The 71,788-nt window shown below is 37.5% G+C and overlaps 7 protein-coding genes across 10 annotated transcripts in view; 1 reads left to right on the forward strand and 6 right to left on the reverse strand.

Annotated features, from left to right (window-relative positions):
* Window positions 1–12,849: 12,849 nt before the first annotated feature.
* Window positions 12,850–15,080, forward strand: LOC105032993 (FCS-Like Zinc finger 5). Its single transcript, XM_010907604.4, has 2 exons — window positions 12,850–13,369; window positions 14,579–15,080. The coding sequence occupies exons 1-2, from the start codon at window positions 12,987–12,989 to the stop codon at window positions 14,745–14,747; spliced, it is 552 nt and encodes a 183-aa protein (XP_010905906.1). The 5' UTR covers window positions 12,850–12,986; the 3' UTR covers window positions 14,748–15,080.
* A 9,342-nt stretch (window positions 15,081–24,422) lies between these two features.
* On the reverse strand, window positions 24,423–26,087 carry LOC105032994 (chlorophyll a-b binding protein CP24 10A, chloroplastic-like). Its single transcript, XM_010907605.4, has 2 exons — window positions 25,718–26,087; window positions 24,423–25,320 (listed from the first exon to the last, which is right to left on the reverse strand). Exons 1-2 carry the CDS (start codon window positions 25,948–25,950, stop codon window positions 24,771–24,773), a joined length of 783 nt encoding a protein of 260 aa, XP_010905907.1. The 5' UTR covers window positions 25,951–26,087; the 3' UTR covers window positions 24,423–24,770.
* A 1,754-nt stretch (window positions 26,088–27,841) lies between these two features.
* Window positions 27,842–28,761, reverse strand: LOC105033031 (non-specific lipid transfer protein GPI-anchored 4-like). Its single transcript, XM_010907666.2, has 2 exons — window positions 28,428–28,761; window positions 27,842–27,879 (listed from the first exon to the last, which is right to left on the reverse strand). Exons 1-2 carry the CDS (start codon window positions 28,759–28,761, stop codon window positions 27,842–27,844), a joined length of 372 nt encoding a protein of 123 aa, XP_010905968.2.
* A 4,775-nt stretch (window positions 28,762–33,536) lies between these two features.
* Window positions 33,537–34,024, reverse strand: LOC105033032 (non-specific lipid transfer protein GPI-anchored 31-like). The gene is made up of 2 exons (XM_010907667.1): window positions 33,685–34,024; window positions 33,537–33,583 (listed from the first exon to the last, which is right to left on the reverse strand). Exons 1-2 carry the CDS (start codon window positions 34,022–34,024, stop codon window positions 33,537–33,539), a joined length of 387 nt encoding a protein of 128 aa, XP_010905969.1.
* Window positions 34,025–34,286: 262 nt separating this feature from the next.
* On the reverse strand, window positions 34,287–38,762 carry LOC105032996 (inositol-3-phosphate synthase). Its single transcript, XM_010907606.4, has 10 exons — window positions 38,472–38,762; window positions 38,262–38,330; window positions 38,042–38,177; window positions 37,655–37,902; window positions 37,050–37,276; window positions 36,841–36,956; window positions 36,081–36,257; window positions 35,807–35,995; window positions 35,666–35,728; window positions 34,287–34,549 (listed from the first exon to the last, which is right to left on the reverse strand). The coding sequence occupies exons 1-10, from the start codon at window positions 38,657–38,659 to the stop codon at window positions 34,430–34,432; spliced, it is 1,533 nt and encodes a 510-aa protein (XP_010905908.1). The 5' UTR covers window positions 38,660–38,762; the 3' UTR covers window positions 34,287–34,429.
* Window positions 38,763–60,465: 21,703 nt separating this feature from the next.
* LOC140853074 (chaperone protein dnaJ 20, chloroplastic-like) lies at window positions 60,466–60,942 on the reverse strand. The gene has a single exon (XM_073247176.1). It carries the CDS (start codon window positions 60,940–60,942, stop codon window positions 60,466–60,468), a length of 477 nt encoding a protein of 158 aa, XP_073103277.1.
* The window catches only part of LOC105032998 (uncharacterized), a 15,356-nt gene continuing 4,311 nt past the window's right edge, over window positions 60,744–71,788 (reverse strand). The window contains exons 3-11 of one of the 4 annotated variants that reach the window (XM_010907611.4): window positions 71,723–71,788; window positions 69,624–69,745; window positions 69,231–69,434; window positions 68,676–68,735; window positions 67,880–68,018; window positions 67,516–67,634; window positions 66,886–67,110; window positions 65,768–65,974; window positions 60,744–60,881 (exon numbers count right to left, since the gene is read on the reverse strand). The exon at window positions 71,723–71,788 is cut by the window's right edge and continues 73 nt beyond it. In XM_010907611.4, the coding sequence (XP_010905913.1) occupies window positions 65,780–65,974; window positions 66,886–67,110; window positions 67,516–67,634; window positions 67,880–68,018; window positions 68,676–68,735; window positions 69,231–69,434; window positions 69,624–69,745; window positions 71,723–71,788 (1,130 nt within the window). In that variant the 3' untranslated portion in view covers window positions 60,744–60,881; window positions 65,768–65,779. Of the gene's footprint in view, window positions 60,882–65,268; window positions 65,662–65,767; window positions 65,975–66,885; window positions 67,111–67,515; window positions 67,635–67,879; window positions 68,019–68,675; window positions 68,736–69,230; window positions 69,435–69,623; window positions 69,746–71,722 lie in introns of those variants that run through there. The other 3 variants (XM_010907612.4, XM_010907610.4, XM_010907608.4) reach the window with 3 other exon arrangements.

A 71,788-nucleotide genomic window follows, 5' to 3' on the forward strand; every position in this document is an offset into this window, starting at 1 on the left:
AAAAGAAGGCCGCGGACCAAATTTGTCCAAGATTTGTACCATACTCAAAATCTGGCTTGAAATTAATGTTGCAAAAATATGATCCCCAAAGAATAGGGTTATGTAATCCTACATCTTTTTTTAAGGTTGGAATCCATAATTACTCCTTAAAATGTAAGAGGATAGATTTTTAAATTATGATATTATAATTATTATTATGGTTTGGAAACACCATGTTATATTTATATACTAACAAGAATAATAATAGTCATTATTTTTATATATATATTTCACAAATAAAATATTTTTTAATTATTAAAATTTTAGTGTCAATTTTCTCTCCAAAAATGATTGCATGGTCTAAAAGTAATATCTTTTTATCCAATAAAAATTAAATGGAAATATTGTTATGTTCCCATTATTTTTTTGTTATAGAATCATTAAAACAACCACTATAATATGTTATTTTAATATAACAATTTGATACGATATTAAAGTTGTTATAAATCAACATATGAATTGGTTGATGCCACATGGGCATGTGCCACCTTGCATCTTCTTTTCCTCTTCAATGACAAAAAGACAAGTCCTCCTTGAAATGGTCTCCCCATAGCAGTTTAACATAGAAATTCATATATAATCCTGATTAATTCTTGAATAATAATTTTTTATACAAGAATGCAGTACTTAAATTTATAAAGTAAATTTATATTTAAATATTATTTATCCATGAAATAGCATCATTCAAAATAAAAATACAACTGATATTATTTTATCATTACATAAAATTATTTTACTATTATAAATCACTATAACATAAATTGAACAAGCAGTAACAACTCAATAATATTACTAAAGTAATAGACCATTCTATCAAAATATAGTTATGTTTAATCTCTCTATAAAATATAACAAATATGCATAAATGGCTATAACAAAGTTCTTATTATTTATATCACCATCAATCTATATCAAATATTTCCAACAAAGTTAAGACCTACTCCGATCAATTGATGCTTCTATGACGCATAATGAGGTGGTTATTGCCTCCATCATTAGAGATCTCTGTTGAGATTAATTGAAAAGTTCTAATTTAATTAGAATTTCATTTTTAGTTGATCATTAGTTTTAATAACTTTAGAATTCTATTCTTAGTGTTACTTTATTTAATTATTTCTTTCTAAATATTATTAGTTTGTGTTCTAGTGAATTTTTGATTTTTGAGTTGGAGTCAAACTCTTACCCACATAGTGCTCTATTTAAAAGGATCTTTTTTTAGTACAAATAGACAATCATACCACTCTAGTATGAGAGCAGCTCATAAGATCAAAATACAGAAGGTCCCACAAGTTAGACGGGCATGTCTCACCTTGTCACCAAAGGGATCTTTGGTGTCTCCTTTATGCATGGAAGATAGTAGAAAAGTATCTGTAGAAGAGTGTGAGAGGGGAGAAGAAAGAGAGATGAGAGATTATTTATGCGTGTGGAGACTCTTTCGTGAGATGTCTTTATGAAATCTTGATATTTATTTATTTTTGAATAAATTTGTTTGTCTCTTCCATTTTTTTTTCATATTTTTTTATGATTTTTTATAAATATTTTTTTTTGATGTTTGTTTTAGATCTTAGACCGGTATGATTGATCTACTCTATGTAAGATATTGTTCTACATCATATCAGAGCTATAGATTTTGAGATTGATAGTCTATATATTTGTGGCTCTATATGATATAAGAGCTATAGGCTTAGAGAGTAGTTGAGCGGTTAAAGGATTTACGGCTTCAATCAAATTTATTCAAAGCATGATTTTTTAGAGTGACAACTTAATTATTGGTGGTTCCCATATTTGGAGCTTGATGTGGTTGAAGATTTTTAGTAATTCGTTATGCAATAGTGCAAGTATGTGGATTTTTATTTGATAATTTAAAAGATAAATTATCATAGCTAATGCTATTATCGTCTTTATCAATAAGTTTAGTTATCAAATGCTTCATCTTATCAATATCAATAAGGTTGTTCTTACTACTACTATTCTCTTCATGAGTTGAACAATACCTGTTACCCATATTTGAAGGCTCTTATCAGGTCTCATGTAATAGGCTAAGATTTATGGTATATTTTGGATGAGTCAAAGACGATGTCAACAAATGAGATTGCAAGAAGAAAGTAGATTTTAAAATTCAAAAAGAAAATATAAATTCTTCAAAATTTAATTGATAAAAAAAAATATCTGTATATTCAGTTTGTAAAGAAGTGGAAGGAAAATAGGATATTTTTGCATATGTCTACTCAAATTCTGACAATATGAGAAATTACAAATGAAAATTGCTTGAAGAGTAGATTCTTGTTATAAGATTCTTTAAAAATCTAAAAGAAGAATAAAATTGATTTAAAGATAAAGATTTAAAATAGAAGGAGCTTGATCAGTTAGAAATTGGATTGACTTCTGAAGACTCAGAGTATGATAAGGTTGATCAACTTAAGGATCTATTAAGTCCAAAATAGAATTTTGAGCAGGAGAAGCTTGATCAGATGGCTGCAAGCTCAAGTTCAGAAGAGATTATTATTGAAGGATCCGTTAATTTTGGAATTACTTAAATAAGAGTCAAAAGATGCTACAATTGATCTAATTATAGAGATCTATATTGAAGGATCAAATCATGCAAAATAGTCCTATATTGAAGCTACGAAGATGAAAAACTGATTAATTTGGAAGTAGCTTTGGAGATCAAGAAGTAAAAAGATATGCTTGGTAGAGATGATTCTTGTTGTACCTTAATACTAGTAGATTTTGAAGTAACTCTAAAATTTGAGTTGTTAGAAAATTTTATACATGAAGATTGGATTCTATATGTAGAAATCAACTGTGCATAGATACTTGAGGCTCCTCCAGTGGGGCAGATGGATATGATTAAATTTTTTATTTTTGATTTTATTTATGTGCAGGTAATGTTCGATGCATCTTTGATACATAATGAATATAACTGATAACTTGATGTTTATTTGAATAAGCTGGATGCTCAAAGAAATTTCAATATAGTGACCATAGAGCCAGTACCGAAAAAAAATGTTGCAAAATATTATTATCTTCGATACATGTATCGAAGAGGATGAGTCAATGGAGGAATTATTATTTGAGCCAATAAAGGAGGTTCATTATTCAATTGTAGATTTAATAAATTGTTACATATTGCTATTACTATGGTGATGATATCGATGGCTATGATGGCACTTTATGATATCAACAAATTCAGCATGGTCAGCATGAACTTTGTAACGAGGGAGAGTATTGAAATTCATTGCAAAGTTCTAATTTAATAAGAATTTTATTTTTAGTTGATCATTGGTTTTAATGACTTTAGAATTCTATTCTTAATATTATTCTTATTTAATTATTTTCTTCTAAAGATTGTTAGACTTTATGCTCCAGTGGGCTTTTGATTTTTGAGTCAAGATAAGAATCAAACTTCCGCCTACATTGTGCTATGTTTAAAGGGACCTTTAGTATCTTTTTTGTGTGTGGAGGATGGTGGAAAAGTATGTATATATAGAAGAGTATGAGAGGTGGGAAGAAAGAGAAAGGAGAGATTATTTTTATACATAGAGACTCTTTCATAAAGCATCTTTATGAGATTTTGGTATTTATTCTCTTTTTATAAATAAATTTATTTTTTTCTTTTAATTTTTTTTGTAATTATTTTTTTTTACGATTCTCTGCATATATTTTTTATTTGATGTTTGTTTTGGATCTTGGGCCAGCATGGCTAATGTACTCTGTATAGCATGTCATTCTACACTATCAAGAGATCTTGATGAGAGCTGAAGGCATGAAGTTGCAGACCTTTTTAATCCCTTTTGTTGAAATGGTGGTGGCTTCAAGGTAGCTATCTATAAGCTGCAAGTCTTGAAACTATGGGTGGAAGGGGACTCTCTAATAGTGATTCAAAGGTTATCAAAAGCTTCGACTCATTCAGACTCAATCCAACCTATGTTATAGGACCTACATTCGTAGAAGCATTTGATTCCGACAATCCAGATAACTCATGTTCTAAGGGAGGATAATGTAGCTGTTGATTACTTGGCTAATAAGGCTAGAGATGGGGACTTCGACTTAGGATTATATAATCTTATGCATCCTGAGCTGGCTGCTATTCTGATGGTAGACTCTAAGAAAACTGTGTTTGAGCAAGGATGATGCTGATACAGAAAATTTTATATCTCTTCTCATTAATTGAGGTACTATGGTGGTTTTCCCTCCTAGACCAACTATGCCTTCATCATAGGTTGGGATGTTTGGATCTGAGTCATTATTTTTTGAAATACATTAGCATCGAGTTCACTAACTTTACGAGTTTTCTTCATGCCTGTGGTTCTCTCATTTTTGACTCTCATATATTTGCTCATCTGAGTCACATTTCGCATGGGCTAATATTTGTTATGCTCAAGTATGAGTCTGAGATACAAAGCCCTTTTCTTAACCATATAATCTTTTATTTAGAATCTAGGTGGTCAAGACTTCAACAGATAGTGTTGTGCTCAACATATTTTCAGTAGTGGCAACTATCCTAGTCTAGCATTATGCTGAATGGAAAGATACTGGTGATTAAATCGAACTATGGAGGTTTCATATAGGTAGATTATTTGCTAAAAAATCAGAGGATAATGAGCCCCAACAGTGCATCTCCTGGCTGTGTTATTAGGTCCGATCCCTAAAGCTGAGGATGTTACAAGGCTCTCAAATCTACTTGTATGACTACAAAATACATAACCCTGGTGGGTGTTTGGCTCCCACGTTTTCCACTTACAAACGTATGGAGTGTCAATATTTATTTTTTTTGAAATGGAGATTTTTCAGCATCTTTATAGTGTCCTTGATAGGTACTGAAAAATTTTTATTGTTTTGGGTTGAGTACTGCCATTGTAATCTCTATGATATGTGGCTAAGATATATATCTAAAGACTTGAATGTAGTGTATTTAAGATTTTGTATTATTTTTTTTATTATGTTTTAATGAAGTTTTTCTCCTCCTCGTACTAAAAGAAAAAAAAAAAACCTTAAAAACTCACAAGTATTGAATAAATCTTGATTAGCCTGATATTTGAGGATAAACAGATTATTTTTTTTAAATATTTAAAAAATTTAATAATTTTAAATTGTTGATAGGATTGTTGAACAGGCACGGCATGGTTACAGGGACAGAGCACCATGCACATTAGGATGTACACATATGTTTATAGTAGGAAAAATAGCAACAAGGTAAACCACTACAATTGTGGTCGATGGGGAACAAGAGGCCCACAGGGCTGAGTATGGTGACATCATCAGCCGCTTAAAATAGTCGATCCTGGCTGGCAATTTTTTTTAGTGGAGAAATAAATAATTCTTTTCTTTTTTTCGTGATAAATAAAAAGGACAAAAGCATAAGCCCCCAATAATTGACGCCACCCCGTATAATTGCTGACAGGGATCCCGCCCACGCCCTCCACCGGCGATCGCCCGCCATCTCGTATCGTCTCGGCCCGATATTCTCCGCTACGGCGACCGTCTCGTCCAAATTATCGGCTCCACTTGTCGCACGAAGAGGAGCTTAGACTGGCGATTCGGCACTTCCGTAGCGGACGCGGTATAACGGACGTTTGGGCTTTTTCTCCGTTTATCCTGGGAACAACACCCAAATACTTTGTGCCGTCAGCCATGTATGATGTAATAATATTATTATAGTATAATAGCATTCTAGTGCATAACATATCATATAATATTTCACCGTTATATCATATATTATATAGGCAAAATAATAGAGGCTTGAAGGGTAAACATGCTCAATTTATGAAATCATCTTTCTCATCAATTTATCATTAAGTGACAAAGAACAATATTCCTGATGGCCTCTTAGCATCCAAATATATAAATTGCTATCATTGTATGGTATAAAATTATTTTGGTAAGCGGAATTAAGGTTTGGACATGCTTATGTTAGTACAAGTTGATACCTTTGTTACAGCTTTTCTTCATCCCCAACTAATGTACCTAATTCAAACATAATTTATGTTGGTGTAAGATATTTGGGGCGTAGGATTTTGGCTTGATAAAGGCAATGGATGGTACAAGTTGGACTTGAGCTTAAGCCAAGATTACAATGGCATTATTTGTTACTTATTTATAATCTGAATATAATACACCTCTAATGAGCAAGAGTGTGAATGCTCCCAAGTTTGGGGACGGCTATAATATACAGACAGCCATGATACATCCCAAGCTGTATATGATACAATGTTGTAATATAAGAGATCCAACACACCACGAGCCATACTTTAATACATGGATAGCTATAATTGCGAACCGGGCCATCAATTTCGGTCCCTTAAATTGAGAAGATTTGAACTCCAACAAATAAAAGTTATGGAGCCTATCATTTTTTTACACAAATAATTCTCTTACCATGTGGCAAGAGGGGATTACTACAAGCCATGAATTTGTTCACAAACATGGCGGATTGGTTAGTATCTTGAATCACCAAATAATTATTGCCTGATGAACTTTTTGCATGTGCATAATAGATATCCAACTAGGAAATTTTGGTGCATTGTTTAGGTCATCATATGTGTATACCCTTTTTTTTTTCTTTAAAATATATTTTGATTAATTAATTTCTTTCTTAACTAGAAAAAAAAGAAGAGCAGACCAACTAAAAGCAGGAGTTCATTTTTTATAAGTATTAGAATCACCACTGCTTCTTCCTTGATCATGGTCATTCATGCTTTTCATTAGGTGGTTGTTTTGGAAGTCAATCAGTTATAGCCTACTGTATTTCATTTATATGACAAATTTTTGAAAAATGGAGCCTAAGTTCCACTTACTTTCTGAATAAATGAGATTGAATGAGTCACTAAATCCAAATATTCATGAGCAGCTTGATTCAATTGCAGTTTATATGCAAGACTTGTAGGTGGTACCTTTGTGTGACTCTACTCCTTTTCTCCTTGCCTTGATTAAATTAGAATGTTTACCTATACAGAGGTAAGGTCTTCGGCTTTAAAACAACTAACCTTCATGCCAACTTTTGTTCATAAGTTTCTTATGCTGCAAGCCTCGTCCTAATTTATTGTTTCTACAGTACATGACTAGCTTAATAAGCCCAAGCAACGTATAACCGAGGTGCTATTACTGTAAAAGGACAACTTGTGTCAAATGATGGGTCAATATGCATCTATTTCATCTAGAATGTAATCCAAGTTTGGTTGGCTAGGTTTGAGACAAAATGAGTGTTAGTTAGGCTGTAGGGTCCAAGATAGCATAGCATGGTAAACGCTGCGATAATTGTCATAAAGGGCATTATATTTCTCCAATTCAATCACTAGGACTAGGATATTTATCGAATTACAATTTGATGACATAGGTTGTTCCTTATCTAGGCTACTAAATGATGCACCATATGGTATCATTTTGAAGCTTGCATGCTCCATGAAGGTAAGTTTTGGGCTGATCCACATATTTGATTGTGTACGTTCTTTTTATTTTTCTTCTTCTTTCCTGTTGCGGTGTCGACATCATTATCTGAGTTAGTAATCTTGGATCGAGAGATCCGTATTCTATACTTATGAGGGATCTTTCTCAATAAGTGGTATCAGAGCACGCGGTTGTCTAAGTTATGGTGGTGTTGATTGAAGTTGAAGAAGATGGAGAAGGCATGCTCAATTAAAGTGAAGATCAATCGGTATGATGGAAAAAGTAATTTTTTCTTATAGCAAACGAGGATAAAAGATGTGCTCATCCAGCAAGGATTGATTGACACTCTCTTATGCGAAGAGAAATCGACTACTATGAAGGAGAAGGATTGGAGGCAGCTCCAGATGCAGGTGATAAGTACGATCTACTTATACTTAGTGAATGATGTGGTGATTCATGTGCTTAGCGAGATTTTTTCGACAGCGATATGGATAAAACTCGAGGAGATGTACATGACGAAGTCACTCATCGATGTTCTCTTCTTCTGAAAGCAGTTCTACCAGCTGCAGATAAGCGAGAGATAGAATGTGCAGAAGCATCTCAATAATTTTCAGAAGATCCTCATTGATCTCCTCAGCATTGATGAAAAGGTTGAGGAGAAGACCAGAGCGTTGGTCTTGCTTTCATCATTTTTTTCTTCTGTTGAGTCTTTGATGACTGCTCTTTTTGTGGGAAAGAATACTATCAAAATAGATGAAGTCACTTTTGTACTTCTCCAGAAGAAAGTTCTTAAGTGAAAGAACTGAGCTTCGAGTTCAGGTGCCGACTCAGCTATCACGACGAATGAAGATGGTGGTGGTAGAGGACGGAGGGGCAGAGGATCGAAAGGTGGATAGTGCAGGTCCAAGTTAAGGGATTACAGCAAGACTAGGTGTTATAGGTATGATGAGTTGGATTATTGAGTTAGAAGTTGTCCATAGCTTAGAGATCGGATGAAGGTTACTACGGGACGGTCTAAGATAGTAATACAGAAAAAAGTGATGATGTTTTTCTGGTGACTGATGAGGTATCTACTTCTTTTCTATAGTGGACTTTAGATTCTACATGTTCGCATCATGTTTGTTGCAGAGAAGAGCATTTCACTCTCTAGAGAGCAGTAAGAGCATTGTTCATATGTCGGATGGATCGAGCTTGCGATCAAAGACATTGAGATTGTCAGCTTACAGACTCATGATGGAGTAGTGAAGAAATTAGACGAGATCCGATACATATCCAATTTCAAAAATAATCTAATTTTACTGAGTAGACTGGATTCAAGTAGCTACAGATGGAGAATTGATGATGGAATCCTGAAGATTTTGCATGGCAATAGGATTGTGATGAAGAGAAAGAATTATGGAGGATATTACCTTTTGATAGAAAACTCAGCGTGAGATAGAGCTTCGGGAGTCAGAGAGAGCTCAGAGTGAGGTGGAGCTCCAGATATAGATAGATTGGGCACGAGATAGGAGACTAGGGAGAATGACAGATGACGTCGTAAAGTAAAGTTTCTATTACCGTAGGAGACTATCCCAAGTAGATTTTAGGTTAGGTAGGTCATAGTATATGACAGAGATAGGATTGAGCTACCTAGCTCGACTTCCATATTTGTCCATTTATGAATAGTCAGACATTTACCTTAGGGCATAGAAGTGAGATCATCTAAAAGCTTTCAAAGTTAAAAAAAGATCGAATGTCAAGTCGAGATGGAGATTATTGGATTTTAGTCCCTCAAATTCGATCTACAGTAGAGAAATCCACAGCAGAGAAGTTCAAAACGGAGAAGCCCAGCAGACTAGGCTTGTAGATGCAGGCGCGCAGGCGTGGCCCGTAGGCTCGACCTGTGGGCACCCAGGTCCACTGGCACTCGTGGGTCACAAGCGCGTGCAGCCCACAGCATGCAGGCCCGCCTGCAGTGCGCTGCCCAGGATGTGCAATGCGTGGTCCACCATACGGTCTAGGGCGCACTCGCGCACAGTGCACGCATGGTTGAAATGCGACGTAGGTGTTTTGCACGGTCCACGAGTCGATTTCGCACGGTCTATGTATGGTCCACATGCTGTTTTGCATGATCGGATGGTCAGAAAGAATTGCGGGCGCAATCAAACGGCCATGAGCATATGTGGGAGTGATCAAGTGGCCAGAAGGGTTTGGAGTCCCACCAGGAGTCGATTTTAGGATTTTTTTAAGGGGGCCTGATGGCCTGTGGGTGAGGTGTAGTGGTTAGAAGCAGCTTGGCGTGAACAGTAGACAGTAGTAGTGGTAGAGAGCTATGAGCAACGGCCAGAGGGTCTTCCTTTGAGTGTTTTAAGAGCATTGTAAAGAATTTTTTATGCTTCTTATTGAGAAAGATGTTGATGTACAGGATTGAGAGTATTTGATCTTTTATTGTATTTATTTTTTTCATAGTGAAGCTTGCATGCTTAAGCTTTGGACTGATCCATATATTTGATTGTATTATTTTTATTTCTCCTCTTTTTTCTCGTTGCGGTATCTATATCGTCGCCAGAATTAACGACCTTGGGCCACGGGATCCGTTTTCTGCCCTCGTGAGGGATCTTTTCCAATATATTTTAATGCAATAAAAACTAATGAACAATGAAAATAGGTCCACAATGCCGGTAGTCCATGTCTTTTAGATGCACATATGTATTGAGTAGCATTCAATATATTTCAGTTTTTTAAACTTACAATACGTACGTATAGAGAAAAGCATGGATCATCAAGAGTTTTGGGGATGTTTAAATTAAAGTATAAATGTCTATGTTTCTGATCAGATAATCAGAATTATTATTTATTATTTGGATAATTTTATAAATAAACTTTTGCTCTTAGAGGATACGTATTGTTAACTAACCAATTGATTCCACAAGCTCAGGTTACGGGGAAAGAGTCAATAAAGTGCATCATGCTTAACAAGCAATTCTTATGCCAATTTGATTTTTATTGCTTTTCTATAAAAGGCCACAGCCGTGCATGCATTCCAATGAAACGAGATAAATTACATCGAGAACTATCAACGGAAGCATTCGCATCGCTTGCGATAAGATGTGCTATGTTGACAATCCTGTATAATTTTATAACAACTTAGATCCGAAGGTTGCTAATGCATTTTATTTATTTGAGTATTGAAGTTGAGCAACATTATTTGGTCTCAAAAAAATTATAAACAAGTGCTAATTGTACGAGTTGAGTTTTCTCCTTTTTTTTTTTTTTTTTCGCCCCTCTTCTTGCAGTTATATCATATATTAACATCATTACATTCTATCATGGAATAAGTATTCTTATTCTTAGAGGATTGAATCTAAGTCTCTTGTATTGGCACTCTCAGTTAACCAACAGAATTGTAGCACTTGGTGATCAGAATGGACCGACAAAGTACTCAGATCAAAACAACGTAGGCAACCATTCCTCTGTAGTACCACCCAGGGTTCCATTGGCTGGCCGGTTTGGAATTTTTCTGCTCTAGACTCGGGTCAAGAGAACCCTAATATTAGACCTCCTATCAAATTGTTAACTATGTACAAAATTTTGTAAACTAGTCCACTTGCTCGTTACCAGACCTAAGAAATTAGAAAGAGAGAGAGAGAGTTCCGTCCAACAACTGCTGACCTACTATTCCCTGCTCGGTGCACCCTCAATTTTGTTCCCTACTGCCCAGTTGAGTCCACCGAGCGCCCATCACCTCTTGTCCCCTACCTGAGGGTACAGCCAAACCCTAGGTGGTCCCACTTCTGGCCGTTCCATCAAACTCTCTCTTCTTTTGCCACGTAATCCACTTGCCCTCCGGGCCCACCCCCAACTTCTTTTAACCTTTCCCCCACGAAAAAAGGTGGCCCAAAAGAAACCTCCGATGCAAGTCTGCCACAGCGGAAAAAATCCTATGGTTGTGTCCATGGTTTAGATAACGTATCGTGTTATAACAGATCTTCATGGCCGTTACAAACTATTATAATAGCTGTAATTAATCCAAAAATGTATATTTCCAAATTTCCAAATTTTCTTCTTTTATTGTTTTATTATTATTTTATCATTATTTTATAATTTTATAATTTTATATTTTAAAAAAAAATATTTATTTAGTGTCACAATAAAACAACTAAACAAAATAAATGCCACCATTGATGTCCTAATAGGCCGTTTTATCAAGGCCATTTTTATTTTTACTCAAAAATGATGTTAATATATAATTAAAATGTAACGGAGCGAGATCGTAATCGTTGTAACGGCTGTTATTCTAACCTTCGCGCCCCTTCATTCCGGTGTGGCCCACGTCCTCCCGTGTATCGCCTTCATCCAGCTCAGCAATGGGGCCCATCGGTATGATTCCATCCGGGACCAAAGGGCAGACTCCGATACCGGCAGGGTCCACCAGATGGACCCCACGTCATGCGCGTCTAGAACCGTCTGATGGAGATCAGCGATTACTCTGCGAGGTATCGGCGTGGTTTCTCGGGGATATATCGGGGCCGGTGACCGTGTACAGCCGGTGGAGGCTACCGGCTGGGGGTAGTCTCGTCCGTCGGAAAGCGTCCACAGAGTTGGGAAAAATCATTGGAGTCTGCGTGACAAAAGCGACGACCACGGCTGATTAATAAGAGACAAATAACACCGATACGCACACACCAGTGTTTCAGTCACTACAGGTGCGGATAAGTGATCACTTACCCAATTTCCTCTAAGGAAGACATGTGAATCAGACGTGGCCTCTTTTGATAAAATCTAAAATCTAATCTATTTTATCATCAATCTTATAACGAGATTCTTCTGGATTGAGCTATATAATCCTAATTTGGCTCAATAAAAACCAAGGTTTAGATACAACTGGCTTGCTATGGATCCATCAAATGATGCATCAGATTTGTCCTACATTTTATGTTGAGAGTTGGATAGGCTGAAAGTTAAGAGGATAGACAAAGTTCTAATCTATACTCATCCAACCCTGTTCTTTTTATCCATGCTCAAGATCGAAACTCATAGATAAAATATCAACCATACAGTTGAATCTAGATAAGTACCTTCATCTTGATTATCAATCCTAAAAATTGGATCATCTCATTAGACCTATATAAACTTGACTTGAACACAAATTAGTTTTAAAAATTGAATGTAGCCATTAAAACTTGAAAAGAAATTTGGTCTGCCTCAACATGGTTTCACAAAATAACAAATGGATTTACATCTAAGTCTCCATCACCACATAATTACCACATGCCTGCCTAAGGAGGTAAGCTCACCACTGAGAAAATTGCAAGCCTATTAAATTTTACAGGCAAAAAATAACTAAATAGAAAACCGAAAGAAGAGCGGGATGAAGTAGATGGTTCGATGGAGCGATTGCAACCAATGGCCCAGATTGGTCCTCGACTCTTTTATCTCCCCCTCTCCTCCTCCTTCCCAAAACCCCCCCTCTCCAGCCACTCCCTTAGCTCAGACTACCTCGCCCCTCCCACTACCTTCGCTCAGACCTCTCTCTCTATATTTCCTTAATTCTCTAGAGCTTTATATCATCAAAGAGAGAGATGTTGTTGGGGAAGCGGCCGAGACCTCCGATGAGGAGGACGACAAGCATGACGGAGTTCTCGGGGGACATCCTCGCCGACGTGGAGGCTCCGCAGCCGTCCGATCAGGAGAGAGCCCATCACGGCCACGGCCACAACGGCCACCAGAGGGACCGTCAGCGGGCGGCGGCGGCGGAGAGCAGCGGGGGGCAGAGGAGGTACGCTGGGGCCGCCGGGGCGGAGTGGATGGACGCGCGGCACCTGGGAGCCATGGTGTCCCCCCGGGGCGCCGGCTACCGCCGGAGCTCCGGCGACTTGGCGATGGTGGAGACCGCCCCCTTCTTGAAGGCCTGCAGCCTCTGCAAGCGCCGCCTTGGCCCGGGCCGGGACACCTTCATGTACAGGTGCAGCTCCTGGACCACGATGGTTCCTCCTCTTAAAAATCCGATTTTTGTTTCTCATGTCGGAAAAAAATTGATCTTTTGCGTTCTTCGGGTTAAAAATCCGATTTTTTTTTTTTTTTATTACTCCTCCGTGGAATCAATTTCATCCTTTTCCGTTCTACTTTTTTTTTTTTTTTTTTTTAGAAATTTGGAGTTGCATAAGTGGGCATCATCTCATTGTTTCTAAAAGATAAGAATTTTCCTCATTTTCTGGTTTTATGTGATGATCTATCTCTTTTTTTTTTTTTTTGTTAATCTAACGAATTCTCATGGTTATGCCATGCTAGCTTTAGTTGATCCTGTTAGTTATATTTGTGCATCCAAGTCTGTTTTTTTGGGAATATTTAGAATTGTTAGTTTTATCTTTAGAACTTGGTTTATTTTCTGCCATGATATCTATTCAGTTAAACATTAAGATTTAGAGCTAATTTTTCTTTATCACGTTTTCCTTTAGTAACATGGTGATATTTGGGTGTTTGAATTTTGAATGCTTTTAATTAAGAATATTTTGATAGTATGATATTCCTTTAGATCTTTCTGAAATTTTTAATTACTCTTCAGTTATATATTTTTGGCATATTATTCCACTTCATACAGTCATTTATGGTCTTATAGACCTCTGAAAAACTATAGACAATTTACTTCCATAAAAAAAAAGGAGAGAAAAACTATAGACAACTCCAACAACAAAATAGCAGTCAGTCAAACTATAACCTATATGAACATCTCATATTACACTAGTCTAAAATCAATTACCGTTGTATGCTGACCATGAATAATGGATTTTCATGCATTTGATGCCTATCATTTCCTAGTGAAATAAATTACACTCCATGTATTGCTCAAAAACCATGCCACTAGTTCAGATCTATAGAAAAAAAAATCCAATCCAAACCACTGCGCTCCCATGAATAAATCCAGCATATATACACCTTTCCATGCATGCTACTTTTATAAAATTTTAAATCACACTGTCTCTAATTTGCAACACAAACAACTGAGGGGAATGCTTTTTAATTATATATTTCTATATGATACATGTCTTTTTTACGGACAAAAGCTACGTGATTCCCGGCTCTGAATAAGCTACTAGATCTTAATTTGTCCCTTGTTATTATAAGGTAGCTATGGTTTAATCTTTCTATCCTTTTCTTTTCTTATGTTCCACAGAGGTGACATTGCCTTCTGTAGCCTCGAGTGCAGGCAACAGCAGATGAATCTGGACGAGAGGAAGGAGAAGTGCTCCCTAACTTCCATTAAGGACTCTCCCCCTCCCACCACCACCAGCAGCTCCGAGCAGTCCGGTAATGGTGAAACTATCGCCGCTGCTTACGCTTAAACTCCATGCTTTCCAATGGAATTCCGAAAGCTTGCAGATATATCCATTGTGTATGCCATAAGGCAAAGGAAATAGATGTTGCTGGGTTTTATGGCTTTCCGGCATCAGTGCTGTTATCAGAGAACATGTTTGAAAGAGCTGATGCAAGTTATTTGCCGACTGTCTCTTTCTTCTTCTTTCCTCCTCTTTTTTTTTTTTTTTTTCCTTTCTTTTGCTTATTAATGTGAAGGAATGGGAGATGCTGCATATCTTTGTGGCTCTCTTTTTATTCCTGCGGAATATATGTTTACAGCTTGTGAATCAAATCATGGCTTTGGTTGGCTTGTGATTCAAGTTGGTAGGTTTCTCATATGAGTCAAGTGATTCCCCATCTCTGTCAAGTGATTCCTACTGGCCCTTGGCCTGGGAAGGAGGAATAGCACAAGCTTTCGGTGACAAAAGATGTGAAACCGTCAAATGCTCTTTTCTGAAGGAAGTTTAATGGCTTTGTTTTTTTTTTTTGGCACCAGCCTTTAATTGTGTTGAAGATTTGAGGCTCTCCATGCAACCAGAAATAATAAATGGTAAGGCCACCGCCAGTATCATTCATTGGTGCCGATGTGATAGGGTGGTACCCCACTAACGTGCTCACCGGGCTGATGGTTATTGGCAGCCAATGGGTTTTTGGTGCAGGTTGTATCATGTATTGATCAAGTATTAATCATGTATTAATATGATAACCCTGAGATCATCAAATTAGACTTAGCTCAGTTGATAGGCATTTCTCTTATGAGGAGAAGCCCTGGACTCAGACTTCACCATATGTTGAAAAATTACCTACAAAAACATCATGTTTCACTAAAATTAATGATAATGCCAAGATTTATTGATTAATTTATCTTTGGCTCATGCCTTGTACTCCGCTAGTAAATATGGTCAAGCAAAATTTAACCCATGATGCATGTTGTGGGCCTTCTGGAATATATTCTTAGACCTCTACGAGAAGGGTATCAAGTTGCTAGGGTGAGACCCATTCAGTTGATCTATTGTTATTTTCAATATCATAGATTCTATCATATGACCTCATGTAATCTTCATATAATTCTTAATATAATCAACAAATAAATTTATTTTTAACTTTTTAGTAAGTCTTTTCTTTGCTAATAAAAAAAGAAAAAAAAGCTTATCAAGAATATTCTTTGCATATAGAATATGAGAAGGGTGGTGGCCTAGTGGGTTAAGGACACTATTACTTTCTACGCACGGTAACTTGCCTATGAGACAGTACAGGTTTGGGGCCTTGGGAGTTGTTTACACTACATCTTTGCTTGATTGACAGGTGAGAGAATTATCCTTGAATTGGTCATCATGTGGAGTTAGGAACAAATATAATATGCATCTCAAGAGCTAAGATCGAATGGGCATAGAAGTCGGATTAAAGACATTTCGATAGAGATCGAATGAAAAGTATTTCATTATAGATGTCTAAATATGTAGAATGATGGTACGCTAATAGTATACTGAATATAGATACAGTAAAGGATTTTTAACTGATTGAATATGACTATTAGTCTGACGGTGGTACAAGTTCTATTGATTTAATAGATGATATCAAGTCAGGATGCAGAGTAGTGGGACACAACTGGCATCAATTACCCAGAAGTAAAAATAGACATGTATAGCAAATGGATATAGTGGATGATTATTTTATTTTAATATAAATAAAGATTTTTTCACAATCAATCTAATGAATTTTTATTTTTATTATAAATCTATTTTTTATCTTGAGAATATGTGTAATTTAATTTTTTTTATCAAAGATTGCTATAGTGTAGTGATATATCTCTACTGTAATCCAACGCTATATCTTTTACTCATCTTCAAAGATGCTGCGACGACAGCAAAAATCTTTGAGGATTAAGATATTTAGATACATACTATTCTGTATCATTTTTTTTGCTGATCGGATATCAATGACATGTCCGTGCACACCAATCTTAGGGGAGATTGGTATGCTTTTTTTCCGTCAGCCAATTGAGTTTTCTGGAATTCCAAATTTTCTAACGCCCATCTGGATGGGATGGGATGGGATGGGATGGGAAAAACGCCAACGAGGGTCCTGAATGATTCTGTTTAATTATATTTGCTTGGTTACATCACAGGATGATTAGTTAATGCATTAGTAAGTACAATAAACCTTTTAGTTGAGTGGTGGGAAGTAGGAATACGAAGGTGGGGAAGGTGTCAGCTTGCATAGGTTGGTCCCACCTCCACATGGAGAGAGAGAGAGAGAGAGAGAGATGCATTCTTTCCCCTGAGGCCTTTCATGTTTGGAGTGGGTCCATGGAAAGACGCATTGATGGAAACCCGGAACCCCACCATTATCACCATCCATTCCTTCCCACTACTTCAGCATCCATCACACGTCCTTCTCTCACTCTCAAATTTGCTGTATGACGTAGATCACAAGCAAAGAAATAGAAAAAAAAAAAGGTTGTGGTTTTCTAAGTTGTGACGTGGTCATGCACTGGTGCCAAAAAATCATGGTCCATTATTTTTAATAATAGAACTCACTATCAGGCATCAGCATCGTCTGACTCTGAGCCTTCAGAAGTTTAAATAGGTCTGGGTAGTCCACTTGATGCATGAGGAACATGTACCGCATCGACTGATTGGGTGAATCACCTCAAACTGATCTCTCCATTAACTTGACCACCTTTATAGCAAATTATATCTTTGTTGACAAACTACATTACCATCGGGCCATGTCACCTTTTTTTCTTTCTATTTTTTTGATGTTGGGTGCTGTCGACTTATCTAGCTTTATATGCTTTCCACTTGATCAGAAGATAATGTACGTGGTAAAAAAATATTACCAGATTTGATCTGTGCCAAAAGCATGACAGTTTTCACAATTTTAGACAACCATTATTTACTTATTTATTTTTTAGAATAAGCTTGGTGGCTTCATTTTTTGTGATAAATTCAAAGTATTTCTCCACTCAAGTGACAAGGAAGGTGCAAACCAGCATTCTGAAATCCCTTCAACAAATTTCGAAAACCATTTCTAATTATTATTCATCTTATAAGTTGAATATTTTTTTTTCAAACAATATATGCATGCATGCATGTGCGCACATGGGCAAAATCATTAACCATTATTAAAGTATTTGGCTTCCAAATAAAAATTCAGAGTTTTTAATCTAGTTTTGGATAATTTGCCACGAGTTGTTATAGGAAAGAAGAATGCGACAAATACCGTGCGTGTTTAATACGTGTGGAGAAGATTTTCTTTGGATGCATGAAATTACTCCTACATTGGCTCTCACTGCATGATCTTTTTGTCGCTTTTGACGGACCAATCTATCTTTGCAACATGCATTGCACAGAATTGATTCTAGACAAGGCAATCTTTATGCTATAATATGAGTTATTAGTTTAATGGAGTAAGATCTAGATTAAAAATAAAAAAAAAAAGATGAAGATCTGGGCAAGGAACAAATATTTAGGGGTCAATGAGGTGAGGGAACTTCGGTTGGGCCCTACAATGGGGGGGTGGGGGGAATTAAGTGGGGAGTTAATAAAACAATGGGATGGTTCCAAAGGCATTGCACTACTCGCCCGCATATAGAAAATATATTCCCCATTATTAAAAAAAAAAAAAAAAAAGCGAGAGAGAGGTTGTAGCTCGTAGGAGATGTGAAGGTTGATGTAGAAATAATGGAGAATTTTGGTATTCAATGGCTTCAAGGAACCGGCAGAAGGAAGGGTGTCTCCCTTTGTACATCATCTCTTGCCGTGACGGGGGAAGCCATGTCATTATTTTAATCCCCAAAGCAGAGACTACTATGGCTTGCCTCAGCCCTTATAATAGCCAACAAGGGCCCTGAGGTTACTTGGGTCCGGGGTTTGGGGAGTAGGGCACTGCTTTCCCTTTTGTTTATTGATTGTTTTCACTGCTTCCAAGTTTAGATGTTTTGTCCAAACCCCACTTTAAAAGGGATATATATTGTTGTTAAAGGCACTGACTCCAGTAACTTTGCAAGTTGTTATATAGTATGGTGTTGCATCTTTGAAAAAAGTTATGGGAGCTATCATCATGGTGAGAACCCAAATGATAGAAAGCACTTGAAATGCACTCATGGATTAAATATAGTTGATTTGTGTTCCTTATCCTCTGGTGAAACCACAATCCAACTGAAGAGGAATGGTTGTTGATGCTTGGTGGAGGCCATGAACTCTCATGATAGCAGCGACAAGTACTGCAAAAACAAGCTAATTCAGGTCAAATCAATGGAAACTCGCACTACTTCTGTATTTTTTTTTTTGGAAAGCAACTTGCACGCTTTACCCCCCCCCCCCCAAAAAAAAAAAAACTTGCACTGCTTTTAAAAACATGACATAGGTTTAATGAATCCTCAAAAGATCTTGCACAGTGAAAAATAATTGTGCAGGGTTTCTGTTCAGTATTTATGTACAGGCTGTGGTAACATACATATCTTTACTTCTTAATCAGAACTCCATTTTTCCTATTTTATAAAAGAATGGTTAAAATCTGAGAAAGTTAAGATAAATCTTGTATAAAATATACTATAAATATTCCATTCATTTTTTATATTTGATTTCAAGTTTATTAAAATAGAGTTTTAATATTTTTACAATGTTGCCAATTTTGAAGAGTGGTGAAACCATTCTGTGTCACTTCTCTGTTTGTTTGCTCCCTTTACATTATTTCAGCTCTAACAACATCTGGGTCGCAGTTTGCCTTCCTTTTCCACAAAATAATAATAATAATAATAATAATAATAATAATAATAATAATAATAATAATAATAATAATAATAATAATAATAATAATAAAAAACTATATTACCATGATGTCGTGATAAAAATAAAAATAAATAACCTTTAAGATCCTCTTATCTTCTTATTGCTGTTGTTACTGTTTTAAAAATAGCTTTCTTCACTCATTTTTCCAAAAGTTTGCTTCTCAATTTCAAACTTGATGTAGAACATTCTCTATACTGCTATACATAGTTGATAGGTTGGGAAATGAATTTGAGAAACACTACAAGAAATGAAAGTAAGACATGATTAATAACAATTTACAAAATTTAGGAAATAGAAAATATTTAAAACTATAAATAAAATTTGTATATTAAGTATCGAAAAAAATTATTTTGTAAAATTTAACAAAATATTAAAAACTATATCATAGTCAATATCCTCCCTCTTCCATCTCCTTAAAAATCTTCAAAAAAAAAAAAGCGAAATCCAAGGGTATACTAAATTTAATTAAATTTAAAATATAACTTTTAATAAGGTCATTATCTTACTTTTTCCCCATAGACATTGAATGATGGGACTCAGCCAATGCCTTTTGATTAGCCTATAAAAACAACCATCCTGAGCAATCAACCAAAGGGAAATGCAAAGTAGGTGGATGTGGGATTCCTTTTGTTGGAAATTTTAGGTTATGAACCATGTTCACTATGTGGTCCATTATCTAGGCTTATAGGCTGGTTGCATCATGTCTCATCTAACAAAAGCTGTGCTTCAGATTGGGTTCAAGTTCCCTAAAGAAGGCAAGATGAAGTAAGTAGCCAACTCTAAGCTGACTTTTAAGTGTAATTATGATAGGGACCAATAATAATGGGTATGTCAATCAACTGGAACATGAACAACAATGTTGACAAATTTCTGTGTTTTTCCTGCTTAGGTCTCCAAGTTTACTGATATCTTGCAAAAATAATTAAAACATGACAAGTCTTAAAACAAATATATTTATATTGATAATATTTTTCTTTATTGTTGGCATATAATTCTGATAAAATGAATTTTTAGAATGTTTAGTCACCATCAAAAATGGAAAAAGAAACCATCTAAGACTCTGATATCCACAGTCGTGCTGGTCCTTGCTTCCAATTTTGATCCAAGGACTCGTGGGAAACCAAAGAAAAGCCGAATTGGAAAGTTTCCATTGATTCTTTGTTGCTGATAAGAACACAGAAACAAAATTTTTCTTTCCTTTTTTGGAGAAAAACAGGTCATTGATTCAAATATATGGTACACAGAAGTTTCTGCCAAAACAAATCCAAGCATGACATATGTTAATCAAGGTGGAGGCTCAAAAGCATCAATACGGGCTCCAGCAAATGTGTTTCAGACTTTTAGTGTGGTTTAAATGGTCCAGAGATGAGATTTTCTTCTGAGAATAGATTGATGAATATCTGTGATTAACTTGTGTAGTGTTCTCAATCCACTCAATTCAAATCTTTTAAAAAAAATTTAAAAAAAATTGCTAAAAATAAAGTCTAAGTCTTCTTTTTAAATTAAAATATATGGTTTCTATTTATAATAATGAGGTTCATCTTTATACAATTCAAATTAGATTTTTCTTTTTCTTTGAATATGAGTAACTTTTCAAAATTAGATATGACCAGTATAAATAAACATAAAAATGCTAAAATCCTACAAGAGATAGATCTTGACTCCAATATTAACTATGCTTTCCATCGATCTAGATTATTCTTTTTGGATTGGAGAGTATACTCGATCTAAATTTTTTCTGAAGGAAAATATGATTTTATTTATTTTGAAGCCCAAATAATAGAATTTGGACCTAATTGCTAACTACACAACCCTTTTTAATAGCAGTCCCACGTCATAGATCTTGAAAAGTAATCTGATTTGAGAAAAAGATTATTCGATTAGGTGTCATATGATCAAGTACGTTAGGATCCTCAGAAATTTGGCAAACGATTTAGCATTCCGATACGGTAGATCTCATTTTTGAATTATGTCCATCTCTATTTGTAATAGTCAAAATGATACATATAAAATCTGATGATTTTTCTAGATCAAGTGGAGACAAATAGGTGTGTCCTAAGTGGTGCAAGTCCTAACCCTCCTTGTCCCCTTCTAATTGCTGAAGAGGCAATGAGTCATGAAATGACACCTTTCATGTGGGAACAAACAAAGCCCTGAAGACAAGCTGACTGCTGACCTGAAGTGCTTGGATTCTTCTTCTTTTATATTATCGAGAATAACCTCTGTTGACAAGCTTGTTTGGCCTTCTTCATAAGAACTGTCATTCGAACTCAAAGGCATGGAAGCCTTTTGTTGTACTTTCTGTATTCCTCTTGGAAAGCTACATTGAGCCTTACAAGGAGGGTTGGTGAGCCGTCCACGGCTCAAGTGCCCAATAAGGAATCCCAACATATTGGTTGTTAGATGGTAAATGAATATGGAGTTGGATATGAATGCTGATTCGCACATGTTTTGAGGAATTAAAGATTGCAAGTAGAAGGAATCGGGAAACAGTACAGCATCAACTTCGATTAGTAGAAAGCTTCAATTAATTACTTCTTCCTATGCTTTATAAGCTACTACTCCAAGTTCCTCCTTCAAAATGCTATTGAAGTTTAAGCATGCTTTCCAAAACTATGTCTCCATTAAATAAATTGGGCATGAAACTACTTGAGCAATTTTTTTTCTTTTGAACTGTCGATGCAAAAATCCTCTTACATGCGCTTTTGACTTTTGAGCAACATTTCATGACTAGCAGGATACTAAAAATCGGACCTTTGCGTACTAATCCTTCTACATCTCTACATAATTGTTATCTATTTTCTCTATGAAGTGATGAAAGATTATAATTCTTGGAGTCTCCTGCATATTCTTCTAGCATGGAGGAATCCGACTAGAAGTCATGTTGCAATGCCTATGTATAATTTTCTTGTGCACGTGTAATAGTTCCAGTCATTAATGTAAGGATCGAATAAGATAAAGGTAGATGCAATCTATCTAGTATTTGTTTAAGAAACTTATGAGTGTATTTCTAAGTATGCCCACATTGATGTTGGTTGGAAATAGGCTGAGCATAGGCCAGCTTGATTCTTATCTGTCTTGGTGCAAGTAGTTATATATCTATAGGAATCGGCACATGGGGATGGCAGATAAGCATTTAATCCTGCATGTTAAATGAAATAGTTCAAAATGGTCTGAAGACCAATGCATCTTGAAACAAATGTTATGGCCAATATGTTTATCTTCATATTGTCGTAGATCTCGCTGCATAGAGCATACTTCTTTGAGGCAGTTGCTACAAATTTAGACTGTAGCAAGTGGGTTATTGCGCATGGTCGACGAGTTTATCTTAATTGTTCCCAAGAAATGTGTTTATCTTTATGCTCTAGTTATGTTGTAGGTCATGTGGGATTAAGCTGCGATCGATAAGGGACTAACCTGCACAATTTGGCTCACTTCCATTTGGCCTAGATCGTAATAATCTGATAACAATCTGAAATAAGCCTAATAAGAAAAACTAACAACCCAGTATAGAGAAAACTAAGGAAATCAGTTAATAAACCGCATTTGGACCAAAGAGATACGAATTTCGTGTCCCAAAAAACAGGCCAGAGCCCTCTCACACCGAAGCCAAGCCCAAAAGTTTTGGTAGAAGCTATCAAAATGTTGTCTGAACCCATCTTCAGAAGCTACATGGAGAAACTTTATTGTCTTTAAGAAAACTAGAAGCAAAAAAGAAATTCATTAAGAAAACATTTTCGCTGGAGAATTATTTCTTGAGAAATATGCAAGCCTCCATGCATGACCATGCATCAAGATTTAGCCGTTGGTAGCTAGGGCAGTTAGTAATTGGATATTAAGTCCCAGTGATTCTTATGTCTTTCTTGAGTTCTATCATTAGACTTTAAGGTTCATGCGGTGGATGAATTTGATGTGTAAGAAACTAGGAAATTCTTCTTAAAATATAGATCGACTTATTCATATTTCTCTGAAGAAAAAGTTATACAAGGGATCATGAACACACAAAACTCTATTAATTTTTGATCGAAAAATGCTATCCTTTGCCATGCACTCCGCTGTCGACCACGTTTTATCCATCATCTCATGCAGCCGCTAACGAGGCATCTGATGCTTCAACAACAACCCCTCATGGATCATATCAAACCTCAATTCCCCCTCGCCATATCCTGCACAGTGAATAGAAGGGTGAATCAAGTGTTGTGGCATAGCATTACCCTCCATGCGTAGCAACGAGCAAGCTTTGTACTGGGCCATTAGCAGCCCAGGCTTGGCCTCTATATAAATGGGGAAACCTAAACACTTTCCCAGCCTGTAGAAGAAGTTAGTACGCCCAAACTTGGTTCGGCCATGAAACAAGGATTATGCTGGGCTTAGCTCATTTTATCTCATTAGTTATTAAATGGATTTTTCAATGATCTGGATCTGCTGGATCTAGTGTTGTCCTTATTTCTGTTACATAGAATGGCTACTTTTTTTAGTTTATGCGTGTGCCGATCCTAGACTACGATTTAGACCTAATTTTCATTCGAAGAGACCTCTAAACCGGATGATGAACTAGTCCTGGAAATAGAGATCCCAGCTCTCTCTTGCTCCTGATCCTATTATAGAGGGACCAATCGTGGAGGATGGAAATCCTATCAAATTTATGCTGGTGAACAAAATCACACATAGTATGGTTATCTTCTTTTAGGCAACCCGACTTAGATTTCTCAAGAGTTAGCCTTTATAATTTATCTCCTTCTACCTCCTTATGAACCGATCACTTGGTGATGCAAGGAATCCATAGTTTTACTTGGTGAATTTCAGGTGTAAAGAAATGAAGTCCTTTTCTGCTTAAAAAGGAACCCAAATAGAAGGCCCATGCCATGACTCAACAACTTATACTTGTTCCAACTATAAAAACTATCATAATCTTTTCTCTTTTTTCTTTGGTCTACATACATATATAATTTGTACCAAAAAAGATAAAAGAGTTCCTGCCTCACAACCAAATTTGTGTAATAATACGAACACAAGAAAGTGAGCGTTACTGCACCACAACTCTGCATAGGGAGAGCCAGACCAAACCACCAATCGATCCCAGTGTTCCACTACGTTTTTTCTGCAGCCAAAGAGTGGATGGATACCAAGAAAAAGACAAGCAAGGCCTGATCAAAGAGATGAGGAGAATAAAGAAAGAAGAGAGAGAGAGAGAGAGAGGGAAACGTTGTTTGTTTACAAGCCCAAGGCACCCAGAGGGGTCTTCCCCTGGGCAGCCTCAAAGTAGAAGATAAGCATGGCTAGCATGGCGATCCTTGCATGCTTGATCTCTGCCACCTTGAGCCTCTCGAGCTTCTCGACATCCGGCACGTAGACGCCATCCTTGATGGTGCCTGCGAGGGACAAGGGGTCGAAGAACTTGCCGCCGGGGTATCCCTGGTCGCCAGTGGCGTTGGCGAAGTTCTCGGCGGTGCGAGACCAGGGGGTGGCCCACTCCACGGACTGGGACTCCGGGTTGAAGAAGTCGACCCAGCGCTTGGACTCGACCCACCCCATGAGGAGGAGCTGGGTCCCGAGGAGGGACCCGAAGGAGAAGGGGGCGATGGCGCCCGGGTCGGCGCCGGCCTCGAACCAGGGGACGCCGCTCCACGCCTGGCCGACGAAGATGCCCACCACGGCGGCCATGGCCCACCGCCCGTGGATCAGCTCCGCCTCCCGGTACCACTTTAGGAACGCCGGGTCCTTCCCCAACCCCAGCGGGTCGAATCCGTAGTCACCCGGCAGCCTGCATGCATGCATCCATACTTCTGAGTTTTACCTCCAAATCATCAAACAATTAAATTGGTTGGGGAATTCTCCAATTTTAGCTCCTGATATCTTTTCTCCATTTTTTTTTGTTCTTTTCATCTTTTCTCCATAAAAGAGAGAGATGGGGATGAAACTAGAAACAGAATTATAAGTTATGAAGAATAGTTTCTTAATTGTTATGATATAGATACATGTTTTTTTTTTTTGATAAAAAAATCTAACAAAGTATAGTAATGTATGCATATTAAAATTTACACATATATCTGACTAGCTAATTATATATATCCTTCACAAAATTTATGATCAAGGTCTGTTTCTTAGGACTGGATAACAATTGTAAGCATAGATATATACAAAGTGATCACAACACTTACGAGCCATCGAGCCATTCAGGGTCGATTAAGTTGCCACCACCCTTTACGAAAGGTATCCATGACTTCTTAGGTGCGGCGGCGGCGACGACGAGCAACCTCCGGGATGAACCGGTGACGGCAGACTTGCCACCAATGGCAGCATTCAAAAGAGTGCGGCCAGTACTCCTCGAGCCAGAGAGGAAGGGAGTGGATAGGCCCTGGACAACTACAGCAGAGGTGGAAGCCATTGCCATCGCTCCTCTTCTATGCGTAACAAAGCCCTTTTTTTTTTGGTTGTCAGGCCTTAGGTCTCTCTCTCTCTCTAGCTGGTGGGCGGTATAATTGTTATACCGTAGCGTGATTTGGGAAATGAGGTTGGAGAAGGATCCCGGAAATCTGGAGAACGAGGAGGGTAGATTGCTGACCCATGGAAAGAAGTTCTCCATCCATTTCTTCAGCTATCTGCCTTACACGTGGATAGTGCAATGCCCTCTTACTGGCTGATTTTTTATTAGGTATGTTCTGGATGGTAGATGGTAAACATCCAAAGACGCAAGTGGGCTGTTTGGCCCGTTGGGTCGAATTGCGAGAAACCGTAAAAAATTTTAAACTAAAATTGGATCGGATATGAATTAGATACCAGCATATCCATATCTATATTTATTTTATCTTACGAATACAAATATAAATATAAATATTATTTATATATAAAAATTTATATCTATATTTATTTTAAAAAAAATTATAGATATAATTACAAATATAATTTAGATAATTAAATTTTATGACTTCAAAAAATAGAAGATAAATCAAATTAATAATATTTTTATATGATTATATATATATTTTTTATATCTATATCTATTTTTCTACTGTCTATATCTAAATTGATTCAAATATGAAAAAAAATTTAAATAAATAATATCCATACCACTTTTAATCCTTCATAATTTTGTCATGTAGATTTATTTGAATAAAAAATTATATAAATCTTATGTAAAACTGAATGATCAAATTTTTTTTTTAAAATTTTATATTTCATCGAATCAAATTAATCAAATTATAAACATTCTCCGTATATGTTCTAAATCTAATACGTGATGTATTTCCGAATCTGTATTTTCTAATTCTATCACCAATAAGTTACTGAGATTCATGCAAACTGGCTCATCCATCTATCAATAAATGCATAAATCTAGTAACGAATGAAAAAGTAATATTATTAGACCATAAGTTCTTTATTTAATTTTCATGGTAGTTCGGGCTACTAAATATCTCCATAAAAGAAAATAAAATTGAACTCCAGAAGTCTAAACAAAGAAACATGAGACATCCCCATTGACTAATACTAATTAAAGAAACATTAGACAGCCTTACTGCAACCATTGACTAATACTAATTTTAAAGCAAAGGACAATTAACAACCAGTCCCTGAAAAGTTCCAACTCATAAAAAACTGGAGACAACAAAAAAAACATTGGAGCAACCTAAAGCTCCAAGTACGAGCATGCAGCAACAACCAAAGCAATCATAGCCGTCATGATAGAGATTGGGAGCCTCCCAGCAGTAGACGACTCATTTTCTGAATATGACTCTGCTGGAGCTGGGCCTGGCGGCAGCGACGGCGGCCCTGCTGATGGTGAAGGTGGTGTCGTTGGACAGGGTGGTTTCTTTGATGGCGGCGCAGAATATGGTGGAGGAACAGCTGGAGAATGTGGTGGCGGCACGGCCGGAGAATGTGGTGGCGGTGACTTTGGTGTTGGAGAAGGCAATGGAGTTGGTTTCGATGGTGGTGGAGGCACCGGAGTTGACTTTGGTGGCGAGGGTGGTGCCGGAGTTGGAGTTGGTGGTCTCTTGGGTGGTGCAGGCGTTGGCTTTGGAGGTGGAGCTGAATTCAAATATAGAAAAATACAACGAAATTAAGCAATTGTTATTCAAAGAATATTGTGAGCAATAGCAGCTTATAATCAGAATCAAATGTGAGATTGCTGTAAGTTGTTCAAAGAAAGAAAACCTACATTTCGTCGTTGATTATATAGTCAATACATGCAGACATGAATTTCCATATAGTATATTAAAATGCAAAAAAAAAAAAGAAAAAAAAAATCACAGAATAGGGTATGATGGCAAGGTGCTTAAATGTAGTCACGTACCGGGGACTGGGACACTTGGAGGTGTTGGAACTGAAACAACAAATAGAAGCAGAACGTATCAATCAAACCAAAAAATTAAAATGTTGTCTAGGAATAGCAGAACAACGAAGAAATATATATAATACAGCAACAATGGATAAACAATTAAATAATAAACGCCATCAAATCAGTAAGAAATGAAAACTTTGTAAACTTGAAGTTTTTTTAATATTAATGGTCCTCTTTATCAGAAGAAATCACTTGCTCAGGTAAATGATATTCAAAGTGATTATTACTGCCTATGCTCCAATCGCTTACAAAATTGATCTTCTATTCTTCTTGTTCATCTGATCTACATAAAAATTATCACCTCACAGAAGGATTCTTTGTATCCAAATGTTCAAATCCAACAGTCTAAACGGTAAATTGATCATAACACATCATATTACAACACCAAGTGAAAACAGATCAAAAAGATGATTCAGATTTATGAAGTACAGAGTTCTCATATATTAATAATTCTCACTGTAATGACCCTAATAATGCCTGTCAGGAAGTCGCAGATAAACTTTGATCATGAAACATAGGTAAGTACGTACCACCACAATCTCCTACTGAGTCTTTGATCGAACAAGCTGCCGGTAGACCGACAGCCCGTTTCATGTCAAGAACAATCCCCATTTGGATTGCTTCCTGAAGGGCAGCACAGAGACATGTCGGGCTTATCTTCACGACACTCGACACACCTTCACAGCACTCTTTGTCAGGCCACCTCTGCTTGCTCCCCACGCACACGTATGGCAAGCATTCCATCATGTCCATGACGACATCATCACAGTTCATCGATGACGCCGGAGGCGGAGAGGAGGAGGCGGTGGCGGCCGAGAGGGCCAAGGTGGCGAGGAGAGAGACCACCCACACGAGCCTAGCCATTGTGGTGGTGGTGTTGGTCGAGGAGATGAAGAGAAGGGAGGAATGGATAGGAGGAGCGATGAGAGGTTTGGGCTTTGGGGATACATATATAGGATGGAATATTTATAAGCAGGGAGGGAGGATCCTAACGGTATTAGGTGCTAAACAGTTCGATTGGATTTGGACTCTCTGTTGGCTGGCGTTTATCTTCTGGGATCTAATCTAGTATTAGCTTAACTGTGTAAATTGTGGGGTCTTTTGTTTTTGAATTACCTGCATTTGGTTACATTTGACGAGATTCGAACTTAAACAGAAGAGGGAAAATCCGAACAAGTTGTGATCTTCTAGAGCCGTCTTGGGTGGATGGTGCATGCGTTCCAGTAAAACTAGAGAGGGTTCGATTTTCAGCACGACTCTGAAAGCTTGCTGCTTGCTTGATCAGTAAAGTTGAATGAATAAAAATAGATATGCATGGCATGACTTCAATCAGAGACGGCAATTTTAGCCGGCCTAGCAGGAATCCAATCCAATTTGAATGAAGTAGATTTTATCTAACCTGTTTAAACTCGAAAGCGAGTATAGATTTTTGATATAATATCTGAAGCGAATTTGGATTGGATACAGATAACGATATACCTATATCAATATAATATAATCTTAATCCACACTCACTTCAATTCACTCTAGTAGATGATTGTGGTTACAGCCCCATTTGCTTAGGTCCTTTCTCCCATGCTTTACCTAATAATTTATTATTATTGAAACTTAAAAAATATATATATTTTATAAAAACCACAATAACCCATTATTTTTATTTATTTTATCTATAAGTCTTCAACTAATTTGAATTGTACATAAATTGATTCTTATTAGCATATATTGTAATTATTAATGTATATTAAAATTCTCTCAATGTGAACCAAGAATTGGATCACAAAAAAATGAATCATAAGCTTCTCTCATTTATATAGCAACTATGATCCCATTAATTATAGTTATAAGCTATAATTTTTCAATCCGACTTGATCTGATCCGATTTATCTTGTCTATCTCACTCGACCAGCCACTTGCCCCCGTTAACTCTATCCAAACCGATATGGTGTGGGATGGGCATGGGCATAAAATTTTTAATTATAAAATAGGTACGATTGTTGGCTGACCCATTAGTTATCCCAACAGTTTAACTCCATGGACGCCACTAGCAACCAGGAATGTAGATTTATATGCAAGAAAAATAGTTGAGCAAATTAGTCCACAAATGTACCATGGATAAAATAATAACAGCAACAATAATTATAATAATACCATTGTACTCTTCCAACCCTTTTTCTTTTCATGGGTCCGTTCTTGGGCCCTTTTTCATCCACAGAGCACAGTGATAAGAACATGTTGCAAGCATATGATGGATCTAGCATAAATCGATGACTACAAGAAACACGTATCTTCTCTTTCGCTAGTTTTTGCTTTGATTCCTTCGTACAATCCCTCGAAAGATAATTCTATAGGAGACTCCTGAAGCATTTTTCTTCCTTAAATTGGTTGTCCTGTTGCCTCAAAATGGTGACTGGTGGAGAAAAAGAAACTCTAGACCTTCTCCTCTTTCTTACTTCTTCTTGTTGTTTTTTTATTTATGAAAATCGACTGCAGACCCGATTTGCATCACTTGTTTTGCTTTCTTTTTATTTTTGAAATTCAAAATCCGATATAAGAAAGATGCGTAGTTCAATTATTTCTATTTTTATTTTTTAAAGTGACCACCAAAATTTATTAAAAAATGAAAGTAAAATAGTTTTTACTTTTACTAGTCCTCTAAATAACTTTTGGAGCTACAAACCAGCTCCTTGCATCAAGTGTCCTAATCCCCACAATCTCTCTCTCTCCTCTCCCCCCTCCCTCCCTCCCTTCCGAGCCCTATTCCAAGATATTGGTAGTTTCCACCGGTGAGAAATATATATTTGTCTCGAAGAATTGCATATTGACAAGGAGCATTGTCCGATTTTGATATAGATGTATTCAGATCTAACAGTCTTCAAGCCCCACCTTGGCGTCATCATGGGCATCCTCTCTCTTATCCTCTTGCTCCGGGCTTTAAAGTTGATTTTGGCCAAGATCAGTATACACATGTTCTAAGTGTAACAATTTAGGAGCTGATTTCAAAAAGCTAGCTACAGAATGTCATTTGGATTTTTTGATCTTATATAAATATATTCATAAATATCATCATCGGTTCATTGTCAACTCCAATGAACTCGTGTATAGTATGTTCTGATTCTAAAATTTTATATAAAAAAATTAACCGAAATATATTATTTAAAATTTTTAATCTTATATAAATATTCAAAAACTTTTCAATGAATAATCAATGTGGATTAAATATGCATTCGCACGAATTCTGGCTCATGGATGATTGATAGATCGAGCGGTGGCCCGTAACGGTGCACCATAGCTTCTATTTCACTACCAAAGAATCCAACCGGCAAGGGAACAGTCATATGGCTGATGGGCTAGGGTCCATACCTCTGGAAAGGATAACTAATTCGGGAGCTCTGCCTCGAGCTTGGAGGTGGAATAGGCACCTTTCGCTAGCTTGAAGGACTTTGTAACAATAGGAATTAATGGATGAGGAGACAAGGAGGAGCTTGGCCTTATCTATCTTCTACATTCGATGGTAGTTTGCTATGGGAAAAGCACTACATATAGATTTCATTGTAGTAGGGACGGAATCGAATTGCAAGATGCGGTGCCACAGCTTGGAGAGAGAGGAAGAGGGCAAGGGCCGAGGATGGGGATGATGCCAGAGAAGAGGATCTGGATGTCTACTTACTAAAAATATTTCACATGTTTATTATAAAAATATAAACAGCAATGACAACCAAATATGTTTATGTTGTCAAAAAGTAAGAAAAAATGAAAATAAAATTTTATTTAATTTTTTTTTGAAAAAAAAAAAATTGACAAAGTACTTTTAGTAGTTTGATTTGTCTCTTGCTCACCTGGTGTTTGTTTGGGCCAGGTATGAGGGTTTTTAGGTTCTTTTTTATTTCCTATTCTTGGCATGGTCACAAATTCAACATTTTGAAAAAAATTGGCTGGAGTTCAGAATCGAAAATATATGGAGAAAACAGAAAATAATTGCTAAACCTTAAAATGAACTCAGAGTAAAACAAATAAAATAGGAGAAATAAATGTAACATCACTGATGTATTATTACTTGAATAAGTTAAAGCAAGGATTGGAAGTCATTGACAGGAAATAATAGCAATAGCAGTTTCATATTAACGACACAAACATTATCAGTTTTGTTATTTATAAATATTTCATTAATAAGTTGGGAAAAGTCATTTTTAAAAATTGAGCAGTACTAAGCATACGCCAAGCTTTTCAAATTAGTTGATGGTTTTATATTCTTGTTAAGATTTTCTTCCCCTTCTGAACTAACTTGACCCACTCACTTCCTATATAATTACCTAGCCAAATCTGCTCCCCCTCTAATAACTTAAAAAAAAAAAAGAAAGAAACAAATGCTCCCTTTTATATTTTGGGTTGGAGAACTGTCTCTGCTGACAATCTAAGGAAAGAAGTTCCCCCTGGCATAACCTTGTACAATAATTCAATAAATTAGTGGGAAGCCCAATACCATACATGAAATGGTGGAAGCCAAGACTTCCAATCTTTGCCTTCACAGAATGTATGGTGGCCCAGAAACTCAAGTCCATTTGACTACCAGGTTCTCTCTGGATTCCATCTACATGAAAATTCTAACATGTTCTACCTTATTGGAAGGGGACAACCTTCCATCTCTCAATCCAATATCCTCTACAGTGAAATCTATGCACTATAGAATGCTATGCTGTGCTCGATTTCCACCGTCAAGAGATGGACAGCTATCAATAGTGACACATCTCGAATGGCATGCAAGGCCATTCTGTTTAACACAAGATTTGCTGAACCAGTACCGCCGGCCGTTTCGACCGACCGATGGTACGATTCGGTATGGTTTCATACCGTACCGAACCGACGATCCGAATCGGAAGAAGAAAGTGAGAAATTGAGAGAAATAGAGAGAGAGAAAGAGGAAGAAAAAAAAAAGAGGGAGGAGAAGGAGCCAGTGGAGCCGCCGGACGGCCTTCGACTGGCCGTCGGAGGGCGCTGTCCACGCGCGCGGTGCCGCAGGCGTGAAACAGAGGCATCGCGATGCCTCTGTTTCTCAATTTTTTTTAAAAACGTGGTTTTAAGTAAAGTCGGCAAACGATTTGCCGGCTTCACGATTTTTATTTTTATTTTTTTAAATTTTTAAGTCGGCAATCCAATTGCCGACTTCATAAATTTAAAACAAAAAAAAAAGTAAAAATCGAAACAGACGACGTCTGTTTCGAAAAAGAAGAAGGGGGCGGAGCCGCGGAGGGGCTCAGCCCGCTCGACCGTCCTCGGGCCGTCGACGTCGGCTCGCCGGCCATCAGGAGCTTCGCAACAGAGGCACCGTCTGTCCGGTAGATTCTCCACCCTCCCTCCGAACGTTCTCTCTCTCTTTTTTACTCTCTTGAAAGCCCTATCGGACGATACGGCGCTCGGAAGCCCTCCAACGGTCGTAGCCGGCCACCGCCGGCCTCCGATGGCTCCCACCTCCCTCTCTTCCCTTCCCTCTCTCTCTTTCTCACTTTCTGTTCTTTATTCGTCGGTACCGCCGGTGTACCGATTTTACCGGCCGAATCGTGCCGGTTCCCCGCCGGTCCGGTATGAGATGGGATGTACCGACCGGTTCGATATGGTATGGCAAACTTTGATTTAACAGTTGTTTATCTTTTGACGGTGGCCATCTGCATCACCCTTTGGTGCAAAATTTCTAATCGCAAAGTACCAGCAATCACACAGAGCATGACACATAAATATCAGATGACTCCACGGCACAACAAACTAAAAGAGAGCAAGCCATGTATCACATACCTATAATACAAGGGTCCATGGACTCAGCAAAGATCCTGCAGAGAGATGTTAGCATGAGAGCCCTTGTCATGTTGAGAGGGATACCAAACCTTAACACATCCCTGAGGACCTCACACAAGCACCCTACGCTCTGGCTCACAACAATCTCAAGGCCAGTGCAACAGGCTTTGCCTGGTTTGGGCACCATGGACCCATCCTCCACAAACTCCAAACAATCGGCGAACGAAAAGAATGTGCCAGAACAACTCAGTGCTGATGGAACTGATGAACAATTGCCTTTGATTACTTGAACCCAGAGGACCATGAACAACAAGAGCAAGCCTTCTGGCCTAGCAGCCATTGAAGGATTAAGAGTACCTAAGAAGATGAACAGATGACAAAACTGCAAACCTTTCATATGCTGTGTTGTAGTTAATTATTGTTTGTAACTCCTAAATTTGATAATAAAAGGGTGGCACATTTATAACATTCACTAGGAAGACAAAAGGGTGTAAAGCCTACAAAACTAATGATATGGGGTTCTCCGGGCCAACCAATATATAAATATATGGCATTGTTCCAGCTTCGTTAATTAAGATTACAAATCACAGAGAAGAGTCATGTGCAAAACAATTAATACTATAAAATTACTCCTCTTGAAAGAGGTGAATCTGAATAGTACAAGGAAGCAATCTCTGACATCCTGAGGCATAAGAACAAGTCAATGCACTCATATTTAACCTCCTTTCTTTTCTCTTTAGATGCTTCACTTGTGCTCCAACATCATGTTGTTCTCAGGGGCCAGCCCAATGCAAGCTCTGAGGATGTTCTCCAGCATGGCCCTCTGCTTTGAGAGGGCATTGACCACTGGTGTGCCTGGAGGGACCTGTTTCATTTGAAAGGATTAAAACTTATTATGAGTGTGTTTTTCTTGTAATTTCACATGATCACTAAAGGTCCTCGTATCATATTCTAAATCATCAAATACCATCAAACCATTTGCTTATGTGGACAGCAATAAGAATAGATTTATTCTCACCTAATCATTCTCGAGAATTTATGACAGGAAGAATCCAATTTTACAAATATGTTGACCAATATTACAAATCTTTTATTTGTAACTTTTTAGTATAATATGCCAAGAGTTCAGTAGCCAAGCATTAAGCATAATATAATTAAAATGAAACAAGAATAAGAAGTCAAATCAGCATTCTTAATTTCTATATATCACTTCTCTCCCTCCCTCTCTCTCTCTGTCCCCTCCCCTCCCCCCCCACCACAACCACGTCCAGAAAAAAAAAAAAAAATCTATATACCAAAACCACATTCCACCAACATATATTTCATTAGGTCAAATGATACAGTTGCTACTATTTAGTCTGGCAATAAACTCTGCATGTATTACAATCAAAATTAAAACAATATCACTATGCTTTTTATCATATTTTATTTGACACAAATTGATGAGATATGTTCATGCAAGAAAACTCCCTGGATGTTCAACCGCTGCTGTCAAGTACTTTGTTTAACATGGTGAGATTGACAGCATATAAAGAGGAGGAGCTTCCTCATTTTCTCAAAAACAAGGGAAAAAAACAAAGAAAGCATACAGAACAGAATGTCTGCTGAACATCACTTTTCTCATATGACATGTTAGTATCTATATTAAGTTTTTTCTTTTGTTTTTTGCAAGAAAGAATATCTATGTTAATCAGTACAGGAATCTGGGAGTTGCAGTCACCTCTACTGTGAAGTTTAGTCCTTCATAAATTAAGAACTTTTCCTCCAAAAAAACATAAATTAAGAAAATTAAGGTACACTGATAAGAACTAATTTATTAATTTCAGTCTCATATGGTCTTTCTATCAGAATTCAAGATCAAAGAAATGATTTAACACTCCTACAATAAGAAATTATTTGCTTTCAGAATAATGAACTGATTTCTTTTATTTCATGTTCGACAAATGGTCGAAATTATGCAATATTTTTCCCTTCCACTTACCAATGGAGCTTTAGTAAGGTAGCTCAAGATGGTAGCCACCGGATGGAAGGAATGAAACTTTCCCTGAAACCAAATCAAAGAGAAGCATCAAGAACACAAGCTCTAAAAGACCACAAGCAAGCTAGTGAGGCATCGATATACCTCTTCCTCAGCTTTGAGCTGAATCCTGGTGCTGAGCTCAGCTAGCAAGACCAGGTCAAGTATGATAGGTGCTGCCAACAGTGAATCCTCACAAGTGTTATGCAGTACAATTGTGCTCCTCCCACCCATGAAGATCTCCGAGGTGTACTCATCCATCGCCCTCTTGCTGTCCCCAACGTAGGGCACATACTGAAACAGAGCAAGAGAGTACTCTTAGTAAATGAGAACCTAAGCATCGAGGCAACAACGGACCAAGCATTAACCATGAGCCTACCTTGATGACGATAACGTGGTCAGGATGCTCCCCGGGCTCATACAGAATGCCATTGCTTGAAACCATGTCATCAACCACACTGCTCTTGGATATCTCCTTTGATCTGAAGGTTTGTGGTGCTGATAGATTCATGCCATCGTTGTTCCCCAGATGGTTGTAGCTAACTATGGAGGTTGGCTGGGGAATGGGGAGGACAGAATTATTTAGTAATTCTAAATTTTAGTCCATACTGAATTAGAATTAAGAATTATCTTTCTTCAGTGAGAAAAAAGTAAACATACATAAAACTACAAGATTTTTAGACAGAAAATTTGAGGAATAACCCCGACTGATTTCATCAAGAAATTGAAATAATCAGAAACCCCCACAAAAGAGGAACAGAAAAGATGAGCAAAATGATCTGCTACTTCACACTGGCACTTGCTGTGAATGATCCCCAAGGCATCAATTGCATTTGATGTCAAGCTACCACAGATACAAAAGCTAGCATTTCATGACCCATAAAAATGAAACACATTAACATTTGAAGCTCATAGAGGATATAAATATCCATGACACCAGTGTTCCAGAAATACTTACTGGATCTTAGTTTACTCATCATAGTTTGCGAGAATTTTAGAAAAGCTATAAATCTAAGCTTTATTCATAGAAAAGTATGTAGAATGATTACTCAAAAATCCCAAACAAATCATAGTGCTTTTTGCTTCAAATATAGCATTCATGAGTTAATCAAACATAAATACCATTAGGATTTAAATACCTTAATTCCAGCCCCTACAAGAAAATCTACCAGGACAGATTTCATCTTAGTCTGCCCACTCTTAAAGTCATCTCCCCCAATGAGACTGTTCTTCTGGATAGCCAAATCAATCAAACCTGCAAGCAATTAAATCTCACAACATAAGCATTCCTAATCATTTCTTTCTGAAGACTGCTAAGATAATAGCAATTTAACCATTAGGACTATACTCGGCACGAAGGTATTCTGTGGGCTTCCATTGATGAATGGGACATTTTCAAGGACACAAGCAATCGCATACAAGGTCGACGGAGATATCTCAGCCTGGTTCTTCTCCAATGAAGCCAAGAGGTTGTCCATCGTATCATTCACCCCCACCAACACATTGCTGTACCTCTCAGTGTTTGCGGTCCATAGGACCACCACCTTATCCACCTTCATCTTCTCCTTGAATTCCCTATACAACACCAATTCAAAGATTACTCATGAAGGAGCAAGCATTAAGTATATTGTTAATCTCCACAAACTATTACTAACTAAGCACCAAAATGCATCATTGAAGATCGTATTCTAATGAATTTTAACACACAAAAAAAAAAAAAACAAAAATTTAACATATTAGAATTGCTGAATGGCATAAGATGAGGAAAGAAAGACCAAAGGTAACATCAGAAATGGAGATTGTGGGGAATAATATGCAGCAGCTTGGATAACATCAGAAACTGCTCTGAAAAAGGAATACTTGGCAATGGAGGATCCATATCCCATAACACCAATCCTGAATTGTTGAGGAATGCTACATGATTACAGTTGTAATTGTTTGAGATTGTGATACCTAATGTCTTTGATGATTTGTTGGACTTGCTCCTTTTTGGTACCCTTGATCACATTGTTGGCCCTTGAACCCTGGTTTGCAGCAATGAAATCAGGATCATAGATCCCAGCGAGTGGGACCATGGACTCCATGTAGGGCCTTAACTGCTTCTGGAGGTCTATGTCCAGGACCTTGGCCCTGGCCATGGCATCAGCCAGGTTCATGTTGCTTATGTCCCATCCCCCAAACACTATATCATCTGGATTCACCTACCAAGTTACAAAGAAAAAATAGGAACAAAAATGAGAATATAAACATTCACATGAACAAATTAATTTAACGAAATATATAATTAAATTAATGTATTAAATGTAGAAAAATATACAAAAAAAAAAGAAGGGAATTTACCATGGGAAGCAAGCTCTTGAATGGGGCATAGATCTCCTCCCCATTGAAGGATCCAACCCGAATGGTGGAGGCCTGGGTCAGTGACCCGAAATAATTGGCTCGCTGCACCTTGTCCTTGGTTGCCCAGGAGATCCCTCTAATCACCATAATTAACTTAATCATGTCATTAAGAATTGGAATTAACCTTCAATCAAAACAAAAAAAATTATAAAATACTCACTCTCGGTTGGCAATAACACCAGCGGTGAGGGTGGATCCATTGTTCCCACCCCATCCCACAAGCATTACACTAAAACCACACACAGATCAAAAAATAAACCAAATGAATCACGAAAGAAGCATGCCAAGAATTAAAACATCAATGAAGAGAGTAATTATAACACAAAAAACTAGATGATGACGACAAAATAATAATGGCGGTAGGGTGTACCCGAGCTTGGGGATACGGGTGTCTGTCTTGAAGTGGTATTTGACGGTCTTTGGCTTGACGACCCATTGGTAGGACCCATCACGGTTCTCGTGGACCAGCTCGGTGGTGTTGTAGTGATACACTGATTCGATCTCGTGTTCCCCATACTTGACGTTGGAGCTCTCTACCTTAAAGCTCTCAATAAACATTCTCTCTCTTTTTTGAACAAATAAAATGGAGAAAAAGGATTAATAACCTCTTTTTCAACCAAATATATATATATATTTTTTCTCCTACTCTTCTCGCACTCCCTCCCCTCTATCTTCTTCTCTCCGGTTACGAGCCTCTGGGAGTATTTATAAACGGGTGGAGGACACGTAATGTCGTTTGATTGGGTTGAAGGGTGATGTGTGGCAGGGAGAGCGAGGGGTTGGTGCGCCCGTGGGAGGCGTAACCGGTGGAGGATACGACACGTGGCTTGAGATGCTAATTTATAGACAATATAAATTAAAATTAGTGTTATGTGTTTTAAAGTTACATAATTGAGTCTGAAATGTAATAATAGCTCTAATAGAACATTGCTAATTAAAAATTTTAGAAAATAACAATAGTGCTGATAAAGATAAAAAGTTACAAAAATATCATTTATTTGAGAAATATTATAAGAAATGCCACGTAGATCACATTGAGAAATATTATATTTGCATCCTGGAACTCATAGTGATGACACATTCTATTACACCGAAACTTGCAGAATATTTTGGTCTACTGTTAATAGTTCAAAAGCTCTTAAACTCTCTAAGGAGTCCGTAGTCACCATATCTTTATTTGCTTCTGTGCTTTGCCTCTGCTCCCTTCTGGAATACGTTTGTAGAGTAAAAAGAAATGAAAGCAAGCTTTAAAAAATAGAAGTCTAGTTCATGGATCCCTTGTTTTAAGCATCCCATCAAAGTCTTTACATCATCATCATCCTCTCAAGCATCTCATTTCAGCCCTTCAACCAATGTGCTTTTAAGGGGAAAAAAAAAGAGAGAAGGAGATAACTACCTTTTATTTACAATCAACTACACCACTTGAATCTCATTTTAAGGGTTTCATTACCAATTCTGTACATACATGAGAACTAAGGAAAAACCAAGTATTTATCTGTGAACAAGTTTGATAGCTAGGATGACTAGAATCTAGCAAATGCTCCTCTTCTTGAATAAACCTTATACATCTCACATGCTAAGATGCAGTTTGATTACTAGTATCTGCATGCTAAAATGTAGCATCTCCTATAGCTTTTCTCTGAGTTTTTGCTTCAGATTCTATTAGATGAAGTATTTTCTACTTCACTATCTCTAAACTGGTTGGGATCAAATAAATCACAACTCATGAAAACCTAAGAAATCATTTGAAAATAATTTACTTTGAAATGCTTTTGAAGAAGAGTTATCCAAATTAGCAATCATCAAATTTGAAAAAGTTATCATTAAGTTAATTTATTTTTATTTTTATCCATGCCTAAAGACTACATCAAGTAGAATCTTCCTCATTATTGTGGACCATCACCATGGTTATGGGCTACCTTGGAGGTGCATGATGAGCCTTTCGGAGGCTTTAATAGCAAACCATCACCAGAACCCTTCTGAAAGAGTACCATGTGATCATGCATTGCATTACAGGCCCACACCAAGCTATAACATAACTCCTACCATGGAAGCTACCTTCTTCCAATTGACAACTCTTCATCCACCACATGTTGCCTGTGGCTTAGTGAAACCACAAGGTATGGGTGGCACAGGGCTACCAAAAGTGCAAAATGTGGTCCCTCTACCTTATACCTACTTTAATTTAATGTTTTGACACCAACTTTGCCATCCCTTTCCTTCATTGAAAGGTGTGGAAGCAGTGAGTAATGCATCCTCAAAAATATAGGCACATAATTCTCATAAAACTGTAGTCCAGTCATTGGAATATTTGTCTTCCAAGGTTTTGTGTTTGCGTTATGAAGGCAGTTCTTTCTTTCTTTCCTTGATTCTTTCTCTCATTTTTAATAACAATATCGAGAATTTGAATTCTAGACATCCTTAAAAACAAGCTTCTTAAAAAGAAGAGTAGGTTTTTTATTTCCAAAATTAGAAAGAAAAAGAAAGAAAATGTGATTAAAGGGTAGTGACATGATTTCTTGGGCAGGGCCTTTGTGATAATAAATATATCATATATTGTCTACACCTAGATTATCCTCTTTCAGTGTAGACTATTTAACTATGTATGCCATGCAAGGCAGAGTGTGTAGTGTGGACTCCTACCTTGTTGTTACCAAGGCCTCCCTGTCGAAGTGAGGCAGTATTTAGGCATCATATAACTACCAAATCAATCAATAAGGATTCTCTCCTTGGCTTTCCAAAGATCAAATGCACAAGGAACACACCACCAAGATGCCATTTCTGTCACACAACAATCTAATCCTGATGTTTAAGTCCTTGCTCCTCTTATCTATGACTTGGAGATAACAGTCAAAGTTAGGTTTGGGTACTTCTCTTATGGTAGCATGTTTCCATTTTGCTTCCTCTGTTTTTATGCCTTGGGCCAAGCAGGTCAAAATTGATTGGCTACCCTGTTAAAACCAGTAGGATCCTACTCAGATAAGTGCATAAGCTACATTACTTTATTGCATAAATACAAGACAAAACAATTAAGATAGTGAAGTCAGAATGCAATTGAGTTTGTTATTATCCGATTGAAATCTCTAACCTCTAGAACCAACTTAGAGCCAAAATTAGAAGTGATATAATCCTAGATGTCGACCTCATTTAAAAATTAAATTAAATCCCAGTCTCCCAAAATTGGACTCAACTTGAGAGTTGTCACTAATATCATCAAAATGACTCTAAGATACTTTAACCAATATGATTTGACTCAATTTGGATTATATTAATAAACAAATTGGACTTTGGTTCGAACGTTAAACCAGTTCATGTGAGGTTTAACTCTAGCCAACTTTTTTTTTTAATAAGGTGGTGCATTCATACAATCCTGATATGAATACATCCAAAAAGATTAGAAAATAAAACATCACAAAGGCCAGGTGGCATGGAGGTCATCTCAATCCAAATCACATCTCTCGAGTGCTGCGCCGCAAAGGAAGCAACCCGGTTTACTATGATGTTAGCCTCTCGATAGACATACTCGACACATATAGAGGAGGGTCCCCGTAACAGAGTAGCAATATCCCTCGTAAGCAAATGAGCAGCATTCTTCCTGTCCCATGTTTGAATCCAACTTACCACTGTAGCAGAATCTTCCTCTATGGCAAAATTCTAACCAACTTGAATAGCTATTTAGTGGAACTAAAGAAATTAGTATTCCTCACGCGTGTTGCATATTTTTTTTATTAACAATATTTGATGGATGAATGTGATTCCACTAAACAAAATTTTTTGCTTATATATTCCATGCTTCTTCTTAACATTCTTTTCTCTGTCTCTCTCTAATTTTATAAAAAGGAGATGTTCATTTTTTTAATAAGAAGTGTGTGCTTGCAACAGAGAGGAACATATTCAAAAGTGTACTCGAAGAATATGTGCAGTGGAGATGACAACATATAGGGATGGGGATGTCCATTACTTGATTAAGATATGGAAGGTGGTGTATCCTGTGATGCTACCCGTGGGTCACAAGTACTGCTTTTTGAGAGTGGAAGCTATCATGTATTCAAGGTCTGTGCCAAAGGAGTTGTAATACCCGGCTCATTTGGGCCTTAGATCAGGCCCAATATCTCATAAGTCCAAAAAAAAAATAAAATTGAAGAGGACTCCCTGCGGGAGTCTCCTTCTTCCTCCCGACCGGCTTCTAATCGGAGTCGGAAACACTATCGGGGAGGAGTCAAACTCCGCCCTCCTGCTCTATTTAAGGGGGAGACTGTGATAACCCGGCCCACTAAGCCCAGTAAAAAAAAAAAAAAAAAAAACAGAACACGGAGGAAGACTCCCGATCAGAGTCTTCCTCTTTCCCGATTCCGATCAAGAATCGGAGTCCTAGGGCCATTAAAAGACCCTAGGACGAGCTCTATAAGAACCCCCCTCCTCTCCTCTAAGTGTAGATCCATCAGCCACCGACGATCGCCGGAGTTTTTCTCCGATTTTTTCGATTGAAGCCGCGGCCCTTCGACCTGTGCTCGCCGCGATTTCACGCCGGTGGGGTCATCGGAGGTTGTGGTAAGACCTCCTTCCTCTTCCTCTCTTCTCTCCCTTCTTTCCCGTGCCTGTGGGCACGATTGCCGACGACGGGTGTCGCCGGATTTTGTTGGAAAAGAGAACCTCCTGTCCGGTCTCTTCTTTTCTCCGATTTTTCGGCACCGACGGTCACCACCGACCGCCGGTACGGGCCCTCTGAACTCGGGGGAAGGCCGCCCTTGCCGCCGGCCACCGCCGGGCAAGGTGTGGCCGTGAACGGCCGATATTAGGAACGGGGACCTCTAGGTCCCCTGTTCCGGCCAAAGAAGGCCACGGGGAAAAAAGAAAAAGAAAAGAAAAGGAAAAGAAAAAAGAAAAGAAAAAGGAAAAAGAAAAAGAAAAGAAAAGAAAATACAAAATAGAAAAATAAAAAAAATAGAAAAAAAAATAAAAAAAAATAAGAAAAAAATTTTCTCTCTCCCCTCTTTCTCCCTCTTTCTCTCTCTTCTCTCTCTTTCTCTCTCTATTTTCTCTCTCTAAAAAAAAAGAAAAAAAAAAGAAAAAGAAAGGAAAATATATATATAATAATAATAATAATAAATACATGTGAGAGAAAGTTTCTCTCATCTCTCTCTTAAGTCTTTCTCTTTCCTCTCTCTACCTTCTCTCTATATTTTCTCTCTCTAGATTTTCTTCCTATTTTTCTCTCTCTAGACCTTTCTCTCTCATTATGGATTTTGTCTCTCTAGGGTCATTCTCTCTCTCTGATTGCATCACAGATCCTAGGATAAACTTGAGATGAAAATATGATGATCTGAGATTGCTCCGAAATTCGTGCAGTAGATTGGATCCCGATCCGATCCTTATTCGAAATTGATAATATCAATCATGGTTAATCCATATTAAATCATCCTGATATGACCTCTGATGATCTCAATCATGATTGCCACTTTTGAAAGATACGAAGATTCTCTCTTCACTTTCTCTCTCTACTTTCTCTCTAATGATCGACTTTCTCTCTCTAAAAAGATCTATGAATCCTGTATCGAGTCATGCCTTCATCTTTTAGAAGCTCATATTGACTTTAACAAGATGATTTGAAATTGCTTTGATATCCGTGCTGTATGTCAACTTCATTTGGCTATATCAAGTATTTTTCAAACCCATTATTAAAGAACCCTATTGATTGATCTTGACCTTAATTCGATCTGTGCTTCACGATTTTTTGATCAAGTCACTTAAATCTGACCCTCAGATCAGAGATCCTGAATTACCCTGGTATCTGGATGGTCCGACACATCCGGACAACAGTCCTCTTTCTTTATGATTTAATCTTATTATATTTATGGAATAGAAATTGATGATGATTTGATATTTTAAATAGGATTAGCTGATTCTTCTAACGAAGTCTGAAGATCTAAGATGAACAATGTAAGTGGATCTTATGCTCCTTATTTATTTTTAAATGATCATGTTTTTATGTAAAGAGTTGCTATTGATGAAATCATAATTTTTCATAAAATAAGGATCGGTATATGTGATATGAAAAAGCATGTTTTATTATGAACATTGATTTCATGAATATGTCTTATGAAAATAACATGATTATGAAGCATGAATTTTATTGTTTTTTCATCTATGTATATGTATGCTTTAAGAAAAAGATATAATGATTTCAAAGGCTCTCAGATGGCTATGAATGAATTTCTTCGGGAAGATCGACATCCGGAGCTAGCATCTACACGAAACATGGCCCTGCCAGCGGGTATAAAGTTGGCACATGAATTAAGAACTCTGTTGATTAAGAAATATGGCCCTATCACGGGTATAATAGTGACCTTAGCACGAATATCTGTGAGCAATATTTTGAAACATGACATGAATACATGATGAAAATAATTTACGATTCATGATTGTGAAATATACATTATTTATACATGCATGATGAGTTTATAACTTGTTTTGTTATATGCTATATGAAATGCTTTATTTTGTATTATCTGTTATTTTCTAAATATTGCATTATCATGAAAAACTTATGCTTGATCCGATAAGGAAGCGCAAGTTCTACTTACTGGGCTAGTGTAGCTCATATTCTTTTTGTTTTCTTTTTGTTTGAACAGAGAAATAAGGTTAGGATCGGCAAAAGGAATCCAAACTTGAAGATCGGCATAGCAAGCTTGAAAATTTGACAGCCGAAGTTTAATTTATTTTATAATCATGGATTTGTAGTTATTTATGAATGTTGAGATTCGGATTAGTACTTGCTTTTGGATTTAGATGCTCTGAACCAATATTGGTTCGATTATTTGATGAATAATAGAATTGAATCTTTTTATTTGATGGATTTTAGATGATTATGATGGATTGGCTTCGTGTTATCGTGGGCTCCATCCCTCGGTAGCATGGCCGTGTTATGTTTCGGATTTGGGGCGTGACAGAGACTCCTTCCTTCTTCCCACCAAGGAATCCGGAGCGAAACGGTGAGGATCGCTGGAATTTGCTCACAGAAGCTGTCACCGTGCTCGCCTCGATTTCTTATCGGAGAGGTCACCGAAGCTCGAGGTAAGCCGCGATCTCTCGTTCTCTCTTCCCTCCCTTTCTTTCTGTACCTGTGAGCATGATTGCCGACGACTGGTGTCGCCGAACTTTGTCGGGGAAGAAGTTCCCTATTCCGCCCCTCTTTTCTTTGATTTTCCAGCATCGGCGGTCACCACCGACCGCCGGCCTTGGTCCCTTCGAGCCTCGGATGGATCGTCCTCTTGCCACCGGCCACCATCATGCCGGCTACGGCCTTGATCGGCTGGTCAAAAAAAGGGGGGACCGTTCGGTCCCCTATTTTGCCAAAGAAGACCACGGGAAGAAGAAGGAAGAAAAAGAAAAGAAAAAGAAAAAGAAAAAGGAAAAGAAAAAAAAGAGACTCTCTCTCTTCTCTCTCTCCCCTCTTTCTCTCTCTTTTTCTCTCTTCTCACTCCACTTTCTCTCTCTATTTTCTCTCTCTAAAATTTTCTCTCTCCTTTTTTCTCTCTCTAAAAAGACCTATAGATCCCATATCAGGCCATCTTTTCTCCTTCTAGGGACCTATGACCCCAAATCAATTTAGTGCCTGGGGGGTTTATCTAATTGGTCATTCAGTCAATCACTTTCTATTATTATTTAATTTTTTTGAATATATGAAATGAAAATTGATTCTGATTTAATATTTTAAATAGGATTATCTGATTCATTTAAGGAAGACTAAAGATCTAGGATGATTGAGGTAAATAAATTTTATGCTCTTTATTTATTTTTAAATAATTATGTTTCTATGCAAAGAATTGTTATTGATGAAATCATATTTTTCATAAATTAAGGATCAGCATATGTGAAGTCAAAAATTATATTTTATTATGAGCATTGATTTCATGAATGCATTTTATGAAAATAGCATGATTATGAAGCATGAATTTCATTATTTTTTTTCATCTATGTATACGTATGTTTTAAGAAAAAGATATAAGGATTTTAAAGACTCTCAGATAGCTATGAACAAATTTCTTCGAGAAGATCGACATCTGGAGCTAGCATTCACATGAAATATGGCATCGTCAATGGGAATAAAGTTGGCATATGAAACAAAAACTCTGTCGATTAAGAAATATGGCCCTGTCACGAGTATAATAGTGACCTTAGCATGAATATCTGGAAGCAATGTTTCAAAACTTGACATGAATACATGACAAGAATGATTTATGATTCATGATTGTGAAATATACATGATTTTATGCATATATGATTGGTTTATAACTTATTTTATTATATACTCTATGAAATACTTTATTTTGTATTATCTGTTATTTTCTAAATATTGTATTATCATGGAAAACTTATGCTTAATCCGATAAGGAAGCATAAGTTCTACTTATTGGACTAGTGTAGTTCATATTCTTTTTATTTTTCTTTTCTTATATAGAGATATAGGGCTAGGACCGGTGAAGAAAATCCAGGCTTTGAAGATCTACATAGCAAGATTGAAAAATTGGTAGCGGAAGTTAGTTTATTTTATGATCATGGATTTGTAGTTAATTATGAATTTTGAGATATGAATTTATATTTGCTTTCGGATTTAGATGCTCTGAACCAATATTGATTTAATTATCTGATAAATAAAGGAATTGAATCTTTTTATTTGATGAATTTTAGATGATTATGATAGATTGTGTTGGGTGTAAAATACCCCCCGTCGAAGTTTGCAAAAGGCCGACCCTTCCAGGGCTTTACTGGCTTCCGACCTTGTGTAACGTTTTTCCGAACTCCCTCGACCATCCGGACTTCTCCGACAATGAGCTTCTCCATTCATCTATCGGGCCACTCCAAACACTCTCTAGGCTTCACAATCAGCCGATCTTCTACAGTAATCAATTATTCTTCGAATCTCTTCCGGACATCTCCCAGCCACGATCGACTTTACTCCGGACTTCTTTCGGGCTTCGTCGACGTCCGAGCTTTCCCAACAATAGGGCTTCTACAGTAGCCAGGTTCCATCCAAGTTTCTACGGCGGTCGACCGCCTTCCGAATTTTATCCGGACTCCTACGGGAGCTGGATCCCGGACGAACTTCTACCGCAAGTAGTCTACTCTGAACTTCTACCGCAAGTAGTCTACTCTGAACTTCTACCGCAAGCAGTCTACTCCGAACTTCTACAGCAAGCGATCTACTCCGGATCTCTATTGTAAGTGAATTCCATCCGAGCTTCTACTGTAAACGAATTTCTTTCGAGCTTCTATTACAGGTAGACTTCAGTCGAGCTTCTTCATAGCCGAATCCCAGACGAGCTTCTACAAGGGGACAGGATCCACCGGTTAGGTCACTACTCCGAGCTCCCATGACAATCGATCTTCGATCGAGCTTCTACAATAAGCGGTCTCTTTTCAGCCTTCTACAAGAACCAGACTCCGTTTGAACTTCCATAACGGATGGATATCGGACGAGCTTCTACGACAGATGGACTCTGACAGCTGGATTTCTACAATGACCGATCACCTCAGGTGTCTGTCGAACCTCCCCAACGCCATCCGAAGTCCACCGCCAGTCGATCCTCCACCAGATCCTTCATGAAACCAGATTTCTCCGACGGATAATCTTTAGACGGGCTTCCACATCAGGCGAATCTCAGACGGACTTCTCTAGCAATCGAATTTCTATCGGACTTCACTAACAGAAAATCTCCATCCGAGCTTCTACAGCAGATGACTTCCGCCTGTAGCATCAGCGCCTGAGGCATCCGACAACAGTAGACTCGTCAGAAGCCTCAAAAATATCCGAGCTTCTCCCAGATCGACAGGATAGAGAGCCACTCCGCTCCATTAGATATCCCAGCCGAGCTCCAGCCAACAGATCCGAACTCTCTGGCAAGTCACGACAATGGCCACTACCCTACTCCACTCTCCGCAACGGATTCTGCGTGGCTCCACCACTCTCTGGCAAGTCGCGACAACGAATACCACTCCACTCTCTGGACTCTACCACTCTCTAGCAAGTCACGACAACGGACACTACTCCACTCTCCGTAACAAACTTCACGTGGCCCTGAACGACCCCGACGCCACTACTCTCCGTAACAAACTCCGTGTGGCTCTGAACAGCCCACTACCAGGCAGTTACAGACGTCGCTGTCAATCAGTTACGCTCTTCGTTTATAAAAAGGGGATCCCCAGATATGTTATTCTCTAAGCTCAAAACTCTATCTCAAAACTCTGCTAAAATTTTTCTTCGAGCACTCCATTTATATTGAAGCAGAGTACTGACTTGAGCATCGAAGGATCTTGCCGGAGCACTCCCAACTCCATATCCATATCTCATATGACGTTTTGGCTACAGACTTACTCGGAACTCTATTTAGAAGGTAACAAGCCGATTCGAGCGCATATCCCCAGAGGGAGATCGGCAGACCAGCAAACCCCATCATGGATCGAACCATATCCAATAAGGTCCGATTCCTCCTTTCAGACACACCATTATGCTGTGGTGTTCTAGGAGGAGTCCACTGAGAGAGAATCCTATTCTCCCCTAGATACGTCAGAAACTCATTGAAAAGATATTCACCTCCTCGATCAGATCGAAGAATTTTAATACACTTCCCAGTTTATTTTTCTACCTCATTTCGGAATAGTTTGAACATTTCAAACGACTCCGACTTATGCTTCATTAAGTAGACATACCCATACCTCGATAGGTCGTCTGTGAAGGTTATGAAGTAGAAATATCCACCTCTTGCATTTGAGCTCATAGGTCCACATACATCAGAATGTACCAGACCCAAGAGTTCACTGGCTCGCTCACCTTTTTCAGTAAAAGGTGACTTGGTCATCTTTACAAGAAGACAAGACTCACAGGTTGGAAGTGATTCACAATCACCAAGTTCAAGAATTTCTTCTTGAGCCAACCTGTTTATCCTGTTCTTATTGATATGACCTAGCCTACAGTGCCAAAGGTAGACTTCTGACACATTATCTATTCTAGGACATTTACCGAAGTTTTGAACCACATTAACAGGCTGTGATAGTAAGTAAATTTCATTATTTAATTGTCCAACAAACATTGTAACACCATTCAAAATGATATTGTAAATATTTTTTTCATTAAAAAATCATAACCGTACATGGTCAAAAGTCCTATAAAAATAATATTTAATAAAAAATTTGGACAATAGTGACATTCACTCAGAATTACATTACGAGAATTGATTACAAGACTCATGATTCCTAAAGCTAGAACTGAAACTTTGCTTCCATCTCCAACGTTCAGGAACCTCTCGCTTTCATCAAATCTCCTACTGACCTGCAGACCCTGCATCGAATTACAAATATGATAAGGGCTTCCGGTATCCAATACTCAGGCAGTAGTATCACAAATGGAAAAGTTGCAAGGAGTTATTATATAATTACCTTGCTTCTTCTTCGGCCTGTTCGGGTCCAGGAGGCAATGTATTGAGGACAGTTCCTCTTCCAATGCCCCTGCTTCTTGCAAAAGAAGCACTCTGCCTGGCTCTGGTCGGGCTTGCGCTTCTTGGTCTGACCCTGTGCAACCGTCCCAGCATGAGGCTGCACCTTCTTGTTCTTCTTCTTCTTGTTCTTCTTCCCCTTCCCAAAGGGTCGATGACGAGAAGAAGACCCTCCCACTACATTCACCGACTCCTTATGGAGCTGGTGATCCTTCTCAAAGTTCTGCAGCAACCCCAACAATCCGTGGTAGTTTACTGCAGGCTTTGTCATTCGAAAATGAGTAAGGAATGGAAGGAAGGACTTGGGCAAGGAATTAAGGATCGCATCCTTACCGAGCTGCTCGTGCAGAGGAAAACCCAATTTGCTTAGGCGCTCAATCATCTCGATCATGTACAGTACATGATCAGTGATTGAGGCCCCATCCCTCATCCGAGCATTGAAAATGGCACAACTAGTTTTGTGCCTTTCAACGTCGTCAGGCATGCCAAAGGAGTCGTTCAACATTTGAAGCATCTCCTGTGGCTGGGCGTTCTCAAACTTGCGGCTGAACTCGTCATTCATTGCTGCCAGCATAATACATCGGACGATGGTGCGGTCATTGAGCCACTTCTGGTAAGTGTCTCGGATCGTCTTACTAGCGTTCGGAGCTGGCTCCTCAGATGCTGGATCCGTTACTACATAAAGGATCCGCTCATGCTCAAGGACGATTTTCAATTTTCGATACCAGCTATCAAAATTAGGTCCCATGAGCTTGTCATTATCTAATAATGATCGGAGCGACAGGGTAGTGGCCATAGCTGTATAAAGAAAAATCAGACCTCTATTAGTACATAAATTAATACTAAAGACTTGGACTTTAGTCTAAAATTTTTCTCAATATTTTTACGAACTGGTAGCCTCAACCTCCAATTCGAGGAATTACTTTAATTCTTTAATGGATACTAGAATCCACACAGACTACACACGAGCCCAACTTTGGTTGGTCAACCCATGTGCATCTATGGGTAGGTTCTTAACCAGTTATTTCTCTAAACAATTTCTAGTAATTGATTTTGCCCCAGAACCTAATCAGTAGGCTTTGGCCTCCACTGAAAAGATCTGGTTAGGTCCAACCATTAACATGACTTAATTTGGTGAATCAGACCAATAAATGATCAGGCCCGACTTTGGCCGGCCAACCTAACCACCATCAGAAAGACTCAACCAAATTATCATATTATGAATGATAATTTCATTAGCCAATGAGCACCGGGCCTTTGGGCCTCCAATGATCATTGAACTAATGGACTCATTATCACTCACTTAATGGGAGGCATTGACTTAGTTATCATTATAACTTAATCATTTTAGGGACCTAATAATTTTTGAGGATTTTATTAAAGGATAGTAGAGAAGAAATCATCCAGCCAATTTCAATCCTCCCACTGACTTCACCAAGTCAGATTAAAAAGATTTAATTAAAGCTGGCATTAGGAGCACCTAAATTCAGTCACACTGATTTACCTAATGACATGGGTGAGCTCTAATCACCAAGTGATCTAATCAAAATCTAACTTACCAAATTGGCCAGGTAAGTGAGATCAGTGGTGGGGATTTGCCATTAACTCGTCAATGATCGAATCAATGCGAGTTGCTCCCGCTTAAGAACCACTGGTCAAAACTACTAAACTTACCTTAGACACCAACCGGTTTATTAGTTTTAATTTTGATCAACTTAGTAAATAAGGCTCCACCGCGTAGCCATAAATTAAGTCCATCTTGGTCTAGTTAAAGACATGGACCCATTCAACTACAACTATTGAAGTTGATTCTAGAGTATCCTTGACCTAATCTAATTCAACTTTTGATTAGATTTGATCAATTACTCCATTTAGTCCATTTTTTAAGCTAACCTTAGGTCTAACCCAATTATGGACCTAATTCATCTAACCCATTGACCCACAAGTTTATGCAATTGTCTTAGGTCTTAATTTATAATTCTAGACCTACTAGACAACACTTAATTCTTTTAATTAAGTACTTGGGCTGATTGGTCAGGGTTTGGCATTTCGAAAATAATTTTCAAATTTTGAAAGATTTTATTTTCTGTTCACCAAATGTGTTGACTCATTTCACAAACGGGTCAGCACATTTCATAAATAGCAATCCTATTGCTCATTTTATAATAGAAAATAACTCAAAATAAATCATAAATTTTTTTTTAGATCTAATCTAACACATTCATGATAAATTTTATAATTAAATCCTTTCGCTGCTTCATCGGCATGGGATATAATTGCATCGGCACCCCTACCGCCATAGGAGACTCCATCGAATGGGAAGAGAGGGCCTTTAAACCCTACTTTTCTCCTATGACCGGACGGCCATGGCAACCAACCCAATTAGATTACTTGCTACTTGGATCAAGTATATCTAAATATATCACTTGCAAAATTTAAATTTTAAATTTCAAATTTTAATTTCAAATTTCAAATTTTAAATTTCAAATTTTAAATTTCAAATTTTAAATTTCAAATTTGAGATTTCAACCAAATTTTAAATTTTGAATTTCCAATCTTTAAATTTTAAATTTTGAATTTCAAATTTCAAATTTCGAATTTTAAATTTTAAATTTTAAATTTGAGATTTCAACCAAATTTCAAATTTTGAATTTCTAATCTTTGAATTTTAAATTTTGAATTTCAAATTTCAAAATTTGAATTTCAAATTTTAAATTTAAAATTTCAAACAAATTTCAAATTTCAAATTTTAAAATTCAAATTTCAAAATTCAAATTTCAAATTTTGAATTTCAAATTTGAAACTTCTAACAAATTTCAAATTTTAAATTTTGAATTTCAAATTTAAACTTATAGATTACACCTTAATCTACGCATGCATATGTATATCATATTCTAGAACCATGCTCTGATACCATTTTAAGCGAAAATTCAATGCAGGGGCAAAATGATAATTTTAAAATTTTTTTAAAATTACTATTTTACAGCAGAATTATTAATCAATCTCATTAATTAATACTAATTAACCCTACACTAGGATCTAAATATGATACAACAGCATGCATTTAAATTTGAAATTCAAATTTGAAACAGTAAACTTTTACTGTACTGTGTTCAGAACACATCACCTTTTGCGGGTAGTCGATCATCGCAATTTGATCATCGTCAGAGAGCTCTGATCGTCACGTCACAGCCACACTAGTGTCTGACCTCTGCGGATCATCCACATGAAGCTTCCGTCTGATCGGTTCCTCACGAATGCTAGTTCGTGATTTCATCCTTTTGATGACTGATGTTGATCGAACTCTTTCGATCGATGTGTGCCGACTCCTCGGATGCTCTGGATCGTCTGCACGGTTGGTTGAGAGGCTGATGGATCTCTCCCTGAAATTTGGTGGACTCACGACACTCGTGGCACACCAATCTCACTTTCCGAACCCTAGGTAGAAACCCTAGGGTACACACCAAAAACCCTGTGCCCAATTTTTTTTCTTTTCTTTCTTTTTCTCTCGGAAGGTTTGGACCTTCACATCACACACAAGGCTTCCTCACGCCCCACTTTCTTTCTCAAAAATTTTCTACAGACGGCCCAGCTCCCTATCTCTTTTAAAATAGTTCAAAACGTGTCTTATCCGCATGAGAGGATAAAGATAAGTGGTTACACATTTGAATTCAAATCAAATTTAAATTCAAACTAAAACCAACTCATCCCTATCCACTTGGACGTGAGAAGAGAAGGGCGTGGACTCTTTGTGCATGAAAAGGTTTCACGAGAAACTCTTTCTCGTGTGAATTATGTGGCGCACAAGATGGATAAGCTTGAAGGCAAAAGAGATAAGTTATCCATTCAAATTCAAACACGCTTTGAATTTGAATGGTTAACTAATCAGCTTTATCCATCCAAATGGTGCACAAGAGTGGGCGTGAGAAGGGCTTTGCGTGAGAAAAAATTCACGAGAAGTTTCTTCTCGTGAATTCAAATGGGCGCAGAGATTTAAGGTGGTGCAGGGATTCAAATTCAAATGGTGGTTTGATCTTAATTGAACCAACCTAATCAAAATAGGTTAAGCACAATTAGACCAGATTAAATCCAACTTAATTAGGCTTAATTAGGCTCAATAAAATTTTAATCAAATCAGCAATTGACTAAGCCCAACCCCTGATCAAATTAGAGACCAAACCATCTCGACGATTAGGTCAACTCTTAACCTAATCGGGTCAAACCCAACTGAATCCAATTCAATTGGACTTGATCCAAAAATAATTATTCAATCAAATTAAGTTAATTAGCAATCAAATCACTAATAAAACCTCTCATAATTATTGAGTCTAAATCCGATGGGCAATCGGGTATCAAAGTCCATCAATATGAAATCTTGATCGAAGAGTTCAAATTTTAAATTCAAAATTTGAAATTCAAAATTTTGACCCCGATACCCAAAATGTGTGGAACTCATGATCTGAGAATCCTAATTCTCAATCATAGAGTCCCAGACACATAAGACTCATAATCAGCCATCAGATCAGAAAGGAACCTCTAATGTGTGTGACCCCACAGGTTTGAACTTAAGCCGGTAGCACAGGAACCAATTCCTGTACTAATAGAAGTGACCATCTAGCAATGGTACCCGAGGATCGGATAGGTCGAATAGTCACAATCGCAACATTCAGAACCTACGTGAATATGGTTACCGTATAATTCATCCCTTTTGACCCCTGTGTTTAGGACGACTCAGGGTTAAACTGTCAACCCTGATGAGATCATCCGAATCATGCTCAACTCAATTAGTCCTATGACTCCTCACTAGGACTATCCTGGCCAAGGTTTTGCTAAATTGAAATACGACTGTACACAGCTCCTAAACTAGAGTGGTCAATCCCATCTTGACACACGCACCGACAAGTCAAGTACTTGACTACACCCAGCAGCCTTCCATCACTGAATTAGAAATTCAGGTAGTCCAGTGCCTAAGTGCAGTGAGTTGCTTGTAAGTCACCGTGGCGGTCTCAGGTCGGAGGGACATTTATACCCATATCCCATCGGAGCAAATCTTGACAGCAGAAATAGCTCCGGAGTCGGTCATGTTCAGTGCAGATGTACCATTACATCTCACCTGTATGCCATACCAGTGTCTCCACACTCCTTGGTTATGAGGACAACCAATCCATATGGTACACAACGACCTATGTTCGATAAACGTTGTCGTCCTTGGTAACAACGTATCATTTGGTCGCGAACAGGTTTAAGGACTAAGCGACAAATCCTCCTTTATCGAGTCTAAATAGTCCTAAGGACTTCACCACAACATAGGAGTTCATTAGAAGATGAAATATTTATGATGAAAAAAATATCAAAATAACTTTTATTTATTTATAATTCATGTACTAATACAAAAGGATCACAACCGTCAACAGGCTGACGATTGGCTTTGGGACACTATTCCTAACAATCCCGACTCCAGCTTCTCCAGCTTCGATGGAATTCTGCACCAACAGATTGGCTTCGAGTTATCGTGGGCTCCATCCCTCGGTAGCATGGCCGTGTTATGTTTCGGATTTGGGACGTGACAGAATGGTATCAGAGCTTAGGTTATGATCATTGAGGATTATAATATAAGTGATTAGGATATGACAGAATGGTATCAGAGCTTAGGTTATGATCATTGAGGATTATGATATAAGTGATTAGGATATGATAGAATAATATTAGAGCTTAAGTTTAAAATCACTGAGATTGTGAAGTGATATCAAAACTTTATGTATGATCAATAAGATGTGAGAGAGTGGAGTATGATGGATAATATCAGAGCTTAAGATTATGATCATTAAGGATGTGATAAAATGATATAAAATTTAGGTTACGATTACTAGAGAATATGACTTAAGTGGTATTTGAGCTTAAGGTTATCATTATTCGGGATTATGACTTTAGTGATATTTGAACTTGAGGCTAAGATCATGAGAAACATGATAGATATAAAAGAAATAATTTAATAATTTGATTTCGAATCAATAGGTATTATGATAAAATTTATGCATAAGTGACATATGATGTCTATAATAGAATTGACGAGTTATATCTTGGACTTCAATCAGTAGGGTTGACCTGAGTACGAGAAGTGTTGACCTTGGAATAAAGTGGGAGGTATTGATATGTTATGTTGGGTATATTTGATGATATTGAAATGCTAAACTTATATGGATAAAGGACATGATAACTTTGTTGATTTTGATATTAATTTTTTTGCAAAGAAAGGTTGGTTTGGAAGTTGTCTAAATGATTGTAAGGTAAATCAAAGGTTAACTCAAATTAATTCTAGACATATTGGATTCTTGAGGAGTAGTGAAACTTATGTAATAAGTTCAAACATAGAAGGTAGATGAAAATTTAATTTTGATGTACTATGCCCAAGAGATAGTAATGTCAAAGAAACTTAAAATTTTATCCTAAGTTTTATATGAAATCTGAAAGTTGGATCTATCTTTGATTGATTTAACATACAAAGATATTTTTATTTTTGATAGACTTAGATAATTTGGTAAGTTGAAATCAGAGTGCGTAATAAAAATATGGTGGTTTGAATTGATTAGAAATATTAATCCTTTAAATCAAAAGATATTATAGAATATATTAGTTGTAAATAAGAAAAAATTTTATTGATAATAAAAGGATACGATAAATCTTAATCTAATCTGATCATAGTCCGATAATTTTTGTCAGTAGGTTATTTTATTGTAGATAATGTCAAGAAGAACCCTAGATATCTCAAACAACATAACTTAATTTCGAGGACGAAATTATTTGAAGGGGGAGAATGTAATACCCGGCCCATTTGGGCCTTGGACCAGGCCCAAAATCTCAGAAGCCCAACAAAAAAAAATTGAAGAAGACTCCGCAGGGAGTCTCCTTCTTCCTCCCAACCGGCTCCTAATCGGAGTCGAAAACACTGCCGGGGAGGAGTCAAACTCCTCCCTTCAGCTCTATTTAAGGGGGAGACCCCTTCTCCCTTCTTCCCACCAAGGAACCCGGAGCGAAACGGCGAAGATCGCCAAAATTTGCTTGCGGAAGCTGTCACCGTGCTCGTCTCGATTTCTCGTCGGAGAGGTTATCGGAGCTCGAGGTAAGCCGCGATCTCTCTTCTTCTCTTCTCTCCCTTTCTTTCCATACCTGTGAGCATGATTGCCGGTGACTGGCGTCGCCGGATTTTATCGGGGAAGAAGTTTCATATTTCGCCCCTCTCTTTTCTTCGATTTTTTGATGTCGGCGGTCACCACCGACCGTCAGCCTTGGTCCCTTTGAGCCTCAAGTGGGTCGCCCTCTTGCCGCTGGCCACCGTCGTGCCGGCTACGACCTTGATTGGCCGGTCAAAAAAGGGGAGACCGTTCGGTCCCCTGTTTTGCCAAAGAAGACCATGAGAAGAAGAAGGAAGAAAAAGAAAAGAAAAAGAAAAAAAAAAAGAAAAAGACAGACTCTCTCTCTTCTCTCTCTCTTTCCCTTCTTCTTCCCTCTTTTCCTCTCTTCTCACTCCACTTTCTTTCTCAATTTTCTCTCTTTAAAATTCTCTCTCTCCTTCTTTCTCTCTCTAAGAAGACCTATGGATCCCATATCAGGCCATCTTTTTTCCTTCTAGGAGCCTATGATCCCGAATCGATTTAGTGGCTGGGGGGTTTATCTGACTGGTCATTCAGTCAATCACTTTCTATTATTATTTAATTTTTTTGAATATATGAAATAAAAATTAATCTTGATTTAATATTTTAAATAGGGTTATCTGATTCATTTAAGAAAGACTAAAGATCTAGGACGATTGAGATAAGTAGATCTTATGCTCTTTATTTATTTTTAAATGATCATATTTCTATGCAAAGAATTATTATTGATGAAATCATATTTTTCATAAATTAAGGATCAGCATATGTGATGTCAAAAATCATATTTTATTATGAGCATTGATTTCATGAATGCATTTTATGAAAATAGCATGATTATGAAGCATGAATTTTATTATTTTTTTTTCATCTATGTATACGTATGTTTTAAGAAAAAGATATAAAAATTTTAAGGGCTCTCAGATAGCTATGAACGAATTCTTTCGAGAAAATCGACATCCGGAGCTAGCATCCACACGAAACATGACCCCGCCAATGAGTATAAAGTTGGCACATGAAACAAAAACTCTGTCGATTAAGAAACATGACCCTGTCACAGGTATAATAGTGATCTTAGTACGAATATCTGGGAGCAATGTTTCGAAACTTGATATGAATACATGACAAGAATGATTTATGATTCATGATTGTGAAATATACATGATTTTATGCATGCATGATTGGTTTATGACTTATTTTATTATATGCTCTATGAAATACTTTATTTTGTATTATCTGTTATTTTCTAAATGTTGCATTATCATGAAAAACTTATGCTTGATCCGATAAGGAAGCACAAGTTCTACTTACTGGATTAGTGTAGCTCATATTATTTTTATTTTTCTTTTCTAATATAGAGATATAGGACTAGGACCGATGAAGAAAATTCAGACTTTGAAGATCTGCATAGCAAGCTTGAAAATTTGATAGCGAAAGTTAGTTTATTTTATGATCATAGTTTTGTAATTAATTATGAATTTTGAGATATGAATTTGTATTTACTTTCAGATTTAAATGCTCTGAATCAATATTGGTTTAATTATCTGATGAATAAAGGAATTGAATCTTTTTATTTGATGGATTTTAGATGATTATGATAGATTGGCTTCGTGTTATCATGGGCTTTATTTCTCGATAATATGACCGTATTATATCTTGGATTTGGAGTGTGATTGGAGTACTTGAAAGGAGTACTCAAGGAGGCCTGACTTTTTTTCCCATGGTGGTCCCTAAATTAGTGTGACTAATGAATGGACGGATCAGTCGTTCTTTTCTGCCAAGAAGCTCATGGCACACGCCACCGGCAAATGTTCCATGGCTAGAATGGCTAGGAACTGCTTACGTCATGGAGAGTAGTAGTTAAGCCATCAGTATTAGGAGCCAACATCATGCAGAGGAGTAGTTAAGCCATCAGCATTAGGAGCCAAGTGAGCCCTTGAGAAATGGGACAAGTGTGTGGCTAGCATTGTAGAACATGGCTCAGTTACATATCCTGAAGTTGTGTGGTGCAAATTGGATAGATTCTATCACTTTGGGACATTCATTTTGGTGTTCTGGGACCATGAATTCTATGCGTGTTCTTTCATTAGAATCTCAAAGCTATATCTACTCGTCGGTATCATAGTATTGCAGCAAGTCTGAAGATTAATTACCAACTTAATTTTCAATATATATGACCAAAATAATTGAGGGACTTCATCTCTTGATTGTTTGGTTTGGATTGCTGGCATATAATCATAAGTTACGATCATAATGTAGGCAAGATGGAACTCGTCATTCCAAAAGATGACTGACTATACGATTCCTATTGCCTTGGGAGTAACTATAAGCACGTTGAGGGTTGTTCCAATGGTCTTGCCACTTTGATGTTTCTGGGTTCTAGTCTTGGATGGTGAATTCTGAAGTGTTTGAGCTTGCATAATTATGGTGTGGGTACGTTTCCCTTTTCTCCTCTTAAATAAGGAGTCATACGTGTTGCTGAAGCAAAAATTCAGACTATTTTATATACATTTTTTTTTTCTTTTCTTCTTTTTGTTTTTTTGATTTTATTTTTTGTTTTGAGAGAAGGATGAACCATGGAGTTCCGCCTAATCTATTACACTAACAAAGATAGCACAGGGATGGAGGAAAAAGAAATCAAGAATTATATATAAAGATTTAAGAGAGAAGATTTGATGAGCATACGAGAAGAGATCCAAGCTTGTTGGAGAGGGGAGTGTATTTGTTAGAAAGATGGGGCTGCCAAGAGAGGAAGAGTTGCACTACATCTTCTTCTCAAGAATTAGGAAGGAGGCTTGGGAACCAACCCAATTTGGAACTGGAATATATAAGCAAGAGAAAGAAATGAAAGAGAGAAATGGAACGAAGGAACAAACATAAGTGAAGAAAACCCTCTTGAACACCTCCATACGTGCCTTAGAGATCTGATGGAGTGATGCAAGTAAAGAATTCTGTAGGAGATTCCTTATCCCATACGAGATTAAAGTAGCACAGCGGAAGATAAACTAAAAGTAATAGATTAAAAATTCTAAGCCGAACCCAACCTACACTTCTCCAACTATTAAAAGGAAACAAACTAGGAGTTCCACGGTAATTAGGAATTTAAAACAACAAGACGAAACCAAGAATTTAAAAGCAAGTAGTTTTTTTTAAAGATCGCAAAAGAAATCCTAATGTTATTAAAAATTAAACAAAAATTCAAAACTTAACCTAATAAGAAACTCGTTTGTTTTCTTTTTTTTTTTTAGATTTTAAATCAAATAATGAAAACAAAGAACATGCTCTGATACCAAATACGGTGCTGGTAAGAGGTCCTATGGGATTCCCTATCCAGATGTAAATAGGATTCAAACCCGGGACATTGGGTATCATAACCTAATAACTTTACCAACTGCATTAAGTGGCACCTAGGTCATTGAGTAGTTTGCTTTTTTTGCCTCCTAACTTGGATGGCCATGTAAACCTCCCTTTCCATTTTCAAGACAACAAAGAATGAACATAGATACATATCATACTTACATCAAAATTTTCTCCCGGAAAAATACTATCAATCTAGTGGGTGACAAGAGAGTCCCGGCCAAAACCACCTGCAGAATTCTCTTTACCGACCAAATACAGAGAGCCAGAGAGTTAGCATATTCCTACTTCGTCCTCCCAGGTTATAGCAAATGGTAAATGTACAGGGAAATAAATAAAACTGAAAGGTGAAAAGCTTCCTCATATTTTAGCTACATCCCATCTTCTTCTTCCTAATGCGTTCAGCAGACCTGTCCTCCAGTTCATTTAGCTGGTTTATCCATACTTCTTTAGGAAATATGGTTCTCCCTGCTCCTTTGAATTCTTCTTGATCTCCCACTTCAACCAAGGCCATTTGACGATCATATATCTCACGTAAAACTGGATCAGAAAGAGTCTCATAAGCCCTTTGGAGCTCAATAAACATTTGTGTGGACTCCTCTCTCTTTGAAGGTGGACAAACATCAGGGTGGTAAAGAAGAACCATGCGTCGATAAGCTCTCTTGATTGCTTCAACACCCACATTCTTCGAATCGAGTGCTAAAACTTTATAGTGGTCGACCTCCTTCCCCAAGCTCAAGTTGATAGCTTTGCATGTAATGGCGTAGCTCTTGTGATTCCTTCCTACAGGAAAGGTTGCATGAAGCTTTCCTGTATTAAGGCTGGACACAACTGAAGTATCCATAGGAAGACAGGAGTTTGAGAATGGTGTATGCCTTGGTTGAGAATGCAAGGGAATTCTAACGGGTCGCTAAAGAGTGGCAGTGGAAGTTTTGCCATTTGTTTATGTTGGGTGAGTTAAGCTGTCATGTTTTAATAAATATCTAGGATTGCCATATCCTTGCTTCAAGGGTTTGGTTCATAGACTTTGAATTGGTTAAGTTGTGGTTGATGGTTATTTTGTTGTCTGCTGTTGTCCCTTCTACAATTGAATTCAATCTCCATCTTAAACTATTCCACCAAATCTGAATCACAAGGAATCATCAATCATCCAAATAAACAGACTTGTATGCACAAATAAATATACACCAAATGTGGACCTCATTGCTCTCTAATCTCAAATATGATTTTTTATATTAGAATTTAAGGCCATCACCGTCTTAACCTCTGTTTTATATTACAGATTTACCATGTTGTGTTAAAAAAATAAAATAAAAAAAAAGCAGCCTAGGGCACAAAAAATATCAAATATATATAGGCTCACTCCAACGTGTGGAGAGATTATTTTTATGTTTCAAACTCATAACATCCAAATCATGATGAAGCAACATTGTTGCACCAAGGCTCATACTTATTTCGTCTACTATGTTGAGGTAGTAATATATTGCAGGGCCATGGATTGCAATTTTGTCCACAAGCATTAGAAGCATGTGATTGCCGGCCAAATCTTTCTTAAACTACAAAATCCATTATTAAATTTTCTTTGGTGTTTAGTTAGGCTAGATTAAACTACTCATGGAAGGATCTTTGATATGCAACAATTTGGATGATTTGCCACCAATGCCAAGGGATGTTTGCCATTAGGTTATTCGGAAGACTGGTTCAGCATTAAAGAGAATTGCTATCAGAAGAAGACGCAAAATTTGAGTGCACATGTGATGAGTCAACAATAAAAAACCAATGTTCAACATCATAAGCATATTTTGATTGGCAGTCTTCTCAATTAAAATATCTCAACAAGAAGACAATCTAGCTTTCATATGCTTTGAGATAAGCTCTACCTTGCTATTAGATCAAACATATGTTTTATTAAACACTGATGTTTATTGTTGAACCTGTCTTTGCTCAAAAAAGTGAACCTATTCAACCAGTCCCTTTCTAGAACACATGTATCACATTATTCAGTACTACATGAACGATTCTACTGTGCTGAAATCTTGATTTACACACTAGGCACTGACCTTTTCTTCACCCTGGATTGCTTGAGAAGTTATACTTCTAAATCCATATTAAAATCATCTGTCTCAAGGAAACCATTTAAGCAATACAACTAGAACCAAAAGAGCTAAAGAGACAAACTGTATAACAAATTGCAATCTTAAAGATTTATGTTTTGATTTCCGATATACAACCGGTAAAATTCCTTTATCTGAGGGAGATAGGGGGGTGGTGGCATCAAACAGCATCCAACAGACTTCAAACAGGAATTGGAAACGACAACAAAAAGCATGCAGGGCCCCAAGCAAGGAACCAAGACAACCAACTAGAGTACATCCATACTGGAGAAAGACAGCCCTAGGTTAAACTACTTAAGCAACTTTAGAAGAATCACATCCACCTTTCCTATGGGTCTACCAAGCAACCAGTTCAAACAGTCACTAAGGAAGTAATTAATATTTTGATCAGCTTCAGACCAAAAATAGTGTCATTCAGAAGATTTCCGTTTTCCTTCTCTTTCCAAAGTAGCATGCCATGACCGATATGCTGCAGCCTCTTCAACACCCCTTTCTAACTCTTTTAATCCTTCATTCCATCAAAAGGGATCTCAAACTCTTCAATGAGTCCCTGATCTGAAGCAAATGATTATAGCGAAGTTACACACAACTGGCACAAGGGCAACCTCATAGCAGGTGATATATGTCATGTCTGAAGGTCTGTTAAAAGAAGACAATAATATGAGAATGATCAAGTCGTTTAGATCAAGTTTTTCCTCCATTGGTCCATTCAATTAGTGGCCTCCAAATGCATGAAATTTTTAACGTTACAAGGACATGACACCTGACAACCTTCTAGCAACCGGCCATAATGTACCACTTCTAAGGATAAAATCGTATACCAATTGACCTATAGGTACCAGCTTGTAGTCTAATTTTTCTCTCTAAGCTGGAAATCCCCAAGAAGGTTTAGAAGTTGCAATAAATCAGACATGGGATTCTATTTTAAAGTCCAACATCGCAGTTTTAAGAAAACAAAATGGCAGTTCTTGTTGAAAACAAGCTTCAGATGAATTTAAGTGTGCACAAGCAGATAGCCTTAATAGTAGTTCTAAATGGAACCTTTTTCCCTCAGATTTCATAAACGACCATCTGGCATGCATGATCTCATCTTATCATTAGAATATCAGCTTAACATACACAAAATGAAAAAATATCCCAGAAATTGCACCTCTCCATTAAAAGGATGTTCCGAGGTCCAAACCTTAATTAGGAGGTGTTCCTCCTGTGTCAGACCTAAATAATCTCCTCCATTTTTCTGAAATGGGGCTCAAGGTTGGTAATATGATAATACAAATTAATTAGCATATAACTAACTATTGGATCTAATCCAATGGCTAACTTCAGTTCAGTTAGCATAATATCAGTCACCTGTGGTTGAAGTGAGCTTGAATCAAGCTTAAACCAAGCTCAGTTGAAACTTGAATTGAGCTTGAATCAAGCTCAAGCTCGAACTGGTTTGAGCTCGGTAATGGGTATCAAACTGATCTGGCTTGGTTAAAAAAAAGACTTGATCAAGTAACAAATGAGGCAAAATTAATTTCAATTTTCAAACTCAATAAATTTCAAGCAGGGCTTGATCAGTCTCAAGCTCAATTACCTCCAGCACATCACTAACCCAAAGCCTTCCACTACCTTGCACCAAGCACATCCTTCCCCAGATCCCATGTGGACCCAAAACAAGTCATGGAGGTGTGTAGGTTTTGAGTGTCTTCAGATCTCTGAGGCATCAAGCATAACTTTCCATCAGAATCTCCTTTGCGATCCATATGGCAAAAAATATTGCTTAGCACCAGCTTGAAGCTACCAAGTTTTAGTCAAAATACTGTCCATCTCGTCTTAATAAAATCTTTTGTACAGTCAACACAACCCAATCAATCCTTTGTCATATAGTATTCAATCGTTAGAACCTACGACTGATACAAATAAAAAAAAGGACCAAGGAAATGTTAAAGCCTCTGAAAATATTCTGGCCTCTTCAACCAACCTCAAGATTTCCAGAGACAAACACCTCACAATGGCCACTTGTCACCTATTCTCCTCACTTGTTTCCACACACCAGCTCCTATGTATCTTGAGTTCTCCCCACCTCTCCTCCATTGCTCTAAATCTATTTCAGACCGAAGTTCATACCCTATAAACAATGTGTGGTGTTTCCCTTAGCTTCAGCTCATATAGTTTAATGCTTCGAAGATCAACACATTCTCATGTAGAGCTAACAACTTGCACATGCGGGTAGAGACCACCTTCTACAAAGTACTCCCCCTCAAGTCCGAGACTGGGTGTTGATTTGATAAAGAAGGCCTACAGAAGCATTGCTTTTAGATGCCACCCTGACGTCTACCCTCCTCCAGGGAAGAATGAGTTCACGAGGAATGTTCGTGGAGCTACACTGAGCTTATGAGACACTGTCAGACCTTGCTTTGCATAAAAAGTATGACAATGAGTTGAGAAAGAGGTAGACAGCAAGGGAGGTGGTACTGGAGTTCTCCAGAAAGGCCCAACCCTGTGAACTAAGGGGACGACCAGATCCTTGTGAGAGAGCAAAGGCTGTAAGGGAGTATTACGAAGAAGAAAGAATGGGCAGTCTTGGCCAACTATGATTTGTTATGTCCATAGCCTCATTACATTTCAATTAATTAAATTTCATATAAAATTGTCAGCAATAAATGATGGGTTGGCTTAAGTTTTAATAGCATTTCTTTTTTTTTTTTTTCCCGAGAATTTTTCAATGGGATTACTAAATAAAATGCTGAAATGAAGATTGAGTTATATGCCCAAAAACAGCAAAACAAAGGGGATTGAGATACAATTCTAATCTCTAGAATTAGGACAACCATAACTTTGAGGTATCTACGGGAGGAAACAAAGTCAAATTATTCATGATCTTTTTCACTTGTCAAATGATTCTCTGAACTATTTTTTCAAAATCAAAACAATCAATGTTCATTTAATTATTTCATAACTCACCAAAAAATTAGTGATGCTATCAGTAGTAATGACTTATAAATCATGGTGGTTTTGCTGTTGTTCATTGTTCTGGCCTTTTCTCTACTTGTTTTAGATGAACACGAGCATCAGTAAATCTATATCTAATACTCTATAATTCATTTGTGCCATAATTATTGTTGACCATCATGATTTGGTGTTTGAAACATGAGAACCCTTGACTTTTTTGCTGGGTTCACGTTGGTATATACACTTCTCAGATAAGACACCCGTTCAACCTTCAAACATTGACATGATGGCCTGGAATTGTTCAACCTTCAGAACTAGCATCAGTGGCCACTGATAATTATATAAACACCATCCTTTGCCAATGATTATACTCTATTGCCACTCCCTTGTCATCAACTCATAATGAATCATCTATTGCTTCTCCAAGATCATACTAATTTCAGCTGCACATAGTATGAGACCTGTTTAAGTTCAACAGAGTTCTGAACTAAAACATTCATATGCATGGCAACCTCAAAAATACAAGTTCCATTAGTCAAAATATTGGCCCATAAAAGATCAAAGAATTGTGCGAACTGAATGGCCTAAAATAATCATGTGAAGAAGGAACCAACATACCTCATTAGTGAGTCATTTGCCAATACAAAATTTGCCAAATATGGTTGATAAGATTTCTTCAGAAATGTCTTCCCCACTTATCTCCCCAAGGGCTAATGCTGCTTCCCTCAAGTCAATTGTCCAAAAATCCATTGGCAGTTCTTCATTTATAGATGACTTCAGTCTTGAGAGAGCTTCTTGAGTTCGCAAGAGTTGCTCAAATTGTCTCTGACCACATCATCAAAAGCAACTTACAGTTAGCCATGTAGTAGCTGCTTATAATTCTTTCTCCCCCCCCCCCACCTTCCCCCCCTTTTTGGCTAAATTGCATTCGGTCTCTTACAGAAATCAACAAATTAAGCTTTATGTCAGCCACCTTTCTAATGTTTAAGGAGTTATTATGACCAACGTTGGCATAATGTCACTTATGATCACAAGGCCATGGGTGGAAATCATTATGGACTCCACTATAACAATAATAACAAATACTATAGAGTTGAGTTTTCAAAAATGAGTTTTCTCATGCACTTTGTTGGAAAGGCAAAACTTAATTATCCCCTGGGATCATTAATGCCAATAAATAAGGAACATTAATGCCAATAAATAACTAAGTTATCTCATAGGGCTTCAAACTGGGGATTCTTCAATAAAACCATTTCTCTGCATTTACTGGCTTTAGTTCAATGCATGATATGTCATACAAGGTCCTCTCACCTCTGCTTTCAAAATGCAATCGAAACAAAAAGTTGCAGGTACCGTACCTCCTTTCAACTAAGTTAAGAAGTTTGTAATCTCATTGTCACTTCAAACTCTCTGTCAAATATGTATGCAAGTTAATGGAAAAAATGACCGTTTTTCCCAATATCTCTGACACATTCACAATTTCACATGTTGTTATGAGTAAATCGCACATTAATAAACAGCTTCTTTCCACATGTTATTCCCAGTTCTCCCACATAAATTTTTCTTTTTTATTTTTTGTAGGGACATTTACTAATGTATAGCTCATTTCAGCCATAACTCTTTGTTTTGAACCTATGGCTATGACCAGAGTAACAAAATTCAGCATCAAATACTTGACAGAGAAAATCTTAAAGGGGAAACAGAGTACAAAGAAGGTGTATACTGTGTATGACTACCTGATTTACAGTCCACCTACGCCCCCCTAGAGGAATGGGGTCAAGGCCCCTGACATCTAGTACAGCTCTCTCCAGTTCTGGGATTCCTTTACCAGTCACAGCACATGTTTGGACATGCTTCATGAAAGAGTTGCCTGCTGTCTCAAATGTTTGGACTGAAAAATATGGTGCACAATCTATTTTGTTGATAGCAAGTATCATGGGTATGGCTGAACCAGAAGACTTCTGCTCTCCATGAGAAAAGAAAATTGATTACATTATACTTTTCAAGATCAACCAAGCACAAATACTAGAAAATGTTAACATTAACAAAAAGGAGCCAAACATCAGAAGAATAATTAAGAACAGACCAGAGTGAAAATAATTAAGTATTTATAACTAGACCAAAGTGAGATGCTTAGATAGAAACAATAGTGAGAATTTCATTACCTCACAAAAGTTTAAAAATAATTAAATATTTATGACTAGACCAAAGTCATAAATATTAAAATTGCATTACCTCACCATAATTATTTTGTTTCTTTCCATCAATGAAGTTTCTTTCGTTCTAGTCATGAATGTTGCCAATCTTCTTTATCTACCATAAGGAAAAATAAATTATTAATTTGATAGCAACTGGTAAATGGAAACCTGATTCATCTGAATGTGCTCAACAAGTTTCCTATCATCCTCAGTCCATCCATCAACTGCACTTATTGTCATAATAATCGCATCAGCAGCCAGGGCAGCAGCTTCTGATCTCTGAACACCTGTGTGCAGGAAAATTTCAAGGCCTTTTTCATCCCTTCATCGTATCATTTAAAGAATGCAGCACATCATGAAATATAGCATTCTTATACCTCAATCTTGAGTATAAAACTATGGAGATGTGCAATCATCAGAAAAAAAAAAAAAAAAAAAAACAGGATTGGCACATTTCTAGCTATTAGTATGCGATTGAATGCCAGCCGTTAAACTATAGATCCTTCAATGGGTAAAAAGAACATAAGCCCACCAATTTTTTCTACAATGTCATCAGTTTCCCTGATGCCAGCAGTGTCAAGAAGAGTGACAGGGATACCCTGAACAGTCACATTTGCTTCAACCACGTCCCTTGTTGTTCCAGCAATTTCAGTAACGATTGCTCTATCACTCTGCATGCTAGAATAAAATATTAAGAATTCAATAAGATCAAGTACAGCTGACACACTCGCAAGTGCATACACATGAGCACATGCATGCCTACATGCATATTCACCCACAAGCACATGCATACTACTGGAAGTCTGGAAGGTTAAGAAAAAAGTGTATCTTTCAACATGATCCAATATATTATTTCATTCACAGATTTCTTGTGCCTTCAACTAAACATGCAGCTAGACAAGAGAAGAATTAGGTATCTCCTAACTTCCCCAAAATCTACATTACTGATTTCATAAAATATATTAACGGTTAACCATTGTAAGGACCAAACTTGTTCACTGGTTAATAGATGGCCATAAGATATATGAACATCCATACATATGTACATACATACATGTATAACTAATCATGTATTCAGAAAAAAATTAACCAGTAAATTTTAAAAAACTAATATCGGTTTAAACAATGTATACAAGAACAATAAGTAAAAATGAAATCAAAAGCAACTTTTCTCTAAAATGCATTCAACCTACAAGAACTACACAAATGTATAAATTTTAGCCCCGGAAAAAAAAATACTTAAATTATTTAATTGGCACCATGAAGAACATGAGGAATCATGCAAGGAAATACATGTATCATTGCCAAAGACGGATAAAGTAACATACTTTGCTCCAAGAATTGAGGAGGCTCGACTTTCCAACATTTGGCCGGCCAATGATTGCTATCTGCAAAAATTCATATAGCATGTCTCAAAAATGTTTTGAGATTGCACAGGAAACAAAAACTAAATCTGCATTGACCTAAACCATATATCGAAAATAATAGCATGGCCAATTATATAAAATGAGGCACAAGTAACATCTTAAGATCCAATTCTCATGAAAACACAATGCCAAGCACAAGTGGGATCACAACAAGAGCCAGGCCCCAAAGGAGAAACCATATATCTGATACACATTATGAGTTTTTTTTTTAGCAAAAGCCAGGATTTGATCCCTGGACCTCATGAAGGACAAGCCCTTAAAGATGAGATACCACCCAACCATGCTAGCAGTTATTGGCCCCTGTGTGATTTTTTGAGCAAGAGGAAAAAAGAAAAGATAAATGGTGAATGCTCAAATTTCAGTAAGAAAGTGAATACTCAATTTCAACTTGCATGTGAACATAAAAGTGGGGAAACAGACAACTAAAACACCCTGTTAAAATATTAAAACAAATACCTGTAAACCAGACTGCAAAAGTTTATCATAATTAGCAGTATCCAATGCCTGCTGTACATCATGCCACATATCATCTATTTGATTGATCAACATGTTTGAGTCTAGAGGTGGCAATTCATCATCAAAATCTAAACGTGCCTCAATTTCAGAAATCAACTCGATGCATTGCTTTCTCAGTGATTTGACTAAAGAAGAAAAGCCTCCCTGCAACAAAATGCAGTTCGCAGCCCAACCATCAAATATTGTTGGCAAACCCATAGAAAGTACTACATTGCAAAAACTAAAAAGGAAATAAAAAGAAGGAACAAAAGAAGAGGAAAAGCGTGCATCATCTCTTCACAGTGTGTGAAGTTTGGAACAAAGCATAATGCATCTGGAAGTGCATATACATGCCTGAATCCCAGCCAATGCAGAGTCTGCTGCAGCTACAGACTTAGCTGAAATGAGTCTGCCAATATTTTCAGCTTGAGATAGGTCCAAACGACCATTTAGAAAAGCACGAAGTGTAAATTCACCTAAACAAAGAAAATGTTATCCACAATGATCAACATACTCACATTAAAAACTACTTAATTTATTCAAAGTAGCAAACATACAAACTGAAAGAGATGCCTCTAAATTACTCTAAAGCAGTTCTATAAGCAAATACAGAAACATAGATTTCCTTAATGAAAAATGAGAACCTAGCAACAAGAAAGGTAGGTTTATAAGAGATTGCATTAGAAATCAAGTTATCCATAATTCCATAAAGGATGAGGATTGATTGGAATATAGTATACTATCTCACAGAATCTAGTTCCATTCTTTAGTGGAACAAACACTTAGTCATACATATAATTCCTAGGCCTTGCCAGAATAACAACTAATAAAGAAGAAGAGATGCATGCAACAAATAAAAGGGTGGATGGAATGGAGAACGATCTATTGTATGGCTGCAGGGAGGAATTACATAAGACAATGTACACCCAAAAAAAAAAAGTTGTACAAATTACAAAATTGGGAAACATTGGAGGTCTATTCGTATAAGATGAGCATGACAAAAATGAGATATTGATGTAAATATATGACATAAGGAAAAAAGGAAAAGTTAAATATTATGACAAGCTTTGAGTTTGCAGTGTTACAGATTTAACTAGCGGAGCTGAGATGGTAATGGCATGACTGCTATAAACTTAAGAAGGTCCCTCCAAACAATGTGACTCAACTTTCATGACGAATGATGTGGATGAAAGTTGTGAGAGAAACCGGACAATTAGGAAAATATTTCCCAAAGCAGACCAAAGAGAAGGATTATAAAACTGACCATAAATCTAGGAAGGCTTAAAGGTTAAAGCCAAGGATCACCAAACTAAGCCTAACCAGCCAGTTCGGGATGAACTGAACCAGACCGGCCAGTTACCAGCATAATTTAGATGCTCGGTTTGGAATATAAAGTCGCCTCCCTTGCTTGGTTCGCTTCATTCACCCCTCCCCCATTTTTGCAACCCTAATCCCACTCCATCCCTATCTGCTTTGACAACAACGCCATACAACAATGATGTCAAGGAGCTTCTTGGCCAAGTAAGTCTCCCTCTCTCTCGCTGAATCCAGGCCTCTCTTTCTTTCTTGGCCTCTCTCTCCTCCCTCTCACTCTCTTCCTCCCTCTCCCTCTCCCTCCCTCCCTCACTAACCAGATCTGAGCCTCTATCTCTCTCTCGCCATATCCAAGCCCCTCTCTCTCCCTCCCTCCCCCACTCCCTCCCTCCCTTCTTCCCTCCCTTCCTCCCTCTTCCATTCCCTCCCTCTCTTTCTCCATATCCAAGCCTCTCTTTCTCTAGATCCAAGCCCTCTCTCTCAACCTTTCTCTCTCCCCCTCCCTCTCCCTCTTCCAACCTCCCTTCCTCCCTTTCTTTTCCTCTCTCCTCCCTCTCCAGCTCTCCCTATTTTGGTACGTCCTGGAATGGCACAATATGGACTCGTGCTATCCGGTACCAATTTGGCGAACCTTGGTTATAACTATAGACGTCACTTATAGGAAGTCAACTCTAGCAATGTTTGCACAACATCAACCATCTGCTTTGTATTAATTCATGAAATTTTAAAGAAAGAAACATTAAGTGAATGGAATTTCAGCCAGTCTTAGTTATAAGGCATATTATAAGTTTATGAGAAAATGCATGACATGTTAAGCACAAAATATCCCTCTGTTGAACAAAAATAATTGACATCAAGCGATGTAAAAGAGTTGTTCTGTCACAGTTATGCGACATTACAACATATCTCAAGCAAGCATAACAATACAAAAACTGCTTTACTTCATTATACCAGGTGTGTAAAATTAAATGCCATCCGGAGAAGGGCTATAGTCAATAGATGTAAGCAACATGATAGAAACAACACTTCTGTTAAGCCTTGTTGCCCGAAACTTCCTACCATACAATATCTCCATAAAACTTGATTGATTAATGGAAAAAAAAAAAAGAATCAAAAACTAGAGCAGTTAAGAAGTTAACCAGGTTCTGCAAGCCTTGCTCCAGCTTCTAAGCAAGCTCTTAATACCTGATGCAAGCATACATCAT

Source organism: Elaeis guineensis, chromosome 13 (assembly GCF_000442705.2).
Source record: "Elaeis guineensis isolate ETL-2024a chromosome 13, EG11, whole genome shotgun sequence".
Lineage (NCBI taxonomy): Eukaryota > Viridiplantae > Streptophyta > Magnoliopsida > Arecales > Arecaceae > Elaeis > Elaeis guineensis.

Bases quoted from the DNA above. Each gene is read 5' to 3' on its own strand.
- LOC105032996 (XM_010907606.4), bottom strand. From the start codon at position 38,659: ATGTTTATTGAGAGCTTTAAGGTAGAGAGCTCCAACGTCAAGTATGGG. The intron at 37,277-37,654 runs GTATCACAATCT...GGTGTTGTATAG, and splicing joins CAAATCATCAAAGACATTAG to GGAATTCAAGGAGAAGATGA. The intron at 34,550-35,665 runs GTAAGTGGAAGG...CAAATGAAACAG, and splicing joins ACCTTACTAAAGCTCCATTG to GTCCCTCCAGGCACACCAGT.
- LOC105032994 (XM_010907605.4), bottom strand. From the start codon at position 25,950: ATGGCAATGGCTTCCACCTCTGCTGTAGTTGTCCAGGGCCTATCCACT. The intron at 25,321-25,717 runs GTAAGTGTTGTG...GCATGCATGCAG, and splicing joins CCTGAATGGCTCGATGGCTC to GCTGCCGGGTGACTACGGAT.
- LOC105033031 (XM_010907666.2), bottom strand. From the start codon at position 28,761: ATGGCTAGGCTCGTGTGGGTGGTCTCTCTCCTCGCCACCTTGGCCCTC. The intron at 27,880-28,427 runs GTACGTACTTAC...TTGTTGTTTCAG, and splicing joins CTCAGTAGGAGATTGTGGTG to TTCCAACACCTCCAAGTGTC.
- LOC105032993 (XM_010907604.4), top strand. From the start codon at position 12,987: ATGTTGTTGGGGAAGCGGCCGAGACCTCCGATGAGGAGGACGACAAGC. The intron at 13,370-14,578 runs GTGCAGCTCCTG...TATGTTCCACAG, and splicing joins CGGGACACCTTCATGTACAG to AGGTGACATTGCCTTCTGTA.
- LOC140853074 (XM_073247176.1), bottom strand. From the start codon at position 60,942: ATGGATACTTCAGTTGTGTCCAGCCTTAATACAGGAAAGCTTCATGCA.
- LOC105033032 (XM_010907667.1), bottom strand. From the start codon at position 34,024: ATGGCTGCTAGGCCAGAAGGCTTGCTCTTGTTGTTCATGGTCCTCTGG. The intron at 33,584-33,684 runs GTATGTGATACA...CTTTGCGATTAG, and splicing joins CATGGACCCTTGTATTATAG to AAATTTTGCACCAAAGGGTG.